At 41.2% G+C, this 72,089-nt stretch overlaps 1 protein-coding gene and 2 long non-coding RNA genes across 3 annotated transcripts; all 3 read right to left on the bottom strand.

Annotated features, from left to right (window-relative positions):
* Window positions 1-41,625: 41,625 nt before the first annotated feature.
* LOC143757409 (uncharacterized) lies at window positions 41,626-42,223 on the bottom strand. The gene is made up of 3 exons (XR_013210505.1): window positions 42,098-42,223; window positions 41,881-41,925; window positions 41,626-41,696 (listed from the first exon to the last, which is right to left on the bottom strand). It is a non-coding gene; the product is annotated as an uncharacterized LOC143757409 (long non-coding RNA).
* A 2,653-nt stretch (window positions 42,224-44,876) lies between these two features.
* LOC143757407 (uncharacterized) lies at window positions 44,877-45,609 on the bottom strand. Its single transcript, XR_013210504.1, has 3 exons — window positions 45,418-45,609; window positions 45,184-45,300; window positions 44,877-45,010 (listed from the first exon to the last, which is right to left on the bottom strand). It is a non-coding gene; the product is annotated as an uncharacterized LOC143757407 (long non-coding RNA).
* A 95-nt stretch (window positions 45,610-45,704) lies between these two features.
* Window positions 45,705-67,301, bottom strand: LOC143757161 (uncharacterized). The gene is made up of 5 exons (XM_077248108.1): window positions 66,940-67,301; window positions 56,589-56,680; window positions 47,125-47,151; window positions 45,999-47,021; window positions 45,705-45,889 (listed from the first exon to the last, which is right to left on the bottom strand). Exons 1-5 carry the CDS (start codon window positions 67,299-67,301, stop codon window positions 45,705-45,707), a joined length of 1,689 nt encoding a protein of 562 aa, XP_077104223.1.
* Window positions 67,302-72,089: the final 4,788 nt, after the last annotated feature.

Genomic DNA, 72,089 nt, shown 5'->3' with positions numbered 1-72,089 from the left:
CCATCGTCCTGTGAAGCTGAGCATTTGGTTGAGCACATTTTATAATACTATTTATCATAATTTCTGGTGTATTGAGTAGGCTACTTACAACTGTAAGAACTTACTACTTACACTGATTTCTCTTGACTTCGCTATCCTTCATCAACACAATGTCTCCTTCCTTGAGACAAGGCTTCTTGTCTTGCCACTTCTGCCTACTCTGTAGAGTGGCAAGATACTCACGGCGCCATCTTGTCCAAAATGTTTCTGCAAGATTTTGAACTCTTTTCCACTCAGCCTTGAAAAGATCTTTATCTGTAAACTCGCCAAGTGGCGGAGGGATCGAACAGGTTTTCTGGGTCAACAGAATAGCAGGGGTGAGTATTAAAGGAACTTCAGGATCTGAAGATACTGGCACGAGAGGGCATGCATTAACCCTTCGGAGTCTTGGGCTATTTTGGCCGTTTTTGAGTACTTTTATTTTTTTTAAAATTTTGCAACATAAACAAATGTTTACCATACCAATGTTTGGTATAATTTTTTTCAGCACAACATCACCTATATGATCAGAATTAGTTTTTCACTTTGATGTACTCTATCAACATACTGGACCCAAAATCACACAAAAAACACAAAATCCGAATAGAAAAATTATAGCTTTTCTACTACAAAAAACACAAACATGCTCAATGAAGCATTTTAAAAGGTTTAAAATGTAAACACAAGTTGTAAATGTCAACATTTACAGGTAAAATTCAGATATAATCAACCAATATACAAAAAAAATATGATTTACAAAAAAAAAGCGGGTGTAGCCATAGGCTTTTTTTCTTTCTTTTTAGCTCAGACACTTTTTAAAAAATGTTGTGCACACAATTATTCAGAGAGCTATATTTAAAGCCTTGCATTCCGAGAGTATGAGGGTTCGCAAATAGTGCAAAGACAACATAAAAAATGTAAAATTGAGATAAAATTAAACTATATGCAGCAAAAAGCAGGTGTGGCAATAGGCGTTTTTTCTTTTCTTTTTTGCTTAGAAACTCTACAAAACACTTCATGTACAATTACACAGATAGCTACATTACAGGGATTTCATTCCTTGAGTAAGAGGGGTTCCTCAATAGTGCAAATATACCATAAAAAAGGTAAAATGAACACAAAATCAAATTATACATACAACTATTTACAACAAATATCAGGTGTTTTTTTTATTTTTATCTGTGCCTCTCCTCAAAACAGTTTATCTAAATCTACTCCTAAACTAACTAAACTACTCCTAAACTATCTACACTACTCCTAAACTATCTACACTACTCCTAAACTACTCTCAAAATCTACTCAAACTCTTACAAAAACTAGCAATAATCTCTCTCTCTATATATAACGTATATGTCACGATGTGGGTTTGTGTCCTGTCATGTTCTTTGGTTCCCTGTCTTGTTCATTAGTTTTCCCAGGTGTTTCTGATTTTCCCACGCCCCCTTGTTATCCTGTTAGCTCGTTTGTCCCTGATTATTTAAGCCCTGTGTTCCTGCCCTGTCTTTGTGAGTTGTTGAATGTATGATAGATGTTAACATTGGTTATTTCTGTATCCTTGAGTCCTGTTTCTGAGTCTTTGAATCCTGTTCCTGTCTAAGTTTGTTAATAAAGCCACACTGCGTCTGGATCCAGCCTCATCGCTATTTCTAAAGCACTACGTTACAGAACAACTCACCAAGACATGGATCCAGCAGTTGTCAGCAACCGGGCTCTGGGAGAATACCTGTCGACGTTTTTGCAAGAGGGCCAGTCCGTCCAAAGGTACGCGAAGGATTTTCTGTCCATTTGCCATCTGGGAGCGCTAGATGAGATCCAGCTCATGGACCTGTTTTGGAACGGGCTGGATTATAAGATCGCTCGATGGATGCCGAGGGATCTTACTGAATGGACTCTTGACCGGTATATTGCTCAGGCTTGCTCCTTGGATGATCTCTTCTCGATTACGGGCTTGTTCTACTCGACACCTCCCGGGCTCTCGTCGCCTCTCGTAAGCCCAACCGAGGCCGCGCTTCACGTGAGCCTCGACGAGCATGCAATTCACGTGAGCCCCGACGAGCATGGATTTCACGTGAGCCCCGACGAGCCCGCACTTCTCGTCTGCCCCGCCGAGCCTGCGCCTCATGTGAGCCCTGCCGAATCCAGTGAGTCAACTGCTGAGTCAAGTGCCACCGAGTCAAGTGAGTCAAGTCCCGAGTCAAGTGAGTCAAGTCCCGAGTCAAGTGAGTCAAGTGAGTCAAGTGAGTCAAGTCCCGAGTCAAGTGAGTCAAGTCCCGAGTCAAGTGAGTCAAGTCCCGAGTCAAGTGCCGCCGATTCAAGTGAGTCAAGTGCCGCCGATTCAAGTGAGTCAAGTGCCGCCGAGTCAAGTGCCCCCGAGTCAAGTGCCGCCGAGTCAAGTGAGTCGAGTTCCAAGTCGAGTGCCGCCGAGTCAAGTGAGTCGAGTGCCGCCGAGTCAAGTGAGTCGAGTTCCGAGTGAAGTGAGTCGAGTTCCAAGTCAAGTGAGTCGAGTTCCAAGTCAAGTGAGTCGAGTTCCAAGTCAAGGTCCAAGTCAAGTGAGTCAAGTTCCAAGTCAAGTGAATCCAGCCAAGTGAAAGTTTCAAGCCCAGTGAAGCGCCGTCGCAGGAGGAGGAGGACTCGTTTTGCTCACCAGGCTCCGGAGGGCGTTCCCAGATGCCTCGCCCTGCCGGCCCCGCCTCTGCGCCTGGCCCTGCCGGCCCCGCCTCTGCGCCTGGCCCTGCCGGCCCCGCCTCTGCGCCTCGCCCTGCCGGCACCGCCTCTGCGCCTCGCCCTGCCGGCACCGCCTCTGCGCCTCGCCCTGCCTGCGCCCTTCAAGCTCCGGGAGGGCTTTCCTGAACCCGTGGATTTCCCCAAGTATTTTTTGGGGGGGGGCCAAGGGTCCGGTGAGGAGACCATGAGGGCTGCGCCGCCATGGTCGTCTGCAGGGGCTTCACCTCCATGGCCGCCATCACGTCCTGCTCCGCCCTGGCCTTCGCCTCGTCCTGCTCCGCCCTGGCCTTCGGCCCAGTCTGGTCCGCCCACGCTCTGCGGCCCAGGCCCGCCTTGCCTAGGTCCAGGTCCCGTTCCCCTGCATGGGCCTGGCCCCCCATCCCTCCCCCAAGACCGCCCTCCTGGACTTTTGTTTGTTTTATTGGGCTTCAGGAGCCGCCCTTAAGGGGGGGTTATGTCACGATGTGGGTTTGTGTCCTGTCATGTTCTTTGGTTCCCTGTCTTGTTCATTAGTTTTCCCAGGTGTTTCTGATTTTCCCACGCCCCCTTGTTATCCTGTTAGCTCGTTTGTCCCTGATTATTTAAGCCCTGTGTTCCTGCCCTGTCTTTGTGAGTTGTTGAATGTATGATAGATGTTAACGTTGGTTATTTCTGTATCCTTGAGTCCTGTTTCTGAGTCTTTGAATCCTGTTCCTGTCTAAGTTTGTTAATAAAGCCACACTGCGTCTGGATCCAGCCTCATCGCTATTTCTAAAGCACTACGTTACAGTATATATGTCTCTCTTTATCAACTCCGTAAAATCCTCTGCCTTTCAATTTTGCGTCTTAGCTCAGTTGGCTCCTCCTCCATTCCCTAAAATGTGCAGCCTGAAGAGCAGAGTCAGCAGATTCACACATTTTTTTTGTTTCACAAAACCGTTTTGTTTTATGACAAAAACGACGAAGTTATTAGAATAAATACAACGCCTGTCGCATCCCATCTTGCGTTCTTTTACGAACGCGTCAGTATTTTTGTATATAAAGTTTAAATGATCATATCTCCGTTTTTACTTGGTCTATCAACACAAAACAAAAAGTAAAATAGAATTTCAAGCCAGCACTTTCGACAGAAGTGGACGGCAGCGCTCAACGTGACTTTGTTTCTATGCTTCGACGTCTTAAACTGGTCATTTAACTTGATCACGCCGGCGTGATCGGCGACCCCGAAGAGTTAATGATAGCAGACACTTCAGCCATGAGGGTTACCAGAACGTTGTGTGTGAGATGCAGGGACTTTCCTTCAAGCAACATACAGTCAAGAATACGTCGGGCTGTACCCACCATCCTTTCCCAAGCACCTCCCATATGTGACGCATGGGGAGCGTTGAATATCCATGAACAAGCATGTTCTTGTAGATACTTCTGAAGATCAGAGACTGAAGTTTCTTTATTAATCTTGAGCTCCTGCACTGCTCCAATAAAGTTTGTGCCACAATCAGAGCGTATCTGCTTTGCGGGTCCCCTTATTGCAAAAAAAGTCTCAGAGCATTAAGGAATCCGCTTGAGCTCAATGTCTCTACAACTTCAATGTGCACTGCTCTTGTGCACATACATGAGAAAATGATTGCCCATCTTTTGGAATTGGAGCAGCCTCCTCTGGTGCGGCGAGAAACAACCTGCCATGGTCCAAATACATCGACTCCTACATATGTGAAAGGTGGAGCCACTTGAAGTCTTTCTGCTGGCAAATCTGCCATCAGTTGGAGCTCTGTAGGATGGCGAAGCCTTCTACATGTTACACACTTGTTAAGTAGACTTCCAATGCATCTTTTGGCACTCATCAGCCAATACCCTGCTGCTCGTATTGCTCCCTCAGTAAAATGCCTTCCTTGATGTTTGACTGCTTGATGGTAATGTCGAACAAGCAAGATTGCTACGTGATGTTTACCAGGAATGATCACAGGATTGGATTCTTCATTCTCAAGACCTGCCTGAGCAATACGGCCTCCAACGCGCAGAAGACCATTGTCATCCAGAATAGGATGAAGTTTCCGTATACTACTTTTAGGTGAGAGATTGCATCCTGCTTTTATATCACTTAGCTCTTCAGGAAAGGCTACATTTTGAACGCTCTTTAGGATAACAATCCTGGGTTTTTCCAACTCCTCATTTGTGGGACTGTTACTACAAAGATGCCATCCACTACATCTTGGCTCTTTCGTTAAATGGGAGAATGACTGGGAGATGGGGCTTAAATGAGCGATCGCTCTGATTCGCTTATTCAAGCTGGAGAACCGTTCAAAACGCTCAGGAATCAGGAACTGAGTAGGCACTGCAGTTAAACATGAAATCACTTGTGGTCGGATTTCTGGATCTTGATCAACAAGGTCATAGTTCTCTTGAAGCAAAGCATTTAAGGATGGAGTGTTCTGAAAGAAATCTGGCCCTGTAAGCCAAGTTGTACTACTGAGATAATCAGCTGATACAGATCTATACCCATGATCTGCACGATTAGCATCTGATGGAACATAGCTCCATTGACTAGGAGTAGATGACTGAAGAATTCGTTGGACTCTGTTGTGCACATACACATAAAAGTGTTTTGTTCGATTATGAATATACCCAAGAACAACTTTACTATCTGTGTAGAACTGGATATTATTGAACTGCAAGCCTATTTCTTCTACAAACATGTCTGCGATCTCAACTGCCAGAACTGCTGCACAGAGTTCTAATCTTGGAACAGTCAGTTCTGGCTGTGGTGCCAACTTTGTCTTTCCAAACACAAAAGCAGTATCTGCTTGGCCATTTTGAGATGTGGATTGCAGATAAGCTACAGCTGCAACAGCTTTCACAGATGCATCTGCAAATATACACAATTCCCTAGTCTGAACCCCTGAAGTAGGAAAATATGTGTAAGTTCGTTGTATCTTTAGATCTTGCAGGTTTTGCAAGGAATTCCTCCATCTGATCCATTCTGGCTTTAGGTCATCAGGTAATGGAGAATCCCAGTCTTCAGTCTGCTTTGAGAGTTCCCGAAGCAACAGCATGACTTTGATGGTAACAGGAGCAATGAAACCATAAGGATCATATAAGCTGTTTACAGTTGACAGAAATGCCTCAATCACTGCAGGTCGATGGGAGATTATTTTATGTAGCCTAAGGTTTGCTACTGCAAGCATGTCTAGAGTTTGCTTCAGAGCACTAATTGCTGCGATTTCATTTGGGAAGGATTTCAGAGCATCATCAACATAGAAATCATGTTCAACAAACTCTTTAACTTCACTGTCGAAGTTCTTTTCTTCCTCCTTGGCCACTCTATGCAAACCATATATGGCAACAGCAGGAGAAGGACGATTGCCAAGCACATGTACACACATTCTGTATTCCACTTTCTTTACCAGGGTCATTGTCTTGATACCAGAGAAAGTGCAGGAAATCTCTGTGATCCTTTCTGACTAAAAAACAGTGGAACATATGCTGAATGCCAGCGGTGATCGCCACTGGCTCCCTACAAAATCTTAGCAACACTCCCAGGAGCGTATTGTTGAGATCTGGCCCCTTAAGTAGGATATCATTCAATGAGACTCCATCATAAGGTGCACTAGAATCGAAGACCAAACGGATCTTGCTTGGCTTCTTCGAATGATAAACACCAAACAATGGCAGATACCAGCATTCTTGGTCTTTCTTGAGTGAGGGAGCAACTTCTGCATGTCCTTTAGAGAACATGTTCTCCATAAACTCAAGAAAATGAGCTTTCATTTGAGGACGTTTGTCCAAAGTATGACGAAGTGAGGAAAGACGGCTGTACGCATACTTTCTGTTATTTGGAAGCCTTCTTCTGGGAACTTGAAATAGCAAAGGAGCCACCCAGCCATTGGATTCATCTTGGTAGAACTCTTTGTGCATTATGCGTAGAAACCTGTCATCGTCCACTGACAGTGCAAGCTTTTGATCTCTGGATGTGCGAACAAAGATTGATTGGCCTAGCTTCTTGCTTGCACACGTTGCTAAAGCACTTACACTTTTTGATGCAAGAGGATATTGAAACTGAAATTTTGTGCCATACTGCTCTTTTACATGGAACTGACTTTCACAGGGCCAGAGTAAACTGGGGCGACCACTTTCAAGTATGGAGGTCTTAAAAACATCTACATGAGCAGGTCGATGAGCACCTCCAAGACATACGTCTCCTATAACTACTCATCCAAGATCTAACTTTTGAGCAAATGAAGCGTTGGGTGGACCATTAATCTATTGACGGACCTTGTGGACCCTAATGAGGTCCCTACCAAGGAGGAGAAGGATGTTAGCATCTGGGTCTAGGGACGGTATTTCATGAGCAATATCTCTCAGGTGACTGAAATGACGTGCTGCATCTGGGGTAGGAATTTCAGAACGAATGTTAGGAATCTGATTGCACTCTAGCAGTGTAGGAAGTTGAAGGCTTACACTCTTATCAAATGATTCCACAATGTAGCCACTTGCTCTCCTTCCTGTTGTCTCTTAATCCAGCACATGTCTTGAGTGAATACAGAAAAGAAGATCCTTTGATTTGAAACTCTTCAAAGAATTCTGTTCTTGCTAATGAGCGGTTGCTCTGTTCATCAAGAATTGCATACATTCTTCTGGATTCGGTTTTGTTACCGACAGGATAGACATTAACCAAACAAATCTTGGAACATGCTCTGGCACTCCTTCCAGCTCCACACACTTCAGTACACTTTGAGGTTACCTCTTGGTTGGTTAATTCATCTTCCTCCCCGCCATCTTCTAAGACAGGAGAGATGGTTTTCCTCCAAGGTGCTGGACCAGGATGTAGAGCTGACACATGACGATCACTATCACATTCAGTGCAATGGATTTCAGCTTTGCCGTTTTTTGCCATGTGATCTACAGAAGAGCAGCACCTGAAGCATACTGAATGTTCTTTAAGAAACTGTTTGCGATCCTCTAGACTTTTTGCTCTAAAGCCACTGCATCTTATTAGTGGATGAGGCTTATCATGAATGAGACAATATCATTGAGGATCACCAATCTGTATCCTGTCTGTAGCATCTCTTGTTTCAGACATATTAACTTGGGTTTTATGAACAGCTATAGAAGCTTGCCTGAAATTATCTGATCTTTCTCTTTTTTCTTGTAGCGGCACTGAATGAAAAATGGCAAAGCTGGGATCTGTTCTTGTTTTAGCTTCTGAACGAATAAAGTCAGAAAACACAGAAAATGGTGGGAAGGCCACATAATGTTCTCTCTTGTACTTCGATCCATACGATATCCATTTTTCTTGGATACCATAAGGAAGTTTTCCTACAATCGGGCTCACACCATGAGCAGTGTCAAGGTAAGACAACCCGGGAAGTTGTCCAACTTGGCTGCCTCTTGCCCTGCAAGCAGGTCTCCAAGATCACGCAGCCTATAGAGAGCTTTACCTGATATTTAGGGAAGCTTTCCAATTTGGAGAAGAGAGCCCTTTCAGTTGTCTCTGGTGAACCATACATTTCCTCTAACCTCTCCCAAGCCATTTGTAGACCTTCAAAAGGGTGCCTAATATAAACTGATTTTATTCTTCGTACATGTTCAGATGATTCTCTTTTGAGATATTTGATGAGCAAATCCATCTCTTCCTCTGGCTTAAGGTCAAGGTCTGCAATGGTACTTTTAAAAATGATCACCAAGCCCAATAATTTACAGGTTTATCATCAAAAGAATTCAGTCCAGAAGCTACCAACTGACTGCGTGCAATGTATTTGGCCAGGCTGTAAGTGTCTGACATGTGCTCAGGACTACATTGTAAATTACGGCTAGAAGCTTGCTGTCTTGCATAGTCTGCAGTGCGTTGGAGGCTGATCTCTTTGGAAAACTCTGACGCTGATACATGGTCTACTTCTGTGAAGGCTGCTGCTAGAATTTCTGCTTCTGCTACGGCCGCATCTCTCTCTTTCTCTTCCTGCAGTGCCTCTAGTGTTGCTTGAAGTTGGGCTTGTTCCACTTTAATCTCAATGTCTGTCTTTGCATGAGCCGCTCTTGCTTTGGCTGCCTCTGCTCTTGCATGAGCTTTCATGACGGCTAAACTGGCCGTAGAACTTCTTGATGAGGTAGAAGATTGAGAACTTGAGCAAGCATCATCACTTTCTTTGTGCATGCGATGGTGCAGTGATGATTTAGATTCTCTTGAAGACATGATTTTTGTGCAGGTTTACAAACAGAGATATTCTTTTATCTCTCTGATAGATGCAGTTGTTAGACAGGCAATCCATCCATCTTTCCAATTCGCTGCGTATCTTTTCACTGTCACTGGCCTCACGGTTTTAATCAATCCAGCTATCCAGTCGCTAAACACTTCCACAGTAAACTCCACGAAGGTGCAATTTATGTAGTTTAATCATGAAAAGTGTGAAACTACAAAGAAGAGAAAATACACAAACATGAATTTCACAAAATAGATAAATCATCAAAATGAGCACGCTCAAACACACAAGGCAAATAACCAACAACAATACAGTTGTATATCAACAGCATTAATACTTGAGTAGAAAAAAGTAACAAACATGCTGAATTAAATGCTACATTACATAGCACAACAATAAAAGTACACATAATGCTCACTAAACAAAATCAAACAGTCACTTACAGATATCGCATTGAAAATAAGGATGGCTGGCGCGAAACAGACGTTCCGAAGCTTTGCGAGATCCCGAAGCAAAGATGATTCGAAACACTGATCCGAAGCGTGATTCAAAACACCCACGTCACGTGACAACGGCTAAATGAAGCGTCTAAGTGTTTCATCAGGTGGAGTGCTCCTCCGAATCAGGGTTTCATTGATTGGTCGGTTCGGGAACAAATCACACAATCACACAGTATAAAAGTTTTGTCAACGCATTTTCATATCGTGGGTTTTTGTGAGAGGAGTTTGGTTTTGAGATAGCGGATTTTTGGTGATATAGTGACATTTATAGTGCGATTTGTTTAGTTATATTTAGGATTTAATTTACATTTACACATTGACTTAGAGACACACAGAGTACATATAGTGACACATTAATAGATGCATTGATAGAATATATATATATATATATATATATATATATATATATATATATATATATATATATAGATTAATAGATAGATACATATATTACAGATACATATAGATTATTAGATAGATAGGCTACATATAAGATAGATAGATAGATAGATAGATAGATAGATAGATAGATAGATAGATAGATAGATAGATAGATAGATAGATAGATAGATAGATAGATCGATAGATAGATAGATAGAAATGGAGGCTCCACAGAAGAGATGCCGTACATCTGTGGTGTGGGAGCATTTCCATTTGGAAACCCCAAATAAAGTGAGATGTGTGTATTGTGATCGGCAGCTAGCCTACTGCAACAATACATCATCCATGATGCGCCATTTGAGGAGCATTCATCCTGCCATTCTGCAAGGTGCAGAGGATGGTAGTGTTCCCCCTGTACCAAGGCCTGCTACTGACACTGCTGGGCCATCTAAGCAAGGTATGCATTGTTTGAAATATAGGCTAATTATAAGTGAAATATAATAACTAAGTGTTGGGCCATTGTTTAGAAAGGCCATGGACTAAGACATGCCTAACATCCCAATCACAACTGCCAATCACTTTAAAAACAAATGTTGTCAATATAATATTATACTTTGTGAATATACATTTTATATGTCTACATATGATTACCCAATCTACAGCCAAGACATCATTCTGTTTTTTTGTAATTGTTGTATTTCTATAATGCACTTTATCTTTCTCTGCACACTGAGCATAAATATTCATAACATAACTTTGTTTAGGAAGGTTTCCAAATGAACCAGTAGACTACTTTCACGGTAGGCTACTATTTTTCCAATATATTTGTCTGAAAGTATGTTTTATCTTCTCTTTTAAAAGGCAGACAGAGGGAATTGGATGAGGCTCTTCTGAACATGGTGGTGAAGGATCTGCAGCCCTTCACCATCGTGGAGGATGAGGGTTTCAGGGCCTTTGTGAACAAGCTTGATCCAAGCTATGTCCTCCCATCCCGGAAGGTGCTCAAAACAATGGTCAGCGAAAGGTACAACACAACCAAGGAGAAGACAATGGAGGACCTACAAAAGGCGGAATTTGTTAGCCTTACGGCTGACATGTGGTCTTCCATTAATATGGATGGATATCTTGGTGTAACATGCCATTACATAACACCAGAGGCAACAATGGCAACTGTTTTACTGGGTGTAAGGAGGTTTTACCAAACCCACACAGCCCAGCATCTCATGGAGGCTAAAGCCTTGCTAATGGCTGAGTGGGGAATAACCTCCAAAGTTCACTGCATGGTGACTGACAATGCATCCAACATGATCCTAAGTGCTCAGCTACTCAACCTTCGCCATGTCCCATGTTTTGCTCATAATTTACATTTGATAGTGAAAAAGGCCCTGGATCAAACCCCAGTAATCAATGAAATTCGCCAGAAAGCCAGAAAGATAGCGGGGTTGTTCAGATCCAGCTGCAAAGCAAAGGACAAGCTTGTGGAGATGCAGAGCTTGATGGGCAGACCAAGTCTGAAAATGATACAGGAGGTTGAAACGAGATGGAACAGCACATTCGACATGCTACAACGCTTGTATGAGCAACGTGACCCAGTGGGTGCTGCACTTGCCAATTTAAACAGTGATACTGCTCCCCTGACAAGTCTTGAGTATGACATTATTCAACAGTCATTGACACTTCTTCAACCATTCAAACTAGCAACAACAGAGATGTCAGAGGAACAGAGAGTGTCTGCTTCAAAGCTCATACCATTGTACAGGATGTTGCAGCACAAGCTTGCACAGAAAAAAGGAAATGCAACGCAGGAATCAACTGTACAATTAGGTAGGACACTATGACCATACGTGTAATTGGCCATAACTCTCATATTGTTGTCATTATTTTAATTAATATGGTTATCTCTTGTGTTGGCTCATAGGCTCACATCTACAAGAAGGTCTGCACTCCAGATGTGGAGGGTACAAGACTTTTAGAGCCTTGGCACTGGCTACACTGCTGGACCCAAGGTTTAAAAATGTGGCTTTTGGAAATCCTGCCAAAGCCCTGGATGCTTAAAAGCACATCACACTGGAGTGTGCTTCACTGATGCGTTCAAACACAACTCCTGGTGAGTTTCAGTCTATGTTATCTTATGTAATGTGATTCATGAAATTTATACTTCATATGTGTTGTCAGTTTATGATTTGTTACTAATTGCCGTTTTCTTTTAATTCAGAACCACAAATGTCAACATCAGGCCCATCATCATCAACACCAGTTGAAACACAAGACAGTTTATGGGAACATTTTGACAATCGTATCCGTGAGACCCAGATGATACACAATCCTACAGCTGATGCCACAGTGGAAGTGAAAAAATACCTCAGCGATGCGTTTTTGCCCAGAACTCATGATCCTCTAACTTACTGGAAAGAGAGAGCAGTAATCTTTCCTCATTTGTATGTCCTAGCTAAAAAATATCTTTGTATGCCAGCAACAAGTGTCCCTTGTGAGAGAATTTTTTCAAAGGCTGGAGAAATTATCTGTAAAAAAAGAAGTAGGCTGAGTCCTTCAACAGCAGAGAAATTAATATTTTTGAATAAAAATCTATAAGAAAGGGAGACATTGTGGCTTGATTTATTTTTATTAATATTCATTTTTCATGACCAAAATCACATTATGCAATGTGAAGAGACTACAGGTTACAAGCTTCATATATTACAAAAATACAATAATAAAAAAAAAAAAAACACATTTTTTTATTAGCTCTTTGTAAAGGTTGTTTCAGATCAACACCTGCAAGTGACCACTAGGTGTCACCGTGGAGACGGGTTTCGGATTGATTCGAAGCCTCGAAACAAAATGGCACATTTGCTTCGACTGTTTCATTGCTTCACGAAGCCTCGATCTGCCCATCACTAATTGCAAAGGGTTTTGATAGGCAAGATGAAGCTGGATGTCTGCAACCACATTGAGCACCTTGCACAACTCAAGCAAAGAAGAAATCTTCTTCTTCTTCTTCTGATTAATGGCGGATCATATCTTTACGATGTATACCGCCACCTACTGGACTACTACACAGGAGTGTGTAAAAAGGACGTTGGCAAATGATACATCAAATCATAAAAAAAAAAAAAAAATTAAAAAAATTTAAAAAAATAAAAATTTAAAAAAAAAACCAATAAATTCTTCTACTTAAACCAGTATCATGAAGATATATAATTAAATATTTGCTTCTTTGTCCCTGCATTCCTTGTTCCTGTAAAATATTATGAATATCATTTTCTGCATCAGCGTCTTTCCATTTCTGTCTAAATTTGTCAAATTTCTTACATTTAAATAAAACATGGGTGACATCCTCCAATACTTTACATTCAGAGCATATGCCATGACTTTTACCTATTAAGGATAGAGTGGAATTAAGGCCTGTGTGACCCAACCTCAATCTGGTTATCATACCTTCTTCATGCCTATTAAGACCCAATGAGGTGATTCTTTTCCCTCCAACACAGTTCTGGTTCCTATGATAATGTCTGGCATTCTTCTCTAACTCCCATTCATCTTGCCACTTTAGTGTAATCTGTGATTTAATTAAAGCTTTAGCATCTCCTTTACCCAATGGAATGTGAATTTTTACTTGGTCTAATTCCAGAGCTTTTTTAGCTAACTTATCAGCAATTTCATTGCCATCAATTCCATAATGTCCTGGAATCCAACAGAACTGTACCACTAACCCAAGGCTTATAAGATTTAAAAGAAGATGCTTTACTTCTAATACTAAATCTTCACGTATTGCATTATCTGTTATAAAACTTTGTAATACTGCCATAGAGTCAGTACATATAACAGATCTCAGAGGTTTAGTCTCTTCAACCCACCTAAGGGCAGTAATTATTGCAGTCATCTCTATTGAATATACTGATAAATGGTCACTCACTCTATACCCATATCTTTTTCCAAATTCTGGAATGTAAATTCCAATACCACAATGACCCTTGGATTCTTTAGAGCCATCTGTAAATATTTCCAAATATCCATAATATGAAGTTTTTAAATAACTTAAGCAAGGCTTCAGTAAAACTTTGTTTAGTGTGATGCTCACCTTTTCCCGCTAATAAATTAATATTTACCTCTGGTACAGGAAGCAGCCATGTAGGAACACAACTTAACGCTAATGCTGGGCCATACTTCAACTCTTTTAATCCATAATGGTTTACTAAATTGCCAATATTCCAACCAAACCCACTGGACTTTTTACAATATTCCCAACAATCACTAAGTACTGACAGAGCTGGGTTGTTGAAACTTCCTTTTAACCTTACCCAATAAGTTAGCGATAATTTCTCATACCTTAAATTAATAGGGGTTTCCTTAGATTCAACTAATAAAGCACTTGTATGAGTTGTTTTAAAAGCACCAAGGGCAATCCTCAAAGCCTTAAATTGCATTCTTTCAATTTTCTTGAGGGATGTCTTACAAGCTGAGCTATACATTATACAGCAATAATCAATATTTGATCTTATCAATGCTTTATATATGTTCATCAGAGACAGCCTGTCAGCTCCCCAATTATGCCCAGTGACCATTCTCATAAGGTTAATTACCTTTTTACACTTTGTTTCAACATATTTTATGTGAAATTTCCATGTAAGTTTGGCATCCAACCATATTCCTAGGTACTTATATTTTTCACTTCTTTCAAGTTGCTGATTATAAAGCGTAATTTTATAAGTTTCAGGGACTTTTTTTCCTAGTAAAATAAACAACCTGTGACTTTGAGATAGAAAATTTAAAACCCCAATCAACTCCCCACTGTTCAAGTACATGAATGTCCTTTTGAATCTTATCATTAACATATGAAATGTTACGTCCTCTTCTCCAAATGACAGCATCATCTGCATATAATAGACCTTCGTTACTATCTCCCAGTTTTTCATATATGTCATTAATCATTATGTTGAACAATATAGGACTGATAACACTCCCCTGAGGAATTCCATTTTCAACAATAAACTCATCAGACACTGCATCTCCCACTTTGACCCTAATGGAACGTTTAGAAAGAAAATCAAGTATATAATTATACATTTTCCCATTAATTCCCAATTTTCCTAATTTAATCAACAAACCTTCTCTCCACATAGTATCATAGGCTTTCTCAATATCCAGAAAAACTGCCGCCATTACTTCTTTCATTATTAAAGTCTTTTCAATTTTATTGCATACTTTAACCAGAGCATCAGTTGTTGACTTACCCCTCCTAAATCCAGTTTGATACCCTTTAATTGGATTTATGTATTCTAGAAAATAATTTAAACGTCCAACTATAATTTTTTCCATTAATTTTTCCAAAATGTGAAGTGAGTGCAATAGGCCTATAGTTTCCTGGATCACTTGAGTCTTTACCTGGTTTAGGAAATGGAAGAATTCTTGCCACTTTCCACATGCTTGGTAATTTACCTTCATGCCACACTTTGTTAAACAGCTTAAGAACTTTCTCCAATATATTATCAGGTAGTTTTCTAAACATAGCATAACACAGGTTGTCCGTCCCTGGTACAGAGTATGCAGAATTACTCAATGCCCTTTTAAGTTCTGACATATTAATTTCAGCATCCATAATAGACATATTTGACTCTTTGGTATTTAAGATATTCCTATTTATTTCCAATACCTCTTCTTTCCTTTTCATATACCGCTCCTCCAGGTGGCTACCCTTGTGTATGTCTGCAAAAGCTCTAGCAAGCATATTGGCTTTTCCAAATCTGAGATTGCATGGGTCCCATCTTTAATTAAAACAGCAACCTGAGGAGGCTTAAATTTGCCTATCATCTTCTTAATCATCATCCATACTTTATTTAACGTAGTCTCTCTTCCTATTGTTGAGCAAAACTGTCTCCATGAATCTCTCTTAGCCTCTTTAATAACCTTCCTGGCTAATGCCTTCTTCCTTTGGTAGTTAATAAGATTGTCCATTGTTAATGTTCTACGCAAGTTCTTAAACGCTCTATTCCTGTCCTTGATAGCCTCTGAACACTTATCATTCCACCATGGAACATTGATTTGCTTCTTTTGATTTTGACTAACAGGAACGCTTTGGCTGGCAGCAACCAATATAAAAGAACTGACAATACTATTCATTTCATCAACTGTCTGATCATTATTAATTAATATACTTTCCCCATTCCCACAGCTTTCTACAAATTTCTCCCAATCTGCTTTTTTAAAATTCCATCTTTGGGGCACATAACTCTGTTCAATCATAAATTCAATATCAACTGCACATGTAATTGGGAAGTGATCACTACCCATGCTTGTGCTTTGATCTATTTCCCATTCACATCTACTGGCAATTTTCCTATCAACTATAGTTAAATCTATACAAGAAGTTTCATTTTTATAAACATTAATTCTAGTACCATAACCATTATTTAAACACACTAACATTCTATCATTCATCATTTCTTCCACTGCCTCACCATTCAAATTTCTGCCCCATAAACTGTTGTGAGCATTGAAGTCCCCACACCAAATCTCTCTGTGACTTCTCTTAACAATACTTTTCAATAACTCACTATTTAATGCTTTACATGGATTATAATAATTAATGATAGTAAAATTACCACTACCTTTGTTAAATATTTCAGTTACCACATATTCGTGGGCCTTGGAATTAATAGACCTATGCGGTATTCCTAATTTAATAAATGTCATACACCCTCCTCTGCCTTTTTCTCTATCACATCTAATACCATTATATCCTTTCAATACAAAATCAAGGTGTGGTTTTAACCATGTTTCTTGAATGCATATGACCTCAGGTTTTTCTTTCAAATTGTGTATATATCTCTTAAATTCTTGACCATTTGTTATTAGACTTCTGGCATTCAATTGAAGAATGGAAAATACCATAAGGCTTTTAATCACTATTTTGACCCTCATATTTACAATTCAGTATCTCTTGAATTTTACTAGCTTGTGAGCTAAATCCTAAAAAGTCATTTGCAATATCCACAATTGATTTTACCTTATTACTTCCCGGATGAGGTTCAGTTGCTTTACTGATCACTGCGCAAATGAAGGCAAGGAAGTCATTTTTCTTGACCAACATTATTTCTTCTGACATTTTCTTTTTGAATTCACAGTATTCTGACTGACAGTTGGACTCTCTCATTATGATGGCTCCTGTGGTTTACTCTGCTTATTGGGTTGCTATCAATTGTTTCCCGAGCTTGCTCTGGTGTATACTGGGGAACAATTAAGCTAGCACCTTTCTTTTCCATTTCAATTTTCTTAACCGCCTCAGCATAGGAAACTTTATGAATCATTTTGCATTTCTGGACTTCTTTTGCCTCTTTGTGCTTCTCACAACCTCCATAAGCAGCACTATGATTGCCACCACAATTACAACATTTTAATACAGCATCTTGCTCACATTCACCATACTTGTGTTCTCCTCCACATTTCGCACATCTAATTTTTCCTCGACATTGGCTAGCAGCATGACCATACCGTTGGCAATTAAAACATCTTAACAGAGGCGGGATATATTCTCTCACTGAGTATGACATGTATCCCATTTGAACCCTGCTAGGTAGTTCTTTCTTGAAGCCTAATAAAATAGACAGGCTTTCTATTTTATCTTTACCTTTTGTCAACCGCTTAGCTTCACTTAAATCATAATCTTTTAAACTTTCCATGATCTCCTCTATTGAAACTGAAGTTGGGATTCCAGATATTACTCCTCTGACCTTAGATGTTGCACCCGGAATATGTGACGTTACTTTGAGTTTGTTGAGTGTGGTTTTCTTGAGAATATTACTTTGTTGTTCCTTAGAGTTTGCAAAGATCAGCATTCTCCCATTACCCATGAAACGTGCGTGATTAATCTTGCCTATTTCCTTCTCTATTGCTTTCATGATATGTATTGGATGTAAATCTGGTCCTCCCTTTTGATAAAATACCAAAATAACTTTCCAAACATCAACCTGAGGCCTCAAGGACCTGTTACCATCTGTTTTGGTCTTTTTCGCCATAACTACTGATTCTATGGAATCCGCTTCACTCTCTGACCTTTGTCGTACCTTCTGCTTGTTGCCATTAACAACCTCATCCCAAAACATTTCACCTTCATCAAGCATGTTATCTAGGTTTAACGATACAAAAGATCCACCAGATGTCTCAGCCATTGTCCAAATTACATTCACTGTGAGTAATTTATTTGATTTTACCGGTGGTCTTATTTTCCTCTACGTTGCTGTTTTTGTTTGTCTTGTATCAGTTCTCTTCCTGTCCTCAGGCCTCGAACTCTTTATTTGGTGTGTTGTTCTTTCCAGCCTTTCACTTCGAACCGCTTGCCAACTCGCCGATCCAGCCAAAGAAGAAATATGGCCTACTTCCTCTTTTAACCAGGACGCCATAGGAAAACTAAGGGACACTCAAAAATAAGTATCAAAATAAAAGTCCTTGTTTAAACTGAAGTTTAAAGTCCAGCACAATTCACAACACATAGCATACAATATAACATCTTAAGATTATTCATCATTATGTTGTCTCTGCCTTTTCTGTTTTAATGATATTCAGAACAGAAAAACTAAATGTTCCTTAATTTTTATTAACACTAACTTTATTCTCATCTGAATTATAAATATTTGATTTCCCTATAAAATGATTTCCGCGCCTCTCTCTCTCTCTCTCTCTCTCTCTCTCTCTCTCTCTCTCTCTCTCTCTCTCTCTCTCTCTCTCTCTCTCTCTCTCTCTCTCTCACACACACAGTTCGATCGCGCCTGCGCCTCTCTCACTCACACACACACACACACACACACACACACAGTTCGATCGCGCCCGCGCCCCCCCCCCTCTCTCTCTCTCTCTCTCTCTCTCTCTCTCTCTCTCTCTCTCTCTCTCTCTCTCTCACACACACACACACACACAGTTCGATCGCGCCAGCGCGCGTCTCTCACGCACACACACACTCCACCTTGAGAGAAAGGCGCGTGTGATCGAACTGTGTGTGTGTGTGTGTGTGTGCGTGTGTGAGAGAGAGAGAGAGGCGCGGGCACGATTGAACTGTGTGTGTGTGCGTGTGTGTGTGCGTGTGTATGGCGTTATTTTTTAGTCAAAAGTTATGAGCGTGTAAGACATGCTCACGAGCACATTATGTTATTTCACACGCGCAAAAATGAAACTTCAGCTGGCATGATAAAAGTACTCGCGCACAAATTCAACAACCGAGAGGTGTACAGGTAACTGCGAGCGAGCGCCTGGCATACTCTCATAGGTTAACTCTGCTTGTACAGTGGAATCCTGCTCGCGTGCAGCGGGCTTCTGCTCGCGGAGTGCTGTTTTGCTCGTGAAGTGGATTTCTGCCCGCTCAGCTGATTTCTGCTCCCTCGAGTCTACATGACTTTTGACAATTTGGGGGCGGAAACCAAGGAAGGCACTGACCCTCTTATGATTGGTCACTTTCATCGTAATCACATACACAGGGACATCCTTGTACCTTGATTGACAGCTCTCATTACAGGAAGCACGGAGTCAAAGTATCTGACGGAGTTTTTATTTATTTATTTATTTTATTGAAATATCAAGATTTACAGACAAACATGGCTGCATAACTTCCTTTTCTTTAGAATAGGATACAAGGAAAATATAGTCAGAGGGAGCAGCTCTTAATACAACAAGAATATGAATGTAGTCTTAGTACAAAAATAAGGATATTTGTAAGGAAAATAAACATTTAAATAATAAACGGTAAGGAATTATAATATAACATAACATGACATAAGGGGAGAATTCAGTCTTTGTTCATCCTTTTATCTCAGTTGGGAAGGGTATCATATATTTTTTGTGCTTTAGGACCTTTCAAAGTTTTTTAAGGATTTTATATACAGTTTAAATTCATTAAAAAAAAAAAAAAAACTCCGTCAGATACTTTGACTCCGTGCTTCCTGTAATGAGAGCTGTCAATCAAGGTACAAGGATGTCCCTGTGGTTGTGATTACGATGAATGTGACCAATCATAAGAGGGTCAGTGCCTTCCTTGGTTTCCGCCCCCAAATTGTCAAAAGTCATGTAGACTCGAGGGAGCAGAAATCAGCTGAGCGAGCAGAAATCCACTGCGCGAGCAAAACAGCACCCCGCGGGCAGAAGCCCGCTGCACGCGAGCAGGATTCCACTGTACAAGCAGAGTTAACCTATGAGAGTATGCCAGGCGCTCGCTCGCAGCTTCCCATACACCTCTCGGTTGTTGAATTTGTGCTCGAGTACTTATATCATGCCAGCTGAAGGTTCATTTTTGCGCGTGTGAAATAACATAATGTGCTCGTGAGCATGTCTTACACGCTCGTAACTTTTGACTAAAAAATAACGCCATACGTGTGTGTGAGAGAGAGAGAGGCGCGGGCGCGATCGAACTGTGTTTGTGTGTGTGTGTGTGTGTGTGTGTGTGTGTGGAACAGTGGAAACATACTCCGTCATTTTTTTTCATACATTACATCATTCAGACTGCAAACTGTTTACTTATATATGTGTACACTCCCAATAAAACACAACATCCTCAGTCACATATGCAATATATTTATATATAAATATAATTTTGGACACAAGAGGGCAGTATAGCACTATTTATGATTTTGTGTTTAAACTATCACCCGAAGAGGCCCCCCCTTCCCCTCCCCACACAGACACACACACACAGATTGGCAGGGGACACTCTCTGTCAGAGAGAGGGAGAGAAAATGCTCAGAATCCACATTCAAACCAAAATATCTGACTTCATGTTGGTGGGAACTAATGACTGTAAATTAGAAAGTTGTTCGGCTTGACAAGAACAATATACACGCCAAGTTTTGTAACTGTAGGTAAAACTGTATGTCTTGACTTCACGCTGACCGAGTTTGGTGACAATTGAATGAATTGCCTTGGAGGAGAAGTTAAAATTCCAGAGCAAGCGTTCTCCAAACAACCCATAAAAGCCGACTTCATGTTGGGCTGGCGTAAAACATGACGGAGGCAAAGTTGTTCGGCCCGATGAGATCTATATGTGTACCGAGTTTCATATTAATTCATGCAAGCGTGTTTGATCTATGGACCAAGTTTTGGGGACCCCATTCAAGGGGGCGCTGTTGAGCCCCCCTGCCACGCCCGGGTACCAGCTTCAGCTCGGCCCTGATGGCCGTGGGCTCTGACCTGTGTGTAAAGTTTCAAGAGTTTTCAAGCACGTTAAGGGCCCCAAAAGCCCCTGAAACGTTGAACACCATTAACCCTCTAGGCGCCACGGTCGAGTTTACTCGACAATATGCGGCACTGAATAAAACGGCCGATTTTGTCAAATTGGGTGTCAAATTTCGTTCGACCTCCCCTCCACTGGATGGCAGACATGTCATACTTCATCCCCGAATCAAAAAAACGTCATGTTTCTATACAAAATGTTCGAGTTAGAGCGCATTGAATCAGTGCGATCAAAAGCGGAGCTAGTTTGCGAGTGAGCCATTTTATCAGATCCTCTCCACAATCGCGGCGACAGTATTGTGGTGGAGACTTAGTCTAATACCACTGGGTATGTTAGACAAGGTCGAAGTATTCATAGGACAGTTAGGAGACAACGTGGAGGCAGGGTGAGGAGTCGCAATGACAATGACAGTAGTCCGAGCTGTGCACACTCGGCGCGCGCGCGAGGCAGATCTAGCCGCGCTGCTCGTATCATCTCACTCATGATCTGTGCCTTGCCGTGGCGAGTGAGCGTTGGACCTAAACAGGTCTTGTCTACTTGTGTTTGTATGTCATATGAATAATATATATGTGCCCCATACACGGAATCAGAGTGCCTACTGTATTTAGTAAATGGAAAATCTCTACAGCAAAAGGCCAACCACTACATGCATTCGGTTTGTTTCTACCATTTATTAGTAATGATTTACACAGTTTGTTTACTACTTACTATATACCTGAGCATTCAGTATTGTGCAATATAGCATACAGAAGGTGATGGACATTTTTGGGGGAAAGAAGTGCTGCATTTTATCATTTAAACATGTGACTTTTCATGAAAATTCTATAATCCAAGATTGCCACCACCATATGACGTCATAATATGCCAATTAGATGGGAAAATGTAATCCCTACATAAAATTTGGGTCATCCTTAATATTTCTCTAATTTACAGAAAGTCTCTATCTTTTATCACTTTTAAGATATAGCCTTTTGAAATTAAGATGTCAAAATCGAACGTTTTAGGAAAAAACCTCTGGCGCCTAAAGGGTTAAAATAATAGTCAAATTCCCCAAACCCCACACACAGAGACAGAAGGAGGGGGAGGGAGAAAATTCTACTGAAAATCACATTCAAACCAAAATATCTGACTTTGTGTTGTTCGGAGCTAATGACTGTCAATTAGAAAGTTGTCCGGCTCGAGGAGAACAAAATACATTCCGATTTTTGTTACTGTAGGTAAAACTAATACCCCATTTTTGACTAAAGGTGGCGCTACTGAGCCCCTCACCACACCCGTTTCTGAAACTTTGGACATGTCTACTGGCTAATAAATGTGATGTGTCTATCGAGTTTTATGCAATTTCAAGCATGCTAAGAGTCTCAAACGCATCAAACAAGAATATTAAAGTTTGATGCGTTGCCAAGGCAACATTATCTTAGATATTAAATAATCCTTTCACAGGTCTACATCTGGCGTATGTTTATATTATACAGATGAAGTTTGAAGCAAATCAGTTAAAAATAAGAGGGTGATTTCAAAGCATTTTGAAAGTGACACACTTCCTGCTGCCAGTTGGTGATGCTATGACTTTGACTCAAAATAGTCACATCCATGTGATCGGCCTCTTACAGCGAAACACACTGCTGAAGTTTCATCAAGATCAGTTAATCTATGCTGAAGTTATAACACGCTTCCTGTTTCACGTTTCTCGCCATAATTTCGTTTCCTCGCCACGGCCAAACCGTTCGAGATATCAAAAATCCCGTGGCAATTTTTCATCCTCAATGTATTGACTTCATGCTGACCGAGTTTTGTGCCATTTCTTTGAATTCTCTAGGAGAAGTACTTTAAATTCCATTGCATGCGTTTTACAAACAACCCTAAATAGCCGACTTCCTGTTGGGCTGGGGTAAAAAGTAAGAGTATGAAGTATATATGAACCGATGAGATCTATATGTGTACCGAATTTCATATTCTTACATGCAAGCGTGTTTGATTTATGGACCAAGTTTTCGGACCCCGTTCCAGGGGCCGCTGTCTAGCCCTCCTGCCACACCCGGGTACCATCTTCAGCCCGACCCTGATGGCCGCGGGTTCTGACCCACGTGCAAAGTTTCAAGAGTTTTCGGGCACGTTAAGGGCCCCAAAAGTGCCCGAATAGTCATAAGAAAAACAAAAGAGAAAAAAATTAATAAATAAAATATAGCTGCGAGCAGCGATTACGGGCCCAAGCCGGTGGCACCGCAACCCCGATGCCTTTAGTTACCTAAAGGCACCGGGATGGTGGTGCCACCGGCTTTGGCCCTTCATCGCTGCTCGCAGCTATATTTATGTATATCAAGTCCCTACCATCAAGCAGAGGTGGAAAGTCCAGGGGTCAGAAAGTAAAAGTCCTGCCATATTTTTATTCCACCCATGAACTCACACAGCAAAAACTTCAGTGTTAAGTTAACTTTCCTAAGAGTTCATTTGGTTCCAGACTCAAGAGTGTTAAAGTGTTAAAATGAGTGTTAAATTAACACTCAATAGTGTTAAAGTTAATGAGCTAATTAAGTGATTGATTGAGTGATGATTGACCACTATTGAAGACACCTGATGTTAACAAGCAGAATCACTGAAGGAGAAAATCACAAATTGTAAGCCAGCGTTATGGCGATACGTTTTTGCTTTAGTTGGGCTCTTAAACCTTATACATTCACTTTAAATTTGTTTTTCTGCTGTTATTTTTTATAACAGTCAAATGAACAAAGAAAAGTGTGATCTGATAGTGTTGGTTGTGTTATGGCATAATCGTGCTGTGATCTGAAAATGAAACTTATTGAGATAGATTGGTTTAACTTACTAGCAACAGTTTTGTGATTCTACAGCATACATGAATATCAGTATGTTTCTTATAATCCAAAATATTTAATAAATATAGTTCTGATCAAAAACTTTCAAATTAAATTATTTAGAAACACAGACATCAATAATCAGCCTGTGAATCTCAACAATGGTGACAATAATAAAGCATGTTGCAGTGGCTGCCACCAATCACAACTCATTAATGGCTCCCATCATGCATCTAATGCATCTAAAATTCTGGATATTTATGCAGAATCACAGTTATGGTGTAACCAACAACATAAATCAAAAACATAAATTTCAAATGATGATTGTCATAATATGACCAACACCATCAGATCACTTTTTTTCTTTGTTCATCTGGCAGTTATAACTCAAATACAGCAGCCAAACAAAATCTAAAGTTAATAAAATAAGGGTCAAGAGGCCAACTAAAGCAAACACTTATCGCCATAACGGTGGCTTACAATTTGTGATTTTCTCATTCAGTGATTCTGCTTGTTAACATCAGGTGTCTTCAATAATGGTCAATCATCACTCAATCAATCACTTAATTATCTCATTAACTTTAACACTATTGAGTGTTAATTTAACACTCATTTTAACACTTTAACACTCTTGAGTCTGGAGCCAAATGAACTCTTAGGAAAGTTCATTTAACACTGAAGTTTTTGCTGTGTGAGTTCATGGGTGGAATAAAAATATGGCAGGACTTTTACTTTCTGACCCCTGGACTTTCCACCTCTGCTTGATGGTAGGGACTTGAGACTTGACTTACTCCCATCTCTGGCGTGAGCAATCTTCTGAAACCTAAAATGAAAAATGAGACAGCCTGCAGACCGTAGGACCATGGATTTAACGGACACATGAAATAAGTACACAAGACCGAAAATTCATATGAATTCATTCTGACCGAGTTTCGTGGTGTTTGGATTAATTCTCTAGGAGAAGTATATAAAAAATAAAAGCATGCATTTTCAATGGATGAAAAAAATCCATTGAAAATCTTCGCCTTTTCTTCGCCTTTTCAAGGCTTGGGCCCTAATAATCCTTAGGAAAACAATAGGGCCTTCGCCTTTTCAAGGCTTGGGCCCTAATAATCCTAAGGAAAACAATAGGGCCTTCGCCTTTTCAAGGCTTGGGCCCTAATAAATATATATATATATATAAAGAAGCCGGTGGCACCGCCACCCTGTTGCCTTTAGGGTTATTGTGCACGATGTGCAAAAACGTAACCCTGCTTTGATTGTCGAAAATAAGTGTGCTGTAGAGCTTGCATCAGTTTGGGTGCATCAAGTGCGCATCGAGGGCACATATCAACCACAAAGTGTGCGTGAGCAACCTTCTGAAACCTAAAATGAAAAATGAGACACCTCATCCATGGGTCTCATGGATTTAACGGACACATGAAATAAGTACACAAGACCGAGTATTCATATGAAGTGTGCCATTTGGGACAGGGCCTATGATCTTGAACCACTATAGCCACATATATGAGGTAATTTAAATATAGAATAATTTTTAATGTCATAGGATATCATAGCTCAATATGTTTTTCAGCACTTAAATGTGTAGACATAGAAGCCCAGTATTTATCTGGAGGTCTTTGTACAGGTTTATTAATGTAATTATATTTTACGCTTATGTGTCCTATGATATGCAATGGAAGTAAATTTTAATGTTTAACATGGGTGTATTCACAACACATAGCATACGATATAATATCTTAAGATTATTCATCATTATGTTGTCTCTGCCTTTTCTGTTTTAATGATATTCAGAACAGAAAAACTAAATGTTCCTTATAATTTTAATTAACACTAACTTTATTCTCATCTGAATTATAAATAATTGATTTGTATAAAATGATTTCAGCGCCTCTCTCTCTCTCTCTCTCTCTCTCTCTCTCTCTCTCTCTCTCTCTCTCTCTCACACACACACACACATACACAGTTCGATCGCGCCCGCGCCTCTCTCTCTCTCTCTCTCTCTCTCTCTCTCTCTCTCTCTCTCACACACACACACACAGTTCGATCGCGGCAGATTGCCTCTCTCGCGCGCACCCACACACTCCAGCTTAAGAGAGAGGCGCACGCCATCAAACTGTGTGTGTGGGTGTGTGTGTGAGAGAGAGAGAGAGAGAGAGAGAGAGAGAGAGAGAGAGAGAGAGAGAGAGAGAGAGAGAGAGAGAGAGAGAGAGAAGCGCGGGCGCGATCGAACTGTGTGTGTGTGAACAGTGGAAACATACTCCGTCATTTTTTTCATACAGGACATCATTCAGACTGCAAACTGTTTACTTATTTGTGTACACTCGCTATAAAACACAAGATCCTCAGTCACATACATAATATATTTATAAATAAATATAATTTTGGACACAAGAAGGCAGTATAGCCCTATTTATGATTTTGTGTTTAAACTATCACTGGAAGAGACCCCCCCCCCCCCCCCCCCTTTCCTTCTCACCCTCCCTACACAGACACACACACACACACACACACACACACAAAGAGAATGGCAGGGAACACTCTCTCTGTCGGATAGAGGGAGAGATAATGCTCAGAATCCACATTCAAACCAAAATATCTGACTTCATGTTGGTCAGAGCTAATAACTGTAAATTAGAAAGTTGTTCGGCTTGACGAGAACAATATACACGCCAAGTTTTGTAACTGTAGGTAAAACTAACTGAGTTATAACACACTTTATGTGTCCTTTTTTAGTCATAAATTCATTTCCTCGCCACGGCAAAACCGTTCGAGATATCAAAAATCCGCTGGCAATTTATCATCCTCAATATCTTCACTTCATGCTGACCGAGTTTCGTGGTGTTTGGATTAATTCTCTAGGAGAAGTTTATAAAAAATAAAAGCATGCATTTTGCAAACAACCCATAATAGCTGACTTCCTGTTGAGCTGTCGTTAAACTTAGAGCACGAAAGTTGTTTGGCCCGATGAGATCTAAGTATGTACCGAGTTTCATATTATTCCATGCAAGCATGTTTGATATATGGACAAGTGTTCGAATCCCATTCCAGGGGGCGCTGTCGAGCCCCCCTGCCACGCCCGGGTACCAGCTTCAGCCCGGCCCTGATGGCCGCGGGTTCTGACCGTTGTGCAAAGTTTCAAGAGTTTTCGAGCACGTTAAGGGCCCTAAAACCTTGAAAAACAAAAATAAAAGCATTCTCACTTGGCAGACAAATTTCACCTCCCCCCAAACACACGGAGAGACGTAGGGTCAGAGAGAGAGGAAGAGAAAATTCTCCAAAACATCCACATTCAAACCAAAATATCTGACTTCCTGTTGGTCTGAGCTAATAACTGTAAATTAGAAAGTTGTCCAGCTCGATATGAACAATATACATACTGAGTTTTAAGATTGTAGATAAAAGTATAGACCTAACTCCCCCTCTTTTGTCAAAAGGTGGCGCTACTGAGCCCCTGCACCACGCCCATTTCTGAAACTTTGCACATGTCTACTGGCTAATAAATGTGATGTGTTTGTCGAGTTTCATGCAATTTCAAGTATGCTAAGAGTCTCAAAAGCATCAAAAAATAATCTTAAAGTTTGATGCGTTACCACGGCAATAGTATCTAAGATATCAATAATCCTTTCACAGGTCTACATCTGCCGTGTGTTTACATTATACACATAAAGTTTTAAGCAAATCGGGTAAAAATAAGAGGGTGATTTAAAAGCATTTTGAAAGTGACACACTTCCTGCTGCCAAATGGTGGCGCTATAACTTTGACTCACAATAGTCACATCCATGTGATCGGCCTCTTACAGCGAACACACTGCTGAAGTTTCATCAAGATCAGTCAATGTATGCAGAAGTTATAACACACTTCCTGTTTCCATTATTCGCCATAAATTCGTTTCCTCGCCACGGCCAAACCGTTCGAGATATCAAAAATCCCCTGGCAATTTTTCATCCTCAATGTCTTGATTTCATGCACACCGAGGTTGGTGACGATCGGGTGAATTCCCTAGGAGAAGTGTTTCAAATTCCTGAGCATGAGTTTCCAAACAACCCATAATAGCCGACTTCCTGTTGGGCTGGGGTAAAAAGTAAAAGTACGAATTATTGTGCACGACGTGCAAAAACGTAACCCCGCTTTGACTGTTGAAAAGAAGTGTGCTGTAGAGCTTGCATCAGTGTGGGCTCTGCAAAAGTGCGCATCGAGGGCACATATCAACCACAAAGTATGCGTGCCGTGAGCAACCTTCTGAAACCTAAAATGAAAAATGAGACAGCCTACGGACATGGATTTAACGAACACATGCAATAAGTACACAAGACCGAAAATTCATATGAATTCATGCTGACCGAGTTTCGTGGTGTTTGGATTAATTCTCTAGGAGAAGTATATAAAAAAATAAAAGCATGCATTTTCAATGGATGAAAAAAATCCATGGAAAATCTTCGCCTTTTCTTCGCCTTTTCAAGGCTTGGGCCCTAATAATCCAAAGGAAAACAATAGGGCCTTCGCCTTTTCGAGGCTTGGGCCCTAATATATATATATATATATATATATATATATATATATATATATATATATGTGACAATCAGCGGCTGGAGTGCCCGCATGAGCCACTGGAGGGCACTCTCTTCCTGCGTTATGTTCCACCATGGACTCATTATGTTTGATTATGGTTTCATCAGTTTCACCTGTGCACCCTCAGCAACCCTTTATCTGGACTGTTCTGTTCTGTGCCCATTTGTGAAGTATTGTTTTACCCAAACTCTGTCTTAGTTTGCACCTCTTGTTTCTCCGTGCTTGGACTCGATCCTTTGTGTTCCTTTAATAAATATCTGCGAATGGATCCGACCGCCTCAGCCTCTACGTGACAATATATATATATATATATATATATATATATATATGTATATATATATATATATATATATATATATATATATAAAGAAGCCGGTGGCACCGCCACCCTGGTGCCTTTAGGGTTATTGTGCACGACGTGCAAAAACGTAACGCTGCTTTGATTGTCGAAAAGAAGTGTGCTGTAGAGCTTGCATCAGTTTGGGTGCATCAAGTGCAGATCGAGGGCACATATCAACCACAAAGTATGCGTGAGCAACCTTCTGAAACCTAAAATGAAAAATGAGACACCTCATCCATGGGTCTCATGGATTTAACGGACACATGAAATAAGTACACAAGACCGAGTATTCATATGAAGTGTGCCATTTGGGACAGGGCCTATGATCTTGAACCACAATAGCCACATATATGAGATAATTTAAATATAGAATACTTTTTAATGTCATAGGATGTCATAGCTCAATATGTTTTTCAGCACTTAAATGTGTAAATATAGAAGCCCAGTATTTATCTGGAGGTCTTTGTACAGGTTTATTAATGTAATTTTATTTTACGCTTATGTGTTCTATGATATGCAATGGAAGTAAATTTTAATGTTTAACATGGGTGTATTCACAACACATAGCATACGATATAATATCTTAAGATTATTCATCATTATGTTGTCTCTGCCTTTTCTGTTTTAATGATATTCATAACAGAAAAACTAAATGTTCCTTATAATTTTAATTAACACTAACTTTATTCTCATCTGAATTATAAATAATTGATTTCCGTATAAAATGATTTCAGCGCCTCTCTCTCTCTCTCTCTCTCTCTCTCTCGCGCATGCGTGGGCGTTTGTTCAGTGAGTGAGTGCGGAGTGTGAATCGGAGCGTGACTGTGGAGTCTTTTCTTAATTTTCAAAGGTCTGTTTTACTTATACAGTATGTTGTTTCTTTCATTGGTCTTTACTGTGTATGGTCACAAAGCACTGGGAACATTGTGGTGAGAACGGGGAGTTGGATTACCCAGTTTTTAAACTGGCTGCTGCCATGGCGAATGCGGAGACGACGAGTTATGGGCAACTCACCCGGCAGCATGGAATAAAAGTGCCGGTTGGAGTTGAGTGCTCAGTCGAAGAATGTGTTTTAGCGGTAGGAGCGGTGGTTGGTGTTGGTCACAGCAGCATTCGTTCGGCATCGAGAATGAACGGTGCTGTGGTGGTATTTTTAGACAAAGTTGAAAAAGCGAATGCGGCAGTTGAAAACGGGATAGTTCTCAATGATAGTTTGATTAAGGTCTTTCCACTTGTTAACACAGCGAGAAAGGTTTTGCTTTCCAATGTGCCCCCATTTATTAGTGATGAAGTGCTGCAACGTGAATTATCACGATATGGACAGTTGGTTTCGGCTATTAAGAAAATTCCTTTAGGGTGTAAATCCCGAAACACGTTGTGTACTTGGTACGCGCGTGTCCAGACAAAAATGCGTCAAATGGTACAGAAGAGGAAAGTGGATCTCAAAATCTAAATGAGAGTCAGAGGGTGGAAGAAGAAAGTGAAGTTGGTGAGGTTTCGGATTTGAGTGTGGGCAATGAAGAACCAGGAAGTAGTGGAGTGAAGTGTAGTGAGAAACGGATTCGAAAAGATGATGAGATAATGGATATTGAGCTGGACGAGATGGTGGGTGATTTACTCAAAGAGGAGGAAGCAGCATTTGAGAGGGGGTAAAATCTTTGCGTGGCAGGGGGAGCTGCCACTCGACCAGTCACGGATATATGCGCCTGCCACTGCGTTATATGCGCCGGCCACTCGACCAGTCACGGATATATGCGCCTGCCACTCGACCAGTCACAGATATATGCGCCGGCCACTCAACCAGTCACAGATATATGCGCCTGCCACTCGACCAGTCACGGATATATGCGCCGGCCACTGCGTTATATGCGCCAGCCACTCGACCAGTCACGGATATATGCGCCTGCCACTCGACCAGTCACAGATATATGCACCGGCCACTCGACCAGTCACGGATATATGCGCCGGCCACTCGACCAGTCACGGATATATGCGCCGGCCACTCGACCAGTCACGGATATAAGTTATGCGCCGGTCACTGCGTTATATGCGCCAGCCACTCGACCAGTCACGGATATATGCGCCTGCCGCTCGAACTTACACAATATGTAAGGTTAAAAAAAAAAATGCAGCGCGCGTCTCGTGGTTCTATTAGCATCGCGCCGGCCACTACCAGCCACACGATCTCTCACTGTTTACATCCATCAGACACTCCTAATGATACACAAAAGCACACATACAGTGCAAAACATATCTTATTTACCTACTTCTCATCTTATCTGTTTTTTTATTTGCTATATTTTTACCCGTATGGGAGCGCGCTCGTGGCTAAGCGAAGCGTCGCACCAGCCACACGATCTCTCGCTGTTTACGGCCACTACCAGCCACACGATCTCTCACTGTTTACATCTATCAGACACTCCTAATGATACACGAGAGCACGCATACAGTGCAATACATATCTTATTTACCTATATCTCATCTTATCTGTTTTTTTTATTTGCTATTTTTACCCGTATGGGAGCGCGCTCGTGGCTAAGCGAAGGGATCGCACCAGCCACACAATCTCTCGCTGTTTACGGCCACTACCAGCCACACAATCTCTCACTGTTTACATCCATCAGACACTCCTAATGATACACAGAAGCACACATACAGTGCAATACATATCTTATTTACCTCATTCTCATCTTATCTGTTTTATTATTTGCAATTTTTACCCGTATGGGAGCGCGCTCGTGGCTAAGCGAAGTGTCGCACCAGCCACACAATCTCTCGCTGTTTACATCCATCAGACACTCCAAATGATACACGAGAGCACGCAGACAGTCCAATACAGATCTTATTTACCTATTTCTCAACTAAATCTTATTTTTATTCGCTCTTTTTTACCCGTATGGGAGCGCGCTCGTGGCTCTTACCGTTGCGCCAGCCACAAGATATCTCTTACTGATCTCTACACATTGTTTTATGAAATATTGTTTAAACAGCCTACCTTTTTAAGTACTCGTTTGGTGAACCATTTGTAAAGCTTTGTAAACCATTTCTTTAAATGTTTGTGTTATTCAACAACATTGAAACAGCATTGGTAATTATTTTTTGTAATAATTTATTGTATACAGAGAAAAAAGTCCTGACAGCACAATGTGTGTGGCACAGCAATGAGGCATCCCTTTGCCCTTAAAACCAATCTGGATCTCTGGATATTCTGTAAAAATGATAAGAGTTTAATCATTTAAGGATTTATAAAACACATAGAATAGACAAAGCTATAGAGCAATAACTAAAATCAGAAAAAGGGTACTAAAATGCCATTTTAACATACTTACGCCAAATGTCCCTTTGTGTGCAAAACCGTTTCTGCCTGGAACCTTTGGAAGCCCTCTGTTTTTTTTATGATTAATAGGGTTACCTTTGAAAGACCAAGAAAGGAAAGAGAGGACTGCTATTTACATGATGACCCATGAAGTGAGTCATAGGCGAACAAAATTATCAAATTTACCTCAGGAGTTAATACTTCCAAAATGTAGGATGTATTGATTAACTCTTTCATGTCAATCTTTGTGACTTGTTGAAGTCTATCAATGATCCCCTCTGTCTGTTGGCAAAAGGCATTGCATTCAACGTTGTTAAAGTATATTTGTTTTATCTGAAGTGTAGCTTATTTCCAAATGTTAGTAAATAAATGTTTATATTTGTGGGTTTTCCTACAAAAGTTACTTGATTGTTTGTTAATTATAAAATAGTTTTACCTGTTGTTCATCAAAAAAATAAATCCTTTCATTTAGTTTCATCTTCAGCTTAGTGTCAGGGTTACATCATCCAGATCACCATCTCCGCCCACTCGTTCCCTTTCACCCAACCAGACTTTTCCCCGTTCATTATCCCCTGAGCACTAATCACCGTCACCTGTGTCCCATCAACCATATGGACTATAAAACACTCACCTTCACTGCAGTCACTTGTCTGGTCTCGTCATTCCATGGCTCACAGACTTCCCGATCACTTACCTTCTACTTACCGTCGCTTCACTCATCTTGGATCAACCCATCCGTACCAGCCATCGCCACGCCACCTGCAAGAGAGGGAAAGAAAGAGAGAGACTTATAACCACAGCTAAGCTTCATTGAACTTTCTATGTTGCTTCTTCTCACCTTTTATCTCCGACCGCAATCCTTCTGCAAAATAAACACTGATAACTTACCATCTTGTCTGATTCCTCTGTGATCCGTGACAGAAGACCAGACCACAGAAAGGAGTAATTATGCAGAATCAGTCGGATTTAGAAGAGGATTCCTCAGCGGCTAATCCTCCGGTCGCCGCGGCACTCTTTCCACCACCTCCACTTCCGCAACCTCCCGCTGCTTCGTTCACTGCCTCTGCGAGTCCCATGGCCCGGCCAGCGCCCTACTCTGGTGAGGCGGAGAACTGCAGTGGGTTTCTTCTCCAGGTATCCTTGTATATCTCCATGAATGAGCATCAGTTCCGTAGTGATACCGCCCTGGTGGCTTTCATTATCTCACTGTTATCTGGTCAAGCACTTCGATGGGCACAGTCATTGTGGGATTCAGATGCCCTGGTGGTCAAATCCTTCTCAAGTTTTAAACAGCACTTTAAAGAGGTTTTTGGGCAAACAATATCAGAACTGTCCATTCACGACCAACTCTATAACCTCCGTCAAGGAAATTCTTCAGTGAGTTCGTATACGCTTCAGTTCCGCACACTAGCCGCAGCTAGCGGCTGGAATGAAACCGCCCTGATCACCGCCTTTCGTCATGGTTTGAATTCCAACGTCCGCCAGCTGTTGGTGGTGTATGAGGACAGCATGGGGTTAGAGAATCTGATCCAGCAGACAATCCGTACAGCCCAGCGTCTCACCGCTTGTGATAGGTTTGTACCCACTGTAAGTTCTCCGCCTCCGGCGCCTTCAGTCACTCCTCCAGCACCAGTTCCAATGGAAGTAGACTCCACCCACCTTTCTACAGCTGAACGCCAGCGCAGATTTCAACATTCCCTCTGTCTTTACTGTGCTTCCGACAAGCATCTCCTCAGTTCTTGCCCTGTACGACCTCCGCGACAGGCGGCGGTAAGTGCCATTCAACTCTCCCCGAAGATTGAGCCTCTCACACGTACCAGAGTACATGTATTAACCTCCTGTGTTTGTCTCCCAGCGCAAGCCCTCATTGACTCCGGGTCTGCGGGGAACTTCATATCCACCCAGTTTCTCCAAAAGTTGAATATTCGGCGACGCCGTCTGTGCCGAGATCTTCCCGTCCAAACCATACAAGGCAAGCCATTAGGTCGTGGTCGAATTCGCCATTATACACCCACTCTAACTCTTCGTATCGGCTGTTTACACTCTGAGGAAATTTCTCTTATGGTGCTGGAGGAGTCCACCGCGGATATCATCCTGGGACGTCCCTGGTTAGTACAACATCAGCCGGTACTCCACTGGGGAACTGGAGAGGTACTCCGTTGGGGTGAAGATTGCCATAGATCCTGCCTCAGTTCCATCCAGAAGGTTCATTCTTCGTCCCGTTCCAAGTCACCCGCGGGGGAAACTAGAGTTCCTGTCTGTTCTACTTCGGTGGAAAGCCCTGAAGTCCAAGTTCAAGGCGAAATCCCAGTGGAGTACCAGGCGTTCCAGGACGTATTCAGTAAGGAACTGGCAACCAAACTACCTCCACACCGGCCATGGGACTGCGCCATCGACTTGCTACCCGGAGCCACCACTCGCAAAGGTCGTATATATCCTCTGTCCATCCCGGAACAGAAGGCCATGGAGGAGTATGTGAAGGAAGCTTTACATCAGCAGTTTATTCGCCCATCTACCTCCCCTGCCGCTTCGAGCTTCTTCTTTGTGGCCAAAAAGGACGGAGGCTTGCGGCCCTGTATCGATTACCGTCATCTTAACTCTCAGACTGTCAAATTCAGCTATCCCCTTCCTCTGGTACCTGCCGCCCTGGAACAGTTGCGTGGTGCACGCATTTTCTCCAAACTGGACCTTAGAAGTGCGTATAATCTGATCCGAATCCGGCATGGAGATGAGTGGAAAACTGCCTTTGTGACCCCCTCGGGCCACTACGAGTATCAGGTCATGCCTTTCGGACTGTCCAACGCTCCTGCCGTCTTCCAAGGTCATATGAATGAAGTCCTTCGAGAGTTCCTCAACCATTTTGTAATCGTCTACATTGATGATATACTCATATACTCTTCTTCTATGTCTGAGCACCATCAACATGTCATCCAGGTCCTCGAGAAGCTGAGAGCACACAGGTTATATCTGAAGCTGGAGAAGTGCGAATTTCACACCTCTACCGTTCACTTCCTGGGTTATGTCATCAACCAACAGGGCATCCAAATGGACCAGAGGAAGGTGGAAACTATCCAGAACTGACCACAACCCTCCTCCGTAAAGGAACTGCAACGATTCCTGGGGTTCGCGAACTTCTATAGACGATTCATCCGGAACTACAGTCATATCAGTGCTCCCCTCACTTCTTCCCTCAAGGGACGGCCCAAGTCTCTGTCCCTATCTCCCTCCGCAGTACAGGCCTTCCAGCGTTTAAAGGAAACTTTCATCACTGCTCCCATCCTCATTCATCCAAACCCGGACCTTCCGTTTGTGGTAGAGGTAGATGCCTCATCTACTGGAGTAGGAGCAGTTCTCTCTCAGCGGCAGGGTGAGCCACCCAAACTCCTTCCATGCGCCTTCTTCTCCAAGAAATTAGCCCCGGCGGAGCGGAACTATGACGTCGGTAACCGAGAGCTGCTGGCCATCAAACTGGCCCTTGAGGAGTGGAGGCACTGGCTGGAGGGAGCTAACCATCAATTCACAGTAATCACCGATCATCGCAACTTGGAGTACTTAAGGGAGGCTAAAAGACTGAACCCTAGACAAGCCCGCTGGGCTCTATTCTTCACACGCTTCAACTTTGTGGTGTCATATCGTCCCGGGAGTAAGAATTGCAAGGCTGATGCACTTTCACGACTCCATCACACCTCTGTTGAAGATCTTCATCCCGAACCTATCCTCCCTCCAGCCGTAATCCTCAGTCCAATCGTCTGGGAGGTTGACCAACAGATCGCCCAGGAACTGACACGTCAACCCGCTCCGCCGGGAGGTCCAGAAGGGCGTATTTTCGTACCTCCACATCTACGTACTCCCCTTCTGGACTCCGCTCACTCCCTTCCGGGCTCTGGACATCCGGGTAGCAAGCGTACCCTCTCGCTCCTCAGTCAACGGTACTGGTGGCCGTCCATCTCCAGAGATGTCTCCAGGTTCATCCGCGGTTGTTCAGTCTGTGCCATCACCAACACCCCGAGGAGAGTCCCAGAAGGCAAGCTCGTGCCGTTACCGCTTCCCAGGCGACCATGGTCACACATTGGTGTCGATTTCATGACTGATCTACCCAATTCAGAAGGCTTTACCTGCGTATTCGTTGTTGTGGACAGGTTCTCTAAAGGTTGTAAGCTGATTCCCTTACCTGGTCTTCCCACTGCGTTACAAGCAGCTGAAGCTCTATTCCACAACGTCTTTAGGAACTTCGGCCTCCCAGAGGATATCGTCTCGGATCGGGGACCTCAGTTCATCTCAAGAGTATGGCAAGCCTTCAAACTCCTCGGGGTCACCATCAGCCTTTCCTCAGGCTACCATCCGCAGACTAACGGCCAGACTGAGCGGAAGATTCAGGAGATTGGACGTTACCTGCGGACGTACTGCCATCAGTACCAGGACAGCTGGAACCGTTACCTCCCATGGGCTGAGTATGCCCAAAACTCTCTGCGGCAGAACACCACCGGGCTCACCCCCTTCCAGTGTATCCTTGGTTACCAGCCTCCACTCTTTCCTTGGTCGGGTGAGCCCTCGGAGGTTCCAGCTGTCGACTTCTGGTTCCATCATACCGAGGGGGTATGGGACTCAGCTCATGTGCATCTATAGCAGGCAGTACGGAGACACAAGGAACAAGCGGACCGTCACCGACTCGACACCCCTCAGTATCAGCCAGGTCAAAAGGTGTGGTTGTCGACTCGAGACATCCGTCTCCGTCTACCTTGCCGTAAGCTGAGTCCTCGATTCATCGGACCATTCACCATCCAGAGGCAGTTGAACGAAGTGACCTACAGGCTCAATCTTCCCCCTCATTTCAGGATTGCTCCTTCATTCCATGTTTCCTTACTTAAACCCTTCACTGACCCTGTCACCCCTGTTCCCTCAGATAACCTTCCCACTGACGTACCTCCTCCCGTTCCCGTTGAAGAGGAGCCCATTTATCGAGTCCGCTCTATCATGGATTCTCGGCGGCGAGGTCCTCGGCTGGAGTACCTGGTGGACTGGGAGGACTACGGACCAGAGGAACGTTCCTGGGTCCTGCGAGATGACATCTTGGATCCAACGCTACTCACCCAGTTCCACAGTGATCATCCGGATCGTCCGGCTCCCAGGGGTCGTGGTCGACCTCGCCGCCGGCAGCGCCCGTCTCAGGCGTCAAGAGCCGCCTCGGGAGGGGGGGGTACTGTCAGGGTTACATCATCCAGATCACCATCTCCGCCCACTCGTTCCCTTTCACCCAACCAGACTTTTCCCCGTTCATTATCCCCTGAGTACTAATCACCGTCACCTGTGTCCCATCAACCATATGGACTATAAAACACTCACCTTCACTGCAGTCACTTGTCTGGTCTCGTCATTCCATGGCTCACAGACTTCCCGATCACTTACCTTCTACTTACCGTCGCTTCACTCATCTTGGATCAACCCATCCGTACCAGCCATCGCCACGCCACCTGCAAGAGAGGGAAAGAAAGAGAGAGACTTATAACCACAGCTAAGCTTCATTGAACTTTCTATGTTACTTCTCACCTGTTATCTCCGACCGCAATCCTTCTGCAAAATAAACACTGATAACTTACCATCTTGTCTGATTCCTCTGTGATCCGTGACACTTAGGGGCAAATGTTGGATTTTTATGCAAAAACATCCTGTTTGATCTTATTGTGCCACTTGTCAAGCCACTGTGTAGTTCCTGCAATGTGAGGAAATGGTCAATTAATTTCATACAGTAATGAAATAACTGTATGGGGGTTCATTCAGTATCTCTTTGAAACAAGTGAAACAAATATATATTATTTTTCTAATTGTGTGACAATTCAAAAAAATATATATTTGTTTCACTTGTAATATTCACCTTACAAAAAAGGCAAGTCACATTTATTCAGTTATTGGTGTGATGAAGTATTCATGTTGTTTACCATTATCTCCTGATCTGTCACTACGTCTACCATGTAGCGACAATGAGTCTTACATTAAATTAGCTCAAATTATATATAGGGAATTTAATAATTAATCATGAATGATTAATATATTGCATATTACAGTTAAATTATCGAAGCTGAAAATAGATCGATTGTATATATGAATGATCACCATAATGGGTTATGGTTCGTCATTAATATATCAATAGTCTTATTACAGATCGATTATATGAGATAACCTTAAATGGAATTAATTTAGTTATCGAACAATCTGTTTGTCCAGCAAACGGCCGTAAGATTAACTTATCAATTTTCAACAAAAATTATCTCTTTCTTATAATTCCAAAAAAGCTATTTTCTGGCCATGAAAAATCACCTTCTTGTTATTATAAAATTTAGGTTACTGAAATAGTAACGAATTGTAAAGCTTTGTAGCTAAAGGGTCGAACAATTCATTGACTTTGTAAAAATGAGCACTTTAGACAATTAGCAATCAAGAATATAATGGTTTTAATAAAAAGAAACTACGGATACAGAATTCTACATTTAAACCCAGGATACATGTATGTACAATAAACAGTAAAACTAACGAGACAAACGAATAACAACGGGAGTGAGAGAGAGAGAGATTGAGTGAGAGAGAGAGAGAGTGAAATATATATATATATATATATATATATATAGAGAGAGAGAGAGAGAGAGATAGAGGATGAGAAAGTGAAACTAACGGTCAGGATGAGAGAGATCACCGGGGTGATCGCAGCATGGCAAAAATTACAGACAATAACCCTTAGAGAGGCAACAAGAAATCACATCAATCAAATCAAATCAAATCAATAACCTATACTTGCGTATATGGTTCTCTTTGTGTGAGCTGAAGAACGCAGAGTCGTGTGCGTGTTTGTCCTTCGGCGCTATAGGCTTGTTCTCTCGTGTCTTCCGGGGCGAGCAGACTCGCGGGAAGTTTTAAAGGTTCACCGAACGTGAAGTTACCAAGGAAATAGTTCAGAGTTCATCTCCCTCGGGAGGGAGAGGCGAAGAATGAAAATAAAACTTAGTAAAGAAAGGAAAAGAAAAGAAACGCGGTGTAATGCTCCCTAAGGAGCCATGGGACCGGACACCTCTCACAGGGAAAGTGCTCTTTTTGAGAAACTCCTGTGTCAGTTTCTTATAGAGAGGAGGGGTTCACGCCTGCTTTGCGTATGTGAACCAATCATCTTAGAGCATCTTGAGCGGGAAAAGTTCTTCTTTGTCTTGTCAGGATAATTGATGATGCTATAAAATTTGGTCATTTCTAGCCAGAAAGATTGTACACACAGAACAATACATTTTACTGTAATATCCTATGTATGACTGGTTTAGTCAAAACAAGACGGTCAAACAGGTACCAAGAATGGCCGGAAAGAGTAGAAGAAACATAAAGTTACATTCATATGCAGAATTACACACATTTAATGTTCACTCACACGACTATAAAGCCATAATACCGGCTACCATGACCTAGGAAAGATCAAATTCATGTTTATACATTTCTTAAGTGGTTATACTTATAGAAAATATAAGATTGCAGAGTCTATTAGTCTTTCTTCATCAGAATTCAAGTGGGAGCTGTGATTCCCTTGGAATTCCTTTTGGGGGTCATAAAGTTTTATGACCTAGCAAGAGGGAGAGTTACAGAAGATGATACTGTTAGGTAATCTTTCTTTAGAAATACACTTAAGATTTGAAGTTACAGACCAGTCTCCAATTACATCTATAGAATAAGACAAAACTAATTAGATATGCATGCATACAGGAAGGTTAGATACAATTCTGTGTTATATACATTAAGGACATTCCTATCCTAAGTTGCACACAAAGGACGTTTGTGTGCGGGTATGTCGGGTGTGTGTGTGTGTGTATCCTTAGGGCATATTGTCCATCCGTGGTGTGCACCACGTGAGGGTTTCGAGAACAACGGGGACCTGTTTCTTGATTGCGCAATGCGTCGTAAATGGAGTTAATCAATGACCGGCTGGCAGACATTGGGGCACCATTTCACATGATTCAAGGTTTTGTGAATTAAACATATATGTGTTCATATTTGTTCAGTAGTGAAAGGAAAACAGGATTCGGTCAGTCGCTACAACCACCAATCCCTGCTTCAAAATTGATAGAGTTCTGTAAAAAGAAATGGGATGGTAAGAAAAATATTAAATGGATTTTAATGTAGTTAGTGAAGTTTGTTTGGAAATGTAAACTGCATACTTCTCATAAGGATATGACGTTTCAATGTCACATCCACAGCTAAATGCCATGTCCTTTGTGACCATTGTATGATTTATGCCAGCACAGTCATAGTGCAGCCACTCATTACAAATGTCACACTGAATCCATTGCAGTGTCTTCACATCTGGATGCATGGTTCTGCAGAAGAAACAAGATGCACATTTAAATAAATATTCAATCTATATAGTATAACATGGTAAAATGCAGTATGGTCACTTACTTGTTCCCGGTTTTTTGAAAAATACAAACACCAATCTCCTGGGCCAAACATTTGTTTTCAGCCTCATCTTTGGTGTGAAGTTTAATTTCGGAAGTTGTCATCTTTGGTGTAAAGTCTTAAGAACAGAAGAGGTGCAAACTAGTTTATGATTTTAAGCAAAATAGTAATTATAATATTTAGTTTATAATTTACAAAAATTTTAGACCCAAACAGACCATACATGCATCCATTTTATAGAAAAAGAAGCATGATTTAATTTAGAAATTGAGACTCTCCTTTACCTCAGTTTGTATATTTTCAACCAAACACGAAGCATGGTAAACTCTAAGGTGAATCAACTGTTCAGTGTGGAGCAACTCGGATGACATGTTGAGACCTTTTGCTTCCATCTCTGCAGCCTATGAAAATGTAAAGAGCTTCGTATAATGTAGTGTACTAGTAAACAATTTTTGATTGAAGACTCATTGTATTTATTATATAAATGTTAATTAATGTACACATTAGTGAAAATAAATCTCCATCCACTTACTGTGCAAACAAAAACACCACAGTTGCTTCCATCGCTTCTCTGCCATTGCTGCGGATTGCGTACAGGCCACCCTTCCAGGGAGTCTAGATTTCTAAACACATCTCTGGGAAATAGAATTAATGTAAAGTAGGCAAGTCATTCAATATTTTTAAACGTATACAAATATTAAATAAATGATGGATCGTACTTCAGAATGTCCATGTCTGATGCTGAAATGTCAATGTTGTGCTGTGTGTTGTCATAAATTCTTATTTGTTTTGCTGTCTTGTCAAACACCTGTAGAAGAAATTCAATAAAGGGCTAATTTACAACGCTTAAAAATGCTAAATTGACTTGTTTACAAAATTGTACTTCTCTGTACAGTCTCTTTATTATCTAATTTCCTCATTGTGTGACTAACACTTCTTGAGTTGAACTTACCCAAAGAATGAAGTGGCATCCTCTCTCTGGTGTCTGGCCACCAATAATTCTTGGAAACAGAATTTTCTGTGCATCATTCTATAATGAAAGAAATAGGAAACACATTATACTGTGTCATTACATGTAGAAACATGCAGGAAACCTTAATATATATTTATTTTACAAATTGTACAGTACCTCAAGAATATACAAATGAGAATCTGAAACTGTTTTTGAAGCAAGCCAGTCTCTATGCCACAAAATGAATGTGTCAGTCGTCAAGGCTATACACTGAGGATAGAACAAAATTACATGTAAATTGTATAAAGGAAATGCACTACACCTGTCTCATATAGCATGTATGTTGAATAAATCGCACAATAGGAATAATTGATTAACTTTTATGAAATTGACAAAAAAAATATTTTATGAAAAGTAGTGTGAAAAAAGTATATGTTATGAAGTAATTACTTACATCCTGGGTCTCTGCTGCAATTTGTGCAACCCGACAATTCACTGCCTTTAAAGCACAATATGAAAATGCATTGTAGAAATTGTAATGTGAGTTTCAATATCTACTGTACATGTCTTAAAAGTTTAACATTTCACATTTTAGATAAGTAACAGTTCACTAATGAGTTTATCAATTGGATTAAATTAAACTAATATTAGTCCTAATAATTGGTACTCACATTATCAGTCAGCCATGGCATCCAAATACTGGTGTCTTTCAAGAGATCAGGTGGGCAAAGGCTTTTCAGGTCACGTAGTTCCAATGAGGTGTAGTGAGAGATTTTAGCAATGACAGTGGTGTCTCTCTTCTCTACAGAATAGAGATGTGAGATTTTGTCCTAAGGTTGAAAAAGTTATGTTAATATTCTTATTTTCCTATTGAAAAAAAATAAAAATTATATATATATATATATATATATATATAAAATTACTGTTCAGCTTTGAAAACGAGCACACGTTACCTTGTTTGTTTCATTAACTGGAAACATTGACACTGAAAACTGGTAACAATCAACAGTAGAACTGTCTTCTTTTGCTGGACCCTGAGGACTTCTGGAGTCTTGGTCAGTTTTTCTTGTGTATGTTTCTAGAATTAATTTTGAATAGTTGCATTATATTAATACATAATGGCCCAGTTTCACAGACATGGCTTAACTTAAGTCAGGAGTACATCTTAGATAAGTATGGAACATTGAGCAGGGTTTATCAAAATGCCTTAGAAGAGGAAAATGCCCTAGAATACAACATAATTAGTATGAATCTTGTGACAAAACAATGACACTGATTCTAATAATTGTCAGTTCAAGTTATTTTTTAGTTAAGACAGCTAAAACATTCATTTAAGTCTGAGACTAGACTTAAGCCTTGTCTGTGAAACCAGGGGTAAGTGTCAAACCTGTATTAAATTTCATGTAAAAGTCATTTTAAATTTTCACATTCTTACCTGTTCTGCCACATACTAGTTTGCCATTTAATCCGAGGCGTATGGCCTCTGATGTGTTTTGTTTTTCCATTTCCTTCATGAAGGAACTATTAAGTTTTTCATTGTGGAGGTGAAAATAGAGACGCAGTGAGAACATGTAATGGGTGTCCTTCATTTAGCACAGTGAGTAGCGGCTTGAGGAAAGCTCTCTGTTTATTTGTTCTGCTGCTGCAGAATTAATCAGAGCAGCCAGGTCTGGGATCACTTTAAGGCTGCGTAGTCTCTCTTCAGGGCGCTTCTGGTTTTTTTGATGAAATCTGTCATACAATGAGTATCGGTCTGATGTCCCAGTCTCAGGGTGTGGATATGAGAACTTGTCCATTTCTTTGGCTTTTCCTGCAAATCTTGGTTTCCTTCTGATGTTCTTTATCCATTCAAGATCTACAGTTAACTTTCCTTCAGCTGCAAGTGATATGTTGGCTTCCGTTGGTGCACATACCCGTCCATCATTTGGCTGGAAGAATCTCTGCTGTGTTCGATTGTTCACATGTCTGGCAACACGTCCAGCAATGTCAGAGATATACACAGTGGGTGGATGTTTAAAACTTAGGAGAGCATCCCCGTGGTCCCGTGCAGATTCCTGCCACCATAATGGTGATGCATAATATACAACACCATGGGTGCAGCCCATATGTAACACTCCACCTGTGTTATAATAACAGAAATGTTATTATGCAACTGTTTTCTGCATAATTATGGGTAATAAAACAAGGAAAGCATGAACAATTCCCTGCACTAAATAATGTATATGACATGGAATACCAATATCTTACATCCAGCTTTCTTCAGCTTCACAAACATTTTGGGGTAAATCTCCTTATAAAGGAGAAGTTCCTCCAGCCTGTTTATAAGGTCTGTTATCGAGCCAGTTGAAGACACTCCAAGACAATTGCATGCCTTCACCAGGTCTTCTCTTTTGTGCTGTAGAGAAATTATAAACGATTATTATTGTTTATGGGGAAAAAAAGTTCTGGCATGCTAAAAAGGCAAACAGGTCATATTACTTTCTCAGAAGGATAATGCTAATGAAAAAAAAAACAAAGATTATTAAAGAACATTCAATGGATCAAATTATATATATTATGTAAAAATTTAAGGCAGGTAGGTTTTCAAGGTCAGTATAAAGGTAAAAGTCCCACTTTACATTAGGTGGCCTTAACTACTTTAGTACTTGCATCAAAAAACTAAGTACAATATACGTACAGTATTAAGTTCATTTTGTATTGCAACACATTTTTGCTACTATTGAGGTGGGATACAGTTAAAGTTAGGACAGGTTAGGTGGTATTTTTAGGTTTAAGAGTAAGTTAAGGTATAATGGATTGGTCAACAGTGTAATTATAGATGTAATTACATGCTGGTATTTTTTAAATTTAATTACAGTTTAAAAACATTTATTTAAACAATAACTGCATTGTATCAAAGTTATTAATTTAAATGTAATTGTATAGTAGTAAAGGCCATCTGATGTAAAGTGGGACCAATGTTATGGTACACCCTCTTAATATCTTGAATAATTATCCAAAGTCTTTCACATGTAAAATGATGGTCTTTAACTACACATTAATCTCAACAGGGATGAAGAGGAATATTACACATTAAAACTGTGGAGGATTGAGAAGGAAATCGTATCAGGTAAGTATAATTCACAGGATCATCACTTAGCTCAAAGATGATGAATACAATTCAGGTATGCTAATCACAGGTTACTAAAGTTCTTTACAAAGACAGCTGAGAGGAAGAGTCCAGAATTCCTTCAGTGAGGCCAGCCAGAATAAATGTGCATGTGGGGTCTCAGTTTGAGTTCAAAGAAGGTAATTAGCTTCAAGTGCGTCTAATACTCCGGTAAGTATGAGCGGGTGAGCCTAGTGCACTCATTATATATGGCATCCTGCTAAATATCTTACCGATCTTGAGTCCAGTATTTGCAAAATCTGGTCTTCATCAACTTCCCGGACTTCACGGCATTAAGAGTTCACCCTTTCACTTTGAGAGAGACCTTTGTTAATTTCAGTTTTTGGAACCTTGTCATCAACTCTGGTGTGTTTCCCAATCCAAGGTGCAAATGCTGAATATGTCAGCGGACTTGTGAAAGGGTTGTTAGATGAATCTGAGGAACATAAGTTTTTAGATCAACATCAGTTAATTTTGCCACTATAGCTACAAAACTACAATAAATATAGTTTTACCCTGATTTTTTACAAATGTAACACATTGACATTGTTAATAGACATTATTATCATTAAAGCCAATAGTAGAATTAAACAGGGTATTCATGGCTACCATCACAAAATCCAGTGGCAATGATCTCTTTTTCTAGGTCCTCCCATCTTGTTTCCACATTAGCCTGAGTGTCCTGGGGGCCGATGTTGTCTATGTCTGGGCGTCTCATGAGATTGACTAGAATTATAACGTAAAAGGGGTATTGACAAGCTGTATGTAATTGTGTGTTAAGGTGAATGCATTATTATTTTATTTTTTTACAGATTATGTTTTTTGTTCAGATGTTCCACTCACCTGGTAAATCGAATGCAACTTTCCAGTTGGCATCTGCTATGACAATGTATGGGTGGTGTCCACATCGGTAACAAAAAAAATTGTACGAGTACTGTCTTAGCGCACAGAAATGGTAAAATGCCTTTCTTAAAATATTGACTGGCAATTTAGATCGGGAATGGGATTCCATTGTTCTGATCATGCGACCCACAGCAATGTGATTCTGTGGAAAGTGAATATAATAACGTTGTAAACATTTAATCAACAGTTTGCATAACCACCCGTTTAAATATCTTGAAATATGCCCTCTAATTTAAATTGAAATAATAAGTTTGTGCAATGTGCATACTTACTGAAATTCCAGCTGTCAGAAAAGAGCATAAGGGGACTGACAGGAACACTCTGTTGTTATAGTTGTGGAACCCACTCTTATACTCCTGAAACCTGACCAGGTTTCTGCAGACAGGACATTCTTTTGCATAGACAGATACACCTAGATGAAAAATAAATAAAATAAATAAATAAATGCAATTTGTTAATTTACATCCTTTATAAGAACAGAATGTTATTCACCATGTAAATATTTACAGAACTCATCCTACCTTTATATTGTTTGAATATGCCGTAAACAGTTGCTTGTCGGGTGATTAGTAGTCTGTCTTCAAGATTTGGCGGAGATGGCCCAGGACAGTATGGGCACTCTACTTCTTGAGGTTCAAAATGTTCTGGAATGGGCTTTACTTCTGTGGTTAAATCCACTGGAAGGTACTCTGGGATTCTTTTTGAACTCCAAAAGTAGTTAGTCTGTGTGATGATACCACTATGTGAATTTTCTGAATGTTGATGGATGTCATCTGTGGCACTGAAATTCTCCTCCATATCTTCAAGTTCCTCATTTGAATTGGCCACTGCATTTTGTAGCAGCTGAGGATGTTCTTGAAAAAGCCACCACATGGACAAATATCGATGGGCACAACTGATCTTGAATTTTGTGTCTCTGCACCTGCAGTGCCATTTACCAGTTTTACTGTCAAAGGTGCAGATTGTTCGTCCAAGCCTACACCAATTGTCCTTTTGGCCAGTATACACAGAAAAGTAAATATAGCGTTCAGAGAGCCCTTGCTCACCCCAAAAAATCGGAAAGACGGTGTCAACATCCTCAGAGCAAGCCTTCCGGTTTAACGAGTTGCATTCTTCTTGTCTGGGTTTGGAAATCAGTCCTTTTTCTATCATCTCATCCAAGGACTCATTGCACAGTGGTTCTGGGGGACTATACGATGTTGCTGTCTTAGTCCTTTCTAAGTGAAAGCATTCTTTCCCAGGGTTTCCACTATTTGCTGCTATGTTCATGAAGTCCATGCATGACTCCACTTCACAAGCAAAATAACTAATTACTGAAGACTTTTGCACATGTATGGGTAGTCTCACCCCATGGGACTCTTTTGTTGTTACATAGATTCCATTTAAAGAATCTATACACAACATTGGTTCCTCCTTGCCATGCTGTTGTCTTTCGTGTCTTTTGTAATTAGATGTGTTGCTAAAATGAATCTCACATATATTGCAGAACAAGTTCCCTTTCTGGACTGGATCAACAGGGGTGTCCTGGCAGGGTTCTCCATCATCTAAGAAATGATCATGATAAATAACTTTATGATATTTTTAACTCTATTGCAGTTACATTGATGTAGAATAACTGTGTAGGATGTTTATGTATTATGTGCTGACCTGAGGGTCTTTCAGCTACCACCAGACCTGTTGTTTCCACAACACAAAAACAAAACAAAAATGAATGACAAAAAGATAAATTAAGCATCTAAAAATATAGAGTACACAATTCACAGCTAGAAATAACCTAACCATGTTTTTTTAAGTGACACTTAAAATCGAATGATCTTATAACTATTTTGTCACACTTTGAACAATGCCAGTGGCTCCTTATCCCACTCTTTTTGTCAGGACAGTAACATGGTATTGAGAACTTCTCTACAAAGGAAGGAAATTATGGATCATGAATATTATGGATATTAATCAGCATTATGACATGGCTTTTTGTATTTAACAAAACATATTTTGCAGTGTTTTGCAGTGTTTAAATATTTTTATTTACATATTTTATGTAAATAAAAAAAACATATACAAATATTTTTAAAATTCTTTACTTACGCCACCAGCACTATAGTGGACAGCAAATCTGAAATGTTTTAGGTTTATGTGATCCTTGGATGCTTTTACTGATTTACTGCAGTAGCTACAGTCCTGATCTCCTTGCAGACTTAAAAGCTCTTGTTGAGCCACAAACTCAAACTTCCTAGCTGAAAATGAAATAGATATTTATGAATAAATGAACCAAGAAAAATAGATTTTGAGTAAACATATCGGTAATGCTTTAGATTATAGCCCGGAAAGTACTGCGTAATTAATGTGATTTTACAGTCTAATTTTCAGTAATAGTGTACCTATAAAGTACTTACATGTAAGTATAAGGTAAGAATTTATAAAGTTTGGGGAATAAAGGGGTAACAATTAGTAGAATAAAAAAATCTGAATCAGTGATATTAGATTGTGCATGTATTTTTATTGTAACTACATGGAACAAAAGTAGGCTATATTTCCCAGGGAAAATATATATTTTTTTTCCCTATATTTTTTTTAAAGATATGTATCCTGTATTTTTTAAAAGCCTATACAGTATTTATGTGTACACAATTATAACAAAAAGGTACGTTCTCGCTTAATTGCTCCCAAATGTAAGTTTGTTGTACCATAGTAGTAGAATAAGTACCCATAAATATACACCTATATAAATCAATTAATAAAGACATTAACGTTTCCTCCTCCCCCGGGCGGCTGGCCCAATTTATACTTCTGCGTCAGACCTACGCCGCAGCCTCTACTCTGTAGGCAACGGGTTGGTTTTAATTTATACTTCTGCGTCGGTGTCCGCGTTTACGCGCAACTACTCATACAGAAGGAGCATGTTAAACCCGAGGGAGGGGTTCTAGCAGACCAATCACAGCGCTTGCGTCCGCGTAGAATTGACCGCCTCATATCAGATCTGCACAAACTCTGTCACTTTTTAAATCCTTTTTGAAAACGCATTTATTTTCATTAGCTTTTAATATATCTTGATATGTGTGTTCGGTTACACTTTATTTTAAGGTGTCATTGTTACAGTGTAATTATATATGTACTGAGTAATATTAAGCAACTTTATGTACTTACTAAAGGGTTAGGGTAGGATTAGGATTTGGTTGAGGGTTAGTTGCGTGTAATTATGCATAATTTACTGTTATTACTATGGTAAGTACATGTAACATATGTAACAAGGACACTGTAAAATAAAGTGTTACCGTGTGTTCTTCCTGTTCCTTGTTTATTATGTTGCTATTGTGCTTGTATTGTATATCTTTTGTCCTTGTTAAGCACTTTGGTCAACGCCAGTTGTTTTAAAATGTGCTATAGGCCTACAAATAAAATTGTATTGAATTGTTACATTTTTGGAGAGGTACGCGCGCAACACACAGCTACGGCGGCAGTTCGACGCAGAAGTATAAATTGGGCTATATAGTTCTATAATACTTAAAGTATACATATGTTTTTTTATTCTCCTGGTTGTTACCCCTTTATTCCCCAAAATGTACATATTGTTCACTTTATACTTACATGCAAGTACTTCTTAGGTAGCTACACTACAATTATGGAAAGTTACATTGTAAATTCATCTTAATTACGCAGTACTTTCCGAGCTGTAATCTAAAGCGTTAAACATAGGCTATCTATTATTATAAAGTGTTACCAAATGTTGAATTAGTTTGCATACCTTCCATGGCGTCAACGATCAACACTTCAGTCATTAAAACCTTTAAAAAAAATAACTTTGCATTTAGTAGCTACTAAGTAAAGCAACTAACGATAATCAGTGGCAAGTTTAAATATATGGCGTCTATAAAATGTGTAAATAACGAATTTGCATGCAAAACATCTAGCTGTATCAAAAACAGGTGTACTTACGCAAAAACGGTGGATGGAAAATCACCGTGAGCCTTGAAATGCATCGTCATTGTTTGTTGCTGTCAACCAGTTAGATTGTTGGATGTAATGCCAATCCAAATCAACCAATAAAAAACTCAGATGTAGCATCTGAAGGTGGGGGTCGTCGATGTTACCTGTGTTCACTAGGTGGGGGGTTCAAAGTAACAGGGTGACACAACCCCCACCCCCACCCATTCCCAAAATGATTTCTGTGTCAGTGGACAAGTTGAGGACGCCATCTTTGTAGTGAACGCGCGGAGAGAAATGCTTATTGAATATGGATTCCATAATTTGAGAATAGCCTATTTCTTTTCGTTTTGAATTGTTTCAAGAGTAGGCTAGACATTTCTAGCTTATTTATCAGGGTGTGATTTGTGAAAAAAAAAACAGAGGGGGGGAGGGGGGATGTTTTGAAACCTTTTTATTCATATTCATTTTATGGTTCACATTACAGCGCTTACCACGGATTGATTGCAAAGGTAAATCATCACGGTAGAAACAGTTTTACTGCTGCTGTTAAAGTAATAACGTTAACTTTACATCGCGATGCTGAGCTACAGTGAAATGATAGAAAAGACAGATGCATTATCTGTGTTAGTCAATTCGCCTCATTCGCGCGAACTGGACGCGCCCGCGCCGCGCTAAACTCCTCGCGCCGCAAGACCTCTAGACGCGCGTAAACCAGAGCCATAGAGAGAAAGAGTTGCGACACGCTTTGATGTCACCGCTATGGCTGCCACGTGGTTCATGTAAGCCCCAATAGTTCCAAAACATACGCTGGCTGTCATGTTCTTCTATGGACAGACAGCAGCGATTGTATTATTGAACGGTAAATATAAAATAAAACACACACCCAAGTACTTTTTCAGCTGTTACTGCATTATTGGATTTAGTTAATGTCAGTTTTGCATTTGAGGCAGAGTGACAACGAAATACTGTATATCACTTAGATAAGATAAGCTTTTTTGGAGGGAAAAGCTTAGTGTTCATGTTCGCATGGGTAGTAGCACTGGCTTTAGCGGCTTTGGCGGTGCGTTCAGAATTCCAACCAACATAAAATATAAATAATTACGCTGTGCATGTACAAATGAATGATGTAGGAGGGAAATGGACTGCTCCCATAACGTAGAAAGCAACGACTATATTTGCAGCAGTGTTCGGTAAATATTAACTTCATAAAATGAAACCGGAGAGATAGTTAATGAGTGAATTAACTATGTTCCTAAATACGTAGCTAAATAACTGTTAACGGGATTCATTTCAGTATGGCTAATGTACCCCTTCATCCTACCCTAATCATAGACTAAACCATTCATCAGAAAACGCACACAAATACATGTATACGATGTACTGTGTACAGTACACATGTAGGCTATATATATTTCAATCACAAATAACTAACCCTAACCCATACACATAATATATTATTTGTATATATATATATGAATGCATGTGTATTTATGTAGGCCTATGTATTACACAAACACACATTTTGACAAATATGCATATATACACACATAACACTAACCCATTTAAATAAATGAATTGTGTGTGTGTGTGTATATATATATATATATATATATATATATATATATATATAATATTATTATTAATAATATTATATATTATATACATCAGTAAGTTACCGTAAGTTAGCTAACGTTAGTGTCACGTAAGCTAGGCTATAGCTGCAATTAACCTATTATCTTCCAATAAACATTAACTAAAACTGGCTACATAAAATATAACTACTGACTAGATTCACGAGAGGTCGGCTAATGTGTGTAAAAGTAAAAAAATACAGTAAATTCACTAATTTACCAGCGAGCGTTCTTTGGAAACACTGAAAATGAATGGGGTTCAGTGCCGGAACTATCAGTGTTTGGAACTATTGGCTGCTCCACGACACGCGTTACTTCCGCATTCCAAAGTTCCTATGGCGGTCTATGGCATGATGTCTATGGGAGTGTCGCAACTCTTTCTCTCTATGGCTCTGGCGTAAACGCGTCTTTACTGTCTTTACATTGAAATTTAAATCACTCGCGCCAGACGCTCAAGAGTGAGTGAGTAATAAAAAACATTTACTTTAGCCTCAATTGAGTGAAACACCGTGTATAACTTCGGCCATTCTCAGTGTGACTCATGACTGGGACACACTAACTCTGCTTGTCATCATAGAAACAGATATTAGATTGTGATGTTTATTCCCGCTTCAGTAATATGCTGAATAAGATGCGGCTGCCTTCCTTTCGAAACACGAAACACAAGTGTTGATAGGCTATTACTCGTGAGGTGTAACCAATCAGATAGCGCTGTGGGCGGGACATTGATCAAGTCTGCAGAGTGGTACAGAGAGGCTCATAGACATCATATAGATATCATATAGAGACTAGATGCCCTATTGGCCGCTGAGCACCGAGAAATACGGCCGCCATCTTGAACCGGTCATACTCCTAGTTTCCTTGCCTGGCAGCAGATAAGATGCCAGAGCATTGTGGAGCATTTTCCTGTTCTAATCGCCGGACAATCGAAAATAGGGCTTTTATGTCTCTATATGATATCTATGGAGAGGCTGCGGCAGCTATATCTAAGTAGCGCATTTTAAAATAAAATTTACTTTAATCAAACCACGGATTCGTGATAAGTTATCCGTCTCGCCACTTGTGTAGTAGCACTGATCAATTTGAGGGGGGGGTACATTTATAAAAATAATTAAGCAGAGGCACATTGACCAGAAAGGGGGAAATCTCACGCATCCCCCCCGGCAGATCACCATATTTATTGTGCATATGAGGAACGTACAATGCAAGTGATCGCACAGAAACCATGCCACGATTTTATTGCTATAGGCTATAAATGCCTTCTTCTATGCTTCTTATTTATTAAATCAAGGGAATTGTTTGGTCAAACATTGATTAAAATTAATATACAATTGCACAAAATTAATCAGACTTTAAAAAAAGATTTTATACAAAACTTAAAAGTGGTCAAAATCATTCTTCAGAATGAATATCAGGCAGCTGCAACAGTCGTGTAGCTGGCGCGGCACAGGTCAAAAGAGTGAATAAAAAACAAGATAAGGTGAGAAAAGGTAAATAAGATCTGTATTGCACTTTCCGTGTGCTCTCGTGTATCAATAGGAGTGTCTGGAAGATGTAGGCCTAAACAGTGAGAGATTGTGTGGCTGTAGTGGCCGTAAACAGTGAGAGATTGTGTGGCTATAGTGGCCGTAAACAGCGAGAGATCGTGTGGCTGGTGCGATCCCTTCGCTTAGCCACGAGCGCGCTCCCATATGGGTAAAAAGAGCAACAACAAAAAAAAAAATACAAAAAAAAATGATACGATGAGAAGTAGGTAAATAAGATATGTATTGCACTGTATGTCTGCTTCTGTATATCATTAGGAGTGTCTGATGGATGTAAACAGCGAGAGATTGTGTGGCTGGTGCGACGCTTCGCTTAGACACGAGTGCGCTCCCATACGGGTAAAAATAGCAAATAAAAAAACAGATAAGATGAGAATTAGGTAAATAAGATATGTATTGCACTGTATGTGTGCTTCTGTGTATCATTAGGAGTGTCTGATGGATGTAAACAGTGAGAGATTGTGTGGCTGGTGCGATCCCTTCGCTTAGCCACGAGCGCGCTCCCATACGGGTAAAAATAGCAAATAAAAAAACAGATAAGATGAGATATAGGTAAATAAGATATGTATTGCACTGTATGTGTGCTCTCGTGTATCATTAGGAGTGTCTGATAGATGTAAACAGTGAGAGATCGTGTGGCTGGTAGTGGCCGTAAACAGCGAGAGATTGTGTGGCTGGTGCGACGCTTCGCTTAGCCACGAGCGCGCTCCCATACGGGTAAAATATAGCAAATAAAAAAACAGATAAGATGAGAAGTAGGTAAATAAGATATGTATTGCACTGTATGTGTGCTTTTGTGTATCATTAGGAGTGTCTGATGGATGTAAACAGTGAGAGATCGTGTGGCTGGTAGTGGCCGGCGCGATGCTAATAGAACCATGAGACGCGCGCTGCATTTTTTTTTTAACCTTACATATTGTGTAAGTTCGAGCGGCAGGCGCATATATCCGTGACTGGTCGAGTGGCTGGCGCATATAACACAGTGGCCGGCGCATATATCCGTGACTGGTCGAGTGGCCGGCGCATATATCCGTGACTGGTCGAGTGGCCGGCGCATATATCTGTGACTGGTCGAGTGGCCGGCGCATATATCCGTGACTGGTCGAGTGGCAGGCGCATATATCCGTGACTGGTCGAGTGGCAGGCGCATATATCCGTGACTGGTCGAGTGGCCGGCGCATATAACGCAGTGGCAGGCGCATATATCCGTGACTGGTCGAGTGGCAGCTCCCCCTGCCACGCAAAGATTTTACCCCTACTGCAGCATTTAAAGTGCCATCAGTGAAAAGGAAGTCTAATCTTGGTGAGATTGAAATTTCATCAAAGAAAAAGGCACAAGTTGAAACCATTACATAAAGTTCTCGGGAGGTGTTGAATGACAAGACAAGACTATAGTGGTTACAGTTTGGAAAGAATGAAACTTTTTCTCCAGCGTACAAAGGGAATGAGGAATGTTGAGGTCATAGACTATTTTCCTGATCTTTCCTTATTTATTGACTCAGTAAAAATATTAATGAAACAGAAAGGTGAAGGTTGTTTGTCAAATCCTGAGCTGTATCGTCTAAAAAAGATTGTACAAAAAGTGCGTCCTCAAGCATCGAATAATGATTTGTCACAGGAATAATAGCGTGATATGGACCTGTGTTTTTTTCATCCCTCATAATGAGTAATTTTAAAATATCTTCCCTGAATGTAAATGGGGCGAGGGATGCAAGCAAAAGAGCGCAGATTTATGAGTTTATGAAATTAAAAAATATAGATGTCATGTTTTTGCAAGAAACTCACAGTACAGAGGATAATGAAGTTGAATGGATGAAAGAGTGGGAAGGAAGTATTGTTCTGAGTCATAAGACTGCTCTGAGTGCTGGGGTGGCTGTTTTGTTTTCAAAGACTTGTCTACCAATATCGTATGATGTTACAGAAGTAGTAAAAGGTAGACTAATTAAGATAATGGCAAAGTTTGAAAATGTTAATATGGAATTGATAAATGTCTATGCGCCTGTAAAATCAAAAGAAAGAATGTTGTTTTTTGAAAATGTATGTGATAGCATAAAGCAATGTAATACAGAAAATATTTTAGTACTGGGTGGAGATTTTAATTGTACAAGTAATGACTTAGACAGAAATCATATGGAGCCTCATATGGCTTCAAGAAGTAAATTAATAAATGTGATCAAAACTTGTCAACTTTGTGATGTGTGGAGAACTTTTCATTGCGATGAAAGACAGTATACTTGGGCTCATGTGAAAGAAAACAGCATTTCTTTAGCAAGATTAGATCTTTTTTATTGTTTTAAATATCAGAAACAATGTTTTAAATCTTGTGATATTTGTCCTGTTGGTTTCTCTGACCACTCAATGGTAGTAGCATGTGTTTTTATTAATTCTGTTAAATATAAGAGTGCCTACTGGCATTTTAATAGTGCTTTACTTGAAGATGCTCACTTTTGTAAGTGTTTTTCTTTTTTTTGGTTGGGGTGGAAGTCTAAAAAGTCTTCTTTTACATCTCAACAACAGTGGTGGGAGATTGGGAAGGTGCAAATACAGAAACTTTGTAATCAGTACACTTTCAATGTTACTAGAGACATGGTTCAATCCATGAGAAGTCTTGAGATGGATATTGTTGAACTGCAGGCGTTAAATGAAGCCTCTGCAAATCAAAATCAATTGCGGGCCCTTAAAGGAAAAAAAGCAGCCTTAGCAGATCTATTAGGTACAAGGTCTCAGTTAGATGGTTGGTTAGATCCAGATTTCAAAGTCTTTCTGAAATGGATGCCCCGTCCAAGTTCTTCTTCAGTTTAGAAAGAAAAAATGGCCAAAGAAAAAGTATTCAGTGTTTACGGGCGGAAGATGGGAAAGCTCTGACTGAGGCCGCTGATATTCGGAAAAGGGCTGTCGGGTTTTATAAAGAGCTGTATTCCAAAAGTGTGGTGGATCGCCAGTTAATGGCTGAATTTGTGTCCAATCTACCAAAAATAAATGAAGATTCTGTCATGATTCTGCCATCATGTCCTTGTATTCTTCTAGTATTGTGGCAGGATCATGACAGACCCATGTTTTATGTACAAGCGCATGGTCTGTTGTTTGGGCCATGTGCTTGTGTGGTCTCGTCACGTAACCCCGCCCCCTTGTTATCCTCGTCTTGTCATTATTGTCTAGTCAGTTTCACCTGTCCTCGTCATTAGTGTTCCCTATTTAATCCCATTAGTGTTCCCTATTTAATAATGTGTTTGCTGTCCTGTGTTCGGTTCATTGTGTCAAACAATGTGTGTATCATTCTCCGTGCTTATCTTACCTGTGAGTACTTTGTGGAAGGTCGTGTCTTTGTGAGCTTTTTATTAGTAGTATTGTTTGTTTTCGAATAGTCTTGTCAGTCTTAGGTTCCCTGCCCTGTCTGTATTTTGCCCCCTCGTGGGTTTTGTTTTCTCGTTTGTTACCAATAAACCTTGTGTTCATCGCACTCTGTCTGCATTTGGGTTCATCTCCTGCATCCAAATAACAGAATGAACCGACCACAACAGAACCCAGCAGACAGTATGCCTGATGATCATCCTGACCATCTTGTACATTGGTGGCAGGAGGCGATTTCCGACTCCAGGAATGGAAAGCTTCCGTTTCCTTCCCAGGGTGAGCGGACCTTTAGACAGTACGCCCGGGTCGCGGAGGAGAGGCAGTTCTTCTTGCCTGAGATTCTAGTAAATCGCTACCTCATCGCGGGCCTAAACGTTCTGCCTTCTCTGGCTTAACGGGAGAGTCTGGTTCGCCGCCCGTTCCCGGATATGGTGGCCTGCTTGTCAAGGAAGGATTCGCAGGTCCCCACCATAAGGTCTTCACCTTCTGACCCCCTGCCTATTATTCCTGAGGGTCGAATGATAGGCGTCGCGACGCTTGGGGACCAGGCTGGTTCCCCCACGACTCCAGAGGCGTCTTCCACACCCGCTGACCTCCGTGATAAACGAGGGAGACGGGTTTCTTGGGATTCCCCCTCAGAGTCATCGTCATCTGAGCTCACCCAACCAGAAGTGGTCTTCCCAGTTCCTGTTTTGTCTTCCGCTGAGCCCGTCCAGCCGATCACGAGTCCTGCTGTAACCGTTGCTTCCCGACCTAAGAGAAAGAGGAGGAAGAGGGGAGCCTCCCATCCTTCGTCAAGCGCTGTTCCAGAGCCCGCTACTGCAAGCGCTGTTCCAGAGCCCGCTACTGCAAGCGCTGTTCCAGAGCCCGCTACTGCAAGCGCTGTTCCGGAAGCTGCAACGCTAGGCGCTGTTCCTGAGTCTGCAGCTGTGACCGCTGTTCCTGAGGCGGCATCTGTGAAAGCTTGTCCTGAATCTGCTACTGCAAGCGCTGTTCCTGAATCAGCAGCTGGTTGCCCGGTTACCGAATCTGCCTCTGTGAGAGCTGCGGCCGATCAAGCTGCAGAAGCAGTCCTGCAAGCGGTGTCTGCTCGTCAGAGGTTGCCTATCATTGTTGCTGCCGAGACTCTAGCAGACTACCTTGCCAAGCTTGTCAAGATCCTCGAAGTCCCTGTCTGTCCTTTCTTGCCCTCAGTCCCCGAGCCTGCCGCCGAGAGCGCTGCACCCGAGCCTGCCGCCGAGAGCGCTGCACCCGAGCCTGCCGCCAAGAGCGCTGCAGTTTCAGAGCCTATGGCGGTCACCGAATCGGAGTTCTGGAGCATTGATTCTGGGTCTACCTCTGGGCGCTCTGTTCCTGTTCCCGCCCCCCTACCGCCTGATAATCCCCTTGTCTCCGTTCCACTACCTGCTGCTTCAGTCCCCGCTGTCTCCGGTCATCCGTTTGTTTCCCCTATCTCCTCTGTCATGTCTCATCCCCGGACTGTTTCCCCGTTCATCCCTGCCGCCACTAGTCCCCGTACTGTTTCCCCTGTCGCCACCAGTCCCCGGACTGTTCCTCCTGTCTCCACGAAATCCCGGACTGTTTCGCCCAAGTCCCATCCTCGTGTGTCTTTCTCCAAGCCTGCCCGGATTCCTCGTTCCTTGCCATTATCCCATGGACCTAAGAACCCCAGCACACCCATCCTCCCTGGACCACCGCCCATGAACTCTGTTTTTCCTCCTCCTCCCTTGCCTTGTATGTTGTTTTTGATGTTTCACCCTAACCCTGTTATTGTTTATTCATGTATGCCGTTATTAGTGTTTTCCATGTTTTGTTGGTTTTTGTCTATGTCTCGTTCCGACTTGTCTTGTGCTTAGTGTCCCTTTGAGCGTCTGGAAGCCGCTCCTTAAGCGGGGGGTTCTGTCATGATTCTGCCCTCAGTTCCTTGTATTGTGGCAGGATCATGACAGACCCATGTTTTATGTACAAGCGCATGGTCTGTTGTTTGGGCCATGTGCTTGTGTGGTCTCGTCACGTAACCCCGCCCCCTTGTTATCCTCGTCTTGTCATTATTGTCTAGTCAGTTTCACCTGTCCTCGTCATTAGTGTTCCCTATTTAATCCCCTTGTGTTTGCTGTCCTGTGTTCGGTTCATTGTGTCAAACAATGTGTGTATCATTCTCCGTGCTTATCTTACCTGTGAGTACTTTGTGGAAGGTCGTGTCTTTGTGAGCTTTTTATTAGTAGTATTGTTTGTTTTCGAATAGTCTTGTCAGTCTTAGGTTCCCTGCCCTGTCTGTATTTTGCCCCCTCGCGGGTTTTGTTTTCTCGTTTGTTACCAATAAACCTTGTGTTCATCGCACTCTGTCTGCATTTGGGTTCATCTCCTGCATCCACATAACAGATTCATATGCAGAACTGATATGTCCCTTAACAAAAGACGAATTGTTTAATGCCTTGCAGAGTATGAAGAATGGAAAAGCACCCGGATTGGATGGGTTGCCTGTTGATTTTTACAAGGCATATTGGCATTTGTTGGGAGATGATTTACTTATGGTTTTAAGTGATAGTTTGGACAAAGAACAACTGCCACTAAGCTGCAGAAGAGCTGTTTTGACTTTGCTCCCCAAGAAAGGGGATCTCAAAGAAATAAAAAATTGGAGGCCAGTTTCTTTATTATGCACTGATTATAAGATTTTATCAAAAGCTTTGGCAAACAGACTGAAGAATGTAATTGGACAGATTATACATTTAGATCAATCCTATTGTGTACCTAATAGATCAGTTGTGGATAATATATCCTTAATTCGAGATATTTTGGAAGTGTCTAGACTGTTTGGGAAAAGATGCGGCCTAATTTCCCTAGATCAAGAAAAGGCTTTTGATCGGGTGGATCATTAGTTTTTATGGCACACGTTTGAAACTTTTGGTTTTCCACCTGCCTTTACTGCCTTGATTAAAGTGCTCTATGGAAATATTGAAAGAGTATTGAAAATAAATGGTGGTTTGAGTTGCCCTTTTAAAATGCAAAGGGGGATTAGACAAGGATGTGCCTTGTCTGCGTTTTAACAAAAGCCAAAGTTGTCAAAATGAAAGACTTGATAGAAGTTGCTGGTATCACGTTGGACAATGCTGATGCACTCGCACAGAGTCTTGGAATTAAATCAACAAGGACAGTCTATTTTTTATTAAATAAGTGCAGAGAAAATTTGAGTGAAGAAGACTGGAATTTTTTGTCAAGTCAAGCTCTTCCTGATGAAACGGATAATTTTCCCAGTATGGTGATATCTAAAAGTGTAATAGAAAATAAAAATGTTTTAATGACCCCAGAGAATTCGAGAGACATAATGTTTGATACAATGGGGGGAAAGAGTTTATATGCAGTTTGTGTGAAGGTGATAAATAAAGAGAAATTAAAACAGGCAGATACACCATGGAGAGATTATTTAAGTGTTGATTTTGATGTCAAACCATGTTGGGGCTCGTGTTACAAACCACCATTGACAAAAAAATGTGGGTGATCTTCAATGGAGAATTTTACATGGAATTGTTGCGATGAATGCTTTTATTTCATTTTTGAATCCGAATGTGCAAGATAATTGTCCCTTTTGTGGTGAAAGAGAAACCATATTTAATTGTTTTATGCACTGTGAGAGACTAAGACCTTTATTTGGTTTATTGGAGGGTTTTTTTACAAATGTGGATGAAATATTTACAAGGATCGTGTTTATTTTTGGTTTTAAATTTTGTAAAGGAAAAATGAAGAAAGGACGGTTGTTAAACTTTATCCTAGGTCAAGCTAAAATGGCAGTTTATCTTAGTAGGAAATATGAAATTGCTGGTAGTAGTAAAAATGTTGAATTGTTGTTTAAGGGGCTTATAAAAGCAAGAATAAAACATGATTTAATTTTTTATTCTCATATGAGAAAATTGGAAATCTTTGAAGAGGTCTGGTGTGTACAAAGAATGTTGTGTTGGATTGAAAATGACACTTTGCACTTCGTTGGAGATTTTGAGTAGGCCTAAATGTGATTGTATGTAAATGTAGTGTTTTTTATTTTTATTTTGTTTGTTGGATGTTAATAAATGTGTGTTAAATATCAAAATATCTCTCTCTCTCTCTCTCTCTCTCTCTCTCTCTCTCTCTCTCTCTCTCTCTCTCTCTCACTCTCTCTCTCTTTCCCTCTCTCTCTCACACACACACACAAAGTTCTATCGCGCCAGCGCGCCTCTCTCGCGCGCACACACACACTCCAGCTTAAGAGAGAGGTGCGCGCGTGTGTGTGTGTGTGTGTGTGTGTGTGTGTGTGTGTGTGTGTGTGTGTGTGTGTGTGTGTGTGTGTGAGAGAGAGAGAAATAGAGAAGCGCGGGCGCGATCGAACTGTGTGTTTGTTTGTGTGTGTGTGTGTGTGTGCGCGCGTGTGAGAGAGAGAGGCGCGGGCGCGGGCGCGATCGAACTGTGTGTGTGTGTGAACAGTGGAAACATACTCCGTCTTTTTTTTTCATACAGGACATCATTCAGACTGCAAACTGTTTACTTATATTTGTGTACACTCGCCATAAAACACAACAATCCTCAGTCACATACGTAATATATTTATATATAAATATAATTTTGGACACAAGAGGGCAGTATAGCCCTATTTATGATTTTGTGTTTAAAGTATCACTGGAAGAGAGCCCGTGGTCTATCCAAAAAGACAAGGCCTTAAAGGGTTAAACTCTTGTCACTGTAACAGACACAATCTCTCTCTCAAGTGACAATCTCTTGTCACTTACATTTTAGATGCAATATTGACTTTTTTACAGTTTTAGCAGCGAAAATAGTTAAATAAAGATCACAGCAGAACCATTGCGCATCTCACAGCAACGTGTTTTCTCATTACTGAATGATTAAGCATTTTGAACGAATTGGTTGACTCAAAGATTCAATGACCAATCCAGAAAAATCTGACTCATTCATGAATGACTCAGTCGTTCGAACGAATTGTTTGAACGAATGAATCAATGACTCGCTCATTAAGACGGTCGCCTGGCGACACCTAATGACGGTTTAGTGTTGTTTAAAAGTATAATTCTTTTCAATGATTTTTAATTGACTTATATTTACAACAATCTCATAACATTATTTAATGCATTGTTATTTTTCAGTGTAAACGATTTAATTTGATCAGCCCTACCTAGGGTAGAAGCCATATAGTGTCTTATCATTCTAAATAATTGAATTTATTGATCAAATTTACAAATTAAAAATGAAAGATGAAGCATACATTTAATAAGACTGGACTGGGGTGCCCTGCATATATTACAATTTGCAGATTTAAATATACCATTGCCCCCCACCGTCAATTTGATGTGTGTGTTTGTGTGTGTGTGTGTGTGTGGGTTTAATAAAATCATTTAGTCACTAAAATTAAAACCTGAACGTGTTTGCTTACTAAATTGTGAGCTGAACGAAAGTTGCAGCAAAGATCAGCAACAGGAGTCAAAATTCATTAATCAGGAGAGTGAAGAGCTGACTGAAAAAATGATGACGGAATATTTTGTGTAAAAGCGCCTATTTAAGCGAATCTGTCATTTACTCTTTTGTTGTTGTGTTTTCCCTGAAAACCGGAAGCAATCGGCCCCCGATATGGCGCTAATTTTAAAGTGACACTAAAAAGTATGCGGCTGCACTGGCATTCATAACGGTGCGCGTCCATGGCGACGAGCGAGCAGAACAGAGCGTACGTTTTTTCATTTCTACTTCCATAGAAATTCATTCGAGCGCACTGCGAGCGCCACCACTATAAATGTCCGTGCGGACGTCCTTACTTTACTTTCACTTTTATATTAGCGATTTAAAAGGCCTCGCTGGTGTCTAACGTCGATTAACCGGTGGGAAAAGATCCTCACAGCCACATACCTAATATATTTATATTTAATTACAATAGCCATACCTGATAAAAAAGTTTTATGTACTGAGTTGATATCATTTTGGACACAAGAGGGCAGTATAGCCCTTTGTATTACTTGATGTATTTATTTTTTAACTGAATAGCACATTCTGGCTGTTTTTAAACTTGTACATTATTCTTAAATTGAAAACAAGAATAAAATGGGTTTAGTTCTGATATTTGTGTAATTTTATCTAGAAATAAATGGTGTATAATTAATTTTTTAGAAGATATGAGGCTTTTAGTGTTTACTTTTTTGACATGACTTTAATCCCTCGCCATAGCAAAACAATTTGAGATATTCAATAGCCATTCACAATTTAGCTTCTTTAATGTATTTTCATCATGTTGAAAAAGTTTGGTGGGAATTGAATAAACCACTTAAGAGGAGTGGGTAAAAAATCAGAGGCTGATTTTGCCAAAAATCCACATTAAGACCAAAATAGCCCACTTCCTGTTGGGCTGGCTTAAAGTTGTTTGGCCCGATGAGATCTATATGTGTACCGAGTTTCATAATATTACATGCAAGTGTGTTTAATTTATGGACCAAATTTTCTGACCAAGTTTATGGACCAAGTTAATTTAATTAATAAACTAATTATATAAAACTATTTTCAATGCACTACAATTCAACTGGTTATATGCCTTTATGTTATGATGAGGTGGAAGCAAGGAGGAAGCAGGATCCAATTGCAGCACACTTTATTTAATAAACTCAAACTACATAATAAAGACTCTGGCTAGGGCACAAGACTCAGGAACAGAACCACCAACTAGGGTTGGGCGGTATTTCAGTAATATCGTATACCGCGGGGTCTTAAAATAGCAACGGTATCAGTTTCAATACCGTCATTACCGGCACTTATATATAATAAATAAATATAATTTATTCAATGCCTAAAAATGCTTATGTAGTTGTCATCAAGTGACAGTGTGGAGGAGAAAGAGAGAGAGAGAGAAGGGAGAGGCGGTAAATACTGACGAGGCAATTTGTAAATGTTGCAATAAAAAAGGTGACTGCGAGAGATGGAAACACCTCTAACCTAATGTCGCATCTCCGAAACGAAGACCCACTCACCGCTGCGAGGATGCATTTTGCCCCGAGTTCATTAAATAAGCGCATTAGTTTATATTTGTTAAAATATTATAATGTTATTTTTTTTACGTTGATAAAGAAAACTGAACAGCACGAGTAAGATGGGATGCATCGGGAGTCAGACATTGACCAATTAATTAAGTTTCATTTTGTAAAAGGCCTTTCTTTAAAGTGAATTTCGTTTTGTATAAATTGTATCCTAATTTTAATTATTATTTTTTTATCAACCAATAATAAATAAGAATCAAATATATCAGACAACATAATCATGACTTGATCATGCGCTGGCGCGCCGCGGTCACTTGCATTGAAATCTCATTATAAATTAACCGAAACTCAGTGTATGTCTCACAGACATGACAGATATCTAAATAAAGCTTGAAATTTCATTAAACGAAACAATTCAAAACGAAAAGAAATAGGCCACTCGCTGATTATTTAATCCATGATGTGCATTTCTCTCTATGCGCGTTCATACGGAAATGGCGATCATCAAATTAAACGAAACTATTCCAAACGAAAAGAAATAGGCTAGCCTACTCTCTGATTATGTAATCCATGATGTGCATTTCTCTCTATCGTTCACTATGGAGATGGCGATTCATCAATGTCTTTAAACTAAATAATTCAAAAGGAAAAGAAATATAGGCTAGCCTACTCTCTGATTAATCCATGATGTGCATTTCTCTCTATAGGCGCGTTCACTGCGGAGATATCAATCGTCAATTTCTTTAAACGAAACAATTCAAAAGGAAAAGAAAAAGGCTAGCCTATACCTTCTGATTATGTAATCCATGATTTGCATTTCTCTATATATGCGCGTTCACTAGGAGATGGCGATCGTCAGCTTAATCTTTGCAGCACTGACAGAAAAGTTGTATTAATAAAAATCAATGGACGCGTGTCACCGGATTTACAAATGCACTTGTTGCTTGTTGCTTGTTAATTTAATTTAAATGAATTAATAAAATGAATACAATTGTCATAATTAAAATAATTAAATATTATTAATTGTCCCATTTTTGCTCATTTAAAAATAGTATTTATATCTACCACGCCCTCAGCATCTGGGTTAAACAATTATTTGGCGCCACCATATTATAACGGCCCACGTATTAAAAATAGTCGAGTCTAAATAGGGCTACGGCTCATATTACATTTAATGCCGTCAACAGGGATCAGACACAACGTGCACGGGTTGGCCTTGATTTTTTTTTTTGTTGTGTTTTTATGCCCGATCTGGTATTCAGTTTCTGAACGGTGTAGACACAAGCCAACAGTTTGGTGAGGCTGTCTGAGCCTTATGTCATAATTTTTAATTAGTCACGATAATACCGTATACCCCGGGTAAAATAGGGAGGACGTTTGACGGTATCAAAATTTGGATACCGCCCAAGCCTACCACCAACATCAAGGTACAACAACACAACATTAAGAACTCACAAAGACTGAACAAGACACAGGGCTTAAATACATACTGGACTAACAACGAGACAAGGGACACCTGTGAACATTTAAACAATCAACCAATGACACAACAGACAGGGGAACACAAGGCAAGATCACATGACTAGAACAGGGGATCACATGACAGACAAGAACCAGGAACAAGAAACAAAACCCAAACTGTGACATAGCCCCCCCTCTATGGGCGGCTCCCGACGCCCATCAAAAAAAAAAAAAACACAAGTTCAGGAGGGTGGTGAGTGGAGGCGGTCTTGGGGGAGGGACGGAGGGCCAGGCTCGCACTGGGACCAGGAACCAGGACACAGGAATGGCGAGCCTGAGCCACAGAGCCTGGGTGGACCTGGCTCTTGAGCGACCAGGGCAGAGCAGGATGCGCAGGCGGTGGCCAGGGCGGTGAAGACCCCTCGGGCGGCCACGGCGGTGAAGACCCCTCGGGCGGCCACGGCGGTGAAGACCCCTCGGGCGGCCACGGCGGTGAAGACCCCTCGGGCGGCCACGGCGGAGAAGACAGTCCATCGGGCGGCCAGGGCGGAGAAGACAGTCCTTCGGGCGGCCAGGGCGGCGCAGACACCGGCTCAGGAACAGCAGACACGGGCTCAGGAACAGCAGACAACACACACACTGACTCTGGCTCAGGAACAGACAACACACTCACTGGCTCGGGAACAGACAACACACTCACTGGCTCGGGAACAGACAACACACTCACTGGCTCGGGAACAGACAACACACTCACTGGCTCGGGAACAGACAACACACTCACTGGCTCGGGAACAGACAACACACTCACTGGCTCGGGAACAGACAACACACTCACTGGCTCGGGAACAGACAACACACTCACTGGTTCGGGAACAGACAACACACTCACTGGCTCGGGAACAGACAACACACTCACTGGCTCGGGAACAGACAACGCACTCACTGGCTCGGGAACAGACAACACACTCACTGGTTCGGGAACAGACAACACACACACTGGCTCGGGAACAGACAACACACTCACTGGCTCGGGAACAGGCAACACACACACTGGCTCGGGAACAGACAACACACACACTGGCTCGGGAACAGACAACACACTCACTGGTTCGGGAACAGACAACACACTCACTGGCTCGGGAACAGACAAAACACTCACTGGCTCGGGAACAGACAACACACACACTGGCTCGGGAACAGGCAACACACACACTAGCACGGGAACAGACAACACACACACTGGCTCGGGCTCAGGAACAGACAACACACACACTGGCTCGGGCTCAGGAACAGACAACACACACACTGGCTCGGGCTCAGAAACAGACAACACACACACTGGCTCGGGTTCAGGAACAGACAACACACACTGGCTCGGGAACAGGAACAGACTCTGGCTCGGAGACGGCCATCTTGTCCGTAGACACTGGTTCAGAAGCGGCCATCTTGTCCGTAGACACTGGCTCGGAGGTAGTGATGTGAACAGTCTCTGGATCAGCAGAAGTGATGTGAACAGTCTCTGGTTCGGCCATCTTGTCCGTAGACACTGGCTCGGAGGCGGCCATTTTGTCCGTAGACACTGGCTTGGAGGAAGTGACATGAACCGTCTCTGGATCGGCAGACGTGACTTGAACAGTCTCTGGATCGGCAGACGTGACTTGAACAGTCTCTGGATCGGCAGACGTGACTTGAACAGTCTCTGGATCGGCAGACGTGACTTGAACAGTCTCTGGATCGGCAGACGTGACTTGAACAGTCTCTGGATCGGCAGACGTGACTTGAACAGTCTCTGGATCGGCAGACGTGACTTGAACAGTCTCTGGATCGGCAGACGTGACTTGAACAGTCTCTGGATCGGCAGACGTGACTTGAACAGTCTCTGGATCGGCAGACGTGACTTGAACAGTCTCTGGATCGGCAGACGTGACTTGAACAGTCTCTGGATCGGCAGACGTGACTTGAACAGTCTCTGGATCGGCAGACGTGACTTGAACAGTCTCTGGATCGGCAGACGTGACTTGAACAGTCTCTGGATCGGCAGACGTGACTTGAACAGTCTCTGGATCGGCAGACGTGACTTGAACAGTCTCTGGACTGGACGGGACCAGCGGCGAAGAGGGCCTCGGCTCTGGCTGGACGTGGCTGACGTGAAGCTCTGGCTGGACGTGGCTGACGTGAAGCTCTGGCTGGACGTGGCTGACGTGAAGCTCTGGCTGGACGTGGCTGACGTGAAGATCTGGCTGGACGGTCTCTGGCTGGACGGTCTCTGGCTGGACGGTCTCTGGCTGGACGGTCTCTGGCTGGACGGTCTCTGGCTGGACGGTCTTTGGCTGGACGGTCTCTGGCTGGACGGTCTCTGGCTGGACGGTCTCTTGCTGGACGGTCTCTGGCTGGACGGGCTCTGGCTGGACGGTCTCTGGCTGGACGGGCTCTGGCTGGACGGGCTCTGGCTGGACGGGCTCTGGCTGGACGGGCTCTGGCTGGACGGGCTCTGGAACTGGTTTGACGGGACGAGATTCAGGCAGGACGGTGATCCTTGCAGACCGTACGGACCTTAGCGGGGAATCTGCCAAGCTGGACATCAGCCCTGAACGCCCATAGACCGATCCGGTGTCAGACCCGCTGACTGGCGTGACGCGGGGAAACTCAGGCTCTGCAAGTGCCGAACCGCCCAAGGAAAGGGCCAGATCAACAAACCCTTTCAGGGTCCAGCCAGTATGATCCTCCGGCATCACTTGAGCGATGTGCCAATCCAGCCCGATACAAAACAGGTCCACGAGCTGGGCGTCATTTAGCGCTCCCAGATGACAACACGCCAAAAAGTCCCTCACATACCTCTCCAAGGGCTGGCCATCTTGAGACAGAGATGATAGGAATTTCCTTAAGGCCTGGTTGCTAACAACTGCTGGATCCATTGGCGGTGAGTTCTTCTGTTATGATGAGGTGGAAGCAAGGAGGAAGCAGGATCCAATTGCAGCACACTTTATTTAATAAACTCAAACTACATAATAAAGACTCTGGCTAGGGCACAAGACTCAGGAACAGAACCACCAACATCAAGGTACAACAACACAACATTAAGAACTCACAAAGACTGAACAAGACACAGGGCTTAAATACATACTGGACTAACAACGAGACAAGGGACACCTGTGAACATTTAAACAATCAACCAATGACACAACAGACAGGGGAACACAAGGCAAGATCACATGACTAGAACAGGGGATCACATGACAGACAAGAACCAGGAACAAGAAACAAAACCCAAACTGTGACACTTTACTTATTAATACAACTTATTTAAAAAATACAAGGCGTAAGACATTTATTTTCTTTTTTAATGCAGGCCAGACCAAACAGCAGTGAAATGGTTAATCTAGCCCCCCTCCCCCTCCCCACACTCACAGACACACACACACACACACACACACAGAGACGTAGGCTCAGAGAGAGAGAGACATAAAATGACAATTTTCAAACCAAAATATCTGACTTCCTGTTGGTTGGAGCTATTGAGTGTAAATTAGAAAGTTGTCTGGCTGGAGGAGAACAATACACATACCGATTTTTATTACTATAGATAAAATTAATCCCCCCACTTTTGACAAAAGATGGTGCTACTGAGCCCTTCACCACGCCCGTTTCTGAAACTTTGCACATGTCTACTGGCTAATAAATGTGATGTGTCTGTCGAGTTTCATGCAATTTCAAGTATGCTAAGAGTCTCAAAAGCATAAAAAAAGAATATTAAAGTTTGATGCGTTGCCACGACAACATTATCTAAGATATCAAGAATCCATTCACAGGTCTACATCTGCCGTGTGTTTACATTATAGTAGTGAAGTTTGAAGCAGATCGGGTTAAAATAAGAGGGTGATTTCAAAGCATTTTGAAAGTGACACACTTCATTCTGCCAGTTGGTGGCGCTATAACTTTGACTCACAAGAGTCACATCCATGTGATCGGCCTCTTACAACGAACACACTACTGAAGTTTCATCAAGATCAGTTAATGTATGAAGAAGTTATAACACCCTTCCTGTTTCCATTATTCGCCATAATTTCGTTTCCTCCCCACGGCCAAACCGTTCGAGATATCAAAAATCCGCTGGCAATTTTTCATCCTCAATTGCTTGAGTTCATGCACACCGAGTTTGGTGGTGATTGGACGAATTTCCTAGGAGAAGTGTTTCGAATTCCATTGCATGCGTTTCCAAACAAACCATAATGGCCGACTTCCTGTTGGGCTGGGGTAAAAAGTAAAAGTACAAAGGATATATAAACCGATGAGATCTATATGTGTACCGAGTTTCATATTATTACATGCAAGCGTGTTTGATTTATGGACCAAGTTTTCGGACCCCGTTCCAGGGGGCGCTGTCGAGCCCCCCTGCCACGCCCGGGTACCATCTTCAGCCCGGCCCTGATGGCCGCGGGTTCTGACCTGTGTGCAAAGTTTCAAGAGTTTTCGTGCACGTTAAGAGCCCCAAAAGTGCCCGAATAGTCGTTAGAATAATAATAATAATAATAATAATAATAATAATAATAATAATAATAATAATAATAATAAATATAGCTGCGAGCAGCGATTACGGACCCAAGCCGGTGGCACCGCAACCCCGGTGCCTTTAGTTACCTAAAGGCACCGGGGTGGCGGTGCCGCCGGCTTTGGCCCTTCATCGCTGCTCGCAGCTATATTTATATATATATATATATATATATATATATATATATAAAGCCGGTGGCACCGCCACCCTGGTGCCTTTAGGGTTATTGTGCACGACGTGACACAAAATATCTGCTCGCTATCTGCCGAACGGCTCTGGTAGTTCTGCTTCAACACTGATGATGTTGTAGAAATAGTGCGCTCTGGTTGGTCTGGATTATTCGGGATTTTGTATTTTATACAGAAATAAGTTATTTATAATTCAGATGAGAATAAAGTTAGTGTTGATTAAAATGAAGGAAAACAAATATATTTATCTGAAATATAGCACGTTAGTTTTAAATTTATTTAGGTTCAATTACCAAACATACAATCTTAATTTAATTTAAAGCAAACAATACATTTAAAATATATGGCTTGTATGCACTTTTTTTTTTATAAAAAAAAGATATATATCCAAAAAGACAAGGCCTTAAAGGGTTAAACTCTTGTCACTGTAACAGACACAATCTCTCTCTCTCTCACACACACACACACACACAAACACACACGTCAAGTCACTTACATTTTAGATGCAATATTGAATAAGCAGAAAAATCGGATTTTCTGCTCTGAAAATATAAATAAGCTTAAAAATTGAATAAGCACTTTGAATATTCTAAACAGAATAAGCACTAGTCGCTAATGTATAAGTACTAGTACTTAATGGAATAGATACTAGTATCTAAAAAATAAGTACTAGTAGCATGAAAATAGAGACTAGTAGGTTAAAATGATTAAATGTTAAAACGGCTTGCCATATTGGCTCAGAGATAGAGAGAGAGAGAGAGAGAGAGAAAATTACCTTTTAGATACTAGTACCTATTAATAGATACTAGTATTTAGGCTCTAGATCCACTCCGAAAGTCACTTCGTGATCATTTAACCGCTTCATTTGAGAAAAACTATCATTATGACATAAACAAACAAACTCAAAAGGTCTTCACGGCAACCCGTCAAAATAAAAGTTCGGTTTAACTTGACAGAAATATATTACCGTTGTACAGTAGAATTTAGATATGTCCCAATGTAATAATACTAACACTAATCCAAATAAATTATCATCAAAACTGAATTTAAGGAATAATCCATGTTTTAATTTTAAAGTCCCCGTGAACCGGAAGTTGCAAACGACTTTTCTCCAGTGTTGTGACGTATTTCCGAGAGAAACGGAATACTAAATGAGGCAAAATGGTGGGCGTGGCTTTTTCCCCAACTAGCACCTGATTGGATCTAGAAAAGTAGGTGTTTTCATTCAGCCTGTCTACTGTCAGTTGGAGGGGCGTGATTACGGATGTTAAGAAGACGCCCAAACCGTGAAACCTACGTCATCAGGCAAGGTCCTCCAACGCAGAGGGGAGGGGAAATTTCAGATTTTGATTAAAGATTACGAAGCCAAACAATTTTTTTGTGTGGATTGACTTGCATGGATGAATTGTTCACCACAAAACGATCAATTTAAGCAAACAAAGTAAGTATGGTCAATTTTGAATTCATGGGGACTTTAACAGTAAAGCTCATTGTGCAGCACGTTATTTGACAAAAAGTTTATTTAATTTCATATGATTAAAATTGATGATAAATGATCAAATTTGTGTTTTATGTCTTCATTTTATTACCAGAAAAAACACAACACAGAATTAGTGTGACATTTTTTTTCATATTTTTTTTTAAATGTTGTATACGTTTAATGATTCATAATACACTATTTCAATTAATTAGACATGCTTTTTGATTGCTAAAAAATTTACACCACGTATTCGTAATACACCCGCTCCGCAACACTAGCAGTTCCCCCAATCCCCCCCCCCCCTGAAAAAAAATCCTAGGGGAAACACTGGGCATTCATAACGGTGCGCGTCCATGGCGACGAGCGAGCAGAGCTGAGCGAACGTTTAGTTAATTTATTCATTCGAGCGCTCTGCAAGAGCCACCATTATCAATGTGGACGTCCGTATTTAAAAGCTCTCGATCCTCAGTCACATACCAAATATGTATATAATTTTGAACACAAGAGGGCAGTATGGCCCTATGTATGAGTTGGTGTTTAAACTAAACTATCACTCAAAGAAGCCCCCCCCCTCCCCTCCTCCCCTCCCCCCCTCCCCACACAGACACACACACACACACAAACACAAACAGAATGGCAGGGGGACAAGAAATCCATTCAAACTACAATATCTGACTTTCTGTTGCTCTGAGCTAATGACTTTAAATTAGAAAGTCGATTGGCTTGATGAGAACAATATGCGTGGCAAGTTTTGTAACTGTAGGTAAAACGAGCAAAGTTATAACACACTTTATGTGTCCTTTTTTAGTCATAAAATTAATTTCCTCGCCACGGCCAAACCGTTCGAGATATCAAAAATCCCTCCGGAATTTAGCATCATCAATGTCTTGACGTCATGCTGACCGAGTTTGCTTGAAATCCAATCAATTCCCAAGGAGAATTAAATAGAATTTAAGGGGTATGCGTTTCCAAACAAACCATGATAGCCGGCTTCCTGTTGGGATGTCGTAAAACTTAGAGCACGAAAGTTGTTTAACCCAATGAGATCTATAAGTGTACAGAGTTTCATATTATTACATGCAAGTGTCTTTGATTTATGGACAAGTGTTCGAATCCCAGTCCAGGGGGCGCTGTCGGTCCGCCCTGCCACGCCCGGGTACCAGCTTCAGTCCGGCCCTGATGGCCACGGGTTCTGACCCGTGTGCAAAGTTTCAAGAGTTTTAGAGGATGTTAAGGGCCCCAAAAGCCCCCGAAACCTTGATCAACAATAATTAAAAGCTTTGTCACTCAAACAGACACATCCCCCTCCCCCCACAGACACAGAGGTATGCAGAGAGAGGGAGAGAGGGACAGAGATTACTCCAAAACATCCCATTTAAACCAAAATATCTGACTTCCTGTTGTTCGGAACCAAAATCTGTAAATTAGAAAGTTGTCCGGCTTGATCTGAACAATATGCCTACCGAGTTTTAAGATTGCAGGTAAA

The sequence above is a fragment of the Siphateles boraxobius genome, unplaced genomic scaffold (genome assembly GCF_051911475.1).
Source record: "Siphateles boraxobius isolate OS27281-9 unplaced genomic scaffold, OSU_SipBor_1 30, whole genome shotgun sequence".
NCBI lineage: Eukaryota > Metazoa > Chordata > Actinopteri > Cypriniformes > Leuciscidae > Siphateles > Siphateles boraxobius.
This window is presented reverse-complemented; position numbering and strand designations above follow the sequence as displayed.

Bases quoted from the DNA above. Each gene is read 5' to 3' on its own strand.
- LOC143757161 (XM_077248108.1), bottom strand. From the start codon at position 67,301: ATGGATCCAGCAGTTGTTAGCAACCAGGCCTTAAGGAAATTCCTATCA. The intron at 56,681-66,939 runs GTCCGTACGGTC...TCTTTCTCTTAG, and splicing joins TTGGCAGATTCCCCGCTAAG to GTCGGGAAGCAACGGTTACA. The intron at 47,152-56,588 runs GTGAGCTCAGAT...TGGAAACAACAG, and splicing joins GGAAGACCACTTCTGGTTGG to GTCTGGTGGTAGCTGAAAGA.